This window comes from Triticum dicoccoides, chromosome 1B (assembly GCF_002162155.2).
Source record: "Triticum dicoccoides isolate Atlit2015 ecotype Zavitan chromosome 1B, WEW_v2.0, whole genome shotgun sequence".
NCBI lineage: Eukaryota > Viridiplantae > Streptophyta > Magnoliopsida > Poales > Poaceae > Triticum > Triticum dicoccoides.
This window is the reverse complement of record NC_041381.1, coordinates 701,458,446-701,529,381: the sequence shown is the minus strand read 5'-3', so window position 1 is coordinate 701,529,381 and position 70,936 is coordinate 701,458,446. Positions and strand designations below refer to the sequence as shown.

The 70,936-nt window shown below is 43.0% G+C and overlaps 5 protein-coding genes across 14 annotated transcripts; 2 read left to right on the top strand and 3 right to left on the bottom strand.

Annotated features, from left to right (window-relative positions):
• The first annotated feature begins 16,091 nt into the window (after positions 1-16,091).
• On the top strand, positions 16,092-17,573 carry LOC119349834. The gene is made up of 2 exons (XM_037617927.1): positions 16,092-16,694; positions 16,809-17,573. The coding sequence occupies exons 1-2, from the start codon at positions 16,161-16,163 to the stop codon at positions 17,373-17,375; spliced, it is 1,101 nt and encodes a 366-aa protein (XP_037473824.1). The 5' UTR covers positions 16,092-16,160; the 3' UTR covers positions 17,376-17,573.
• Positions 17,574-17,649: 76 nt separating this feature from the next.
• Positions 17,650-27,170, bottom strand: LOC119349833 (DNA damage-binding protein 1-like). The gene is made up of 19 exons (XM_037617926.1): positions 26,963-27,170; positions 26,375-26,423; positions 26,211-26,270; positions 26,023-26,114; positions 24,778-24,829; positions 24,521-24,583; positions 24,334-24,383; positions 23,717-23,792; positions 22,830-23,042; positions 22,538-22,644; positions 22,341-22,449; positions 21,751-21,951; positions 21,426-21,641; positions 21,079-21,189; positions 20,144-20,419; positions 19,780-20,054; positions 18,968-19,319; positions 18,550-18,834; positions 17,650-18,445 (listed from the first exon to the last, which is right to left on the bottom strand). Exons 1-19 carry the CDS (start codon positions 27,064-27,066, stop codon positions 17,864-17,866), a joined length of 3,273 nt encoding a protein of 1,090 aa, XP_037473823.1. The 5' UTR covers positions 27,067-27,170; the 3' UTR covers positions 17,650-17,863.
• Positions 27,171-29,391: 2,221 nt separating this feature from the next.
• Positions 29,392-46,488, bottom strand: LOC119349831. 8 transcript variants are annotated; one of them, XR_005169555.1, is made up of 10 exons: positions 45,943-46,488; positions 45,494-45,613; positions 45,074-45,161; positions 42,672-42,751; positions 38,523-38,684; positions 38,353-38,433; positions 38,185-38,258; positions 38,022-38,071; positions 31,242-31,348; positions 29,407-29,861 (listed from the first exon to the last, which is right to left on the bottom strand). XR_005169555.1 is itself a non-coding variant. In XM_037617925.1 (2 exons), exons 1-2 carry the CDS (start codon positions 46,045-46,047, stop codon positions 29,634-29,636), a joined length of 333 nt encoding a protein of 110 aa, XP_037473822.1. In that variant the 5' UTR covers positions 46,048-46,488; the 3' UTR covers positions 29,392-29,633. The 8 variants fall into 8 exon arrangements, 1 of the variants encoding a protein (XP_037473822.1); XR_005169553.1 differs by lacking the exon at positions 38,022-38,071; XR_005169554.1 differs by lacking the exon at positions 38,022-38,071 and having other exon boundaries at positions 45,523-45,613.
• LOC119349830 lies at positions 29,892-37,970 on the top strand. The gene is made up of 14 exons (XM_037617924.1): positions 29,892-30,355; positions 30,439-30,483; positions 30,572-30,733; positions 30,820-30,936; positions 31,005-31,199; positions 31,300-31,518; positions 31,887-31,952; positions 32,046-32,123; positions 32,217-33,155; positions 33,248-33,349; positions 33,526-33,782; positions 33,874-36,983; positions 37,077-37,109; positions 37,604-37,970. The coding sequence occupies exons 1-12, from the start codon at positions 30,289-30,291 to the stop codon at positions 36,976-36,978; spliced, it is 5,352 nt and encodes a 1,783-aa protein (XP_037473821.1). The 5' UTR covers positions 29,892-30,288; the 3' UTR covers positions 36,979-36,983; positions 37,077-37,109; positions 37,604-37,970.
• Positions 46,489-47,717: 1,229 nt separating the features above from the next.
• Positions 47,718-52,150, bottom strand: LOC119349829. Of its 3 annotated transcripts, XM_037617923.1 has the most exons (5): positions 51,854-52,150; positions 51,447-51,752; positions 48,723-50,316; positions 48,484-48,603; positions 48,157-48,367 (listed from the first exon to the last, which is right to left on the bottom strand). In XM_037617923.1, the coding sequence occupies exons 2-5, from the start codon at positions 51,668-51,670 to the stop codon at positions 48,284-48,286; spliced, it is 2,022 nt and encodes a 673-aa protein (XP_037473820.1). In that variant the 5' UTR covers positions 51,671-51,752; positions 51,854-52,150; the 3' UTR covers positions 48,157-48,283. The 3 variants fall into 3 exon arrangements, with proteins under 3 accessions (XP_037473818.1, XP_037473819.1, XP_037473820.1); XM_037617921.1 differs by having other exon boundaries at positions 47,718-48,603; positions 51,854-52,149; XM_037617922.1 differs by having other exon boundaries at positions 47,718-48,603; positions 51,447-51,720; positions 51,854-52,149.
• Positions 52,151-70,936: the final 18,786 nt, after the last annotated feature.

Sequence of the window (70,936 nt, the reverse complement as noted above, 5' to 3'; positions counted from 1 at the left end):
CTTTTAATATATGCATGTAGTAGATTCATGCCATGCCTTTGTTTGCCATGATATGTTCCTCTAACATGTTCTTTGATAGCTCTAAACATTGCAACCTGATGTTATTTTTGCAAAGTCTGAAACTGATATTATTTGCAATCTTGCCATGTGTGTTTGAGCATGTTCTAGTGATTTCTGAAGATAGCTCAGTGTTCATGTTTTGTTATGCTTTACTTGTACATCATGCCCATGTCTTTTGTTTTCATGTTGAGATGCTGTAGCATGTTGTTTTGATGCTTGCAAGATGCCTAGTTGCTGTTTTGGACAGATTGTTGCTATAACTTGTATAGTGTATGTGTTGAACCGTTGCTCCGTTTTGAGTGTGCTCTATATGAAACTTGCTTAGTTTTGCATATAGTTTCATATTATCATGTTGCATCCATGTTTTGAGGTGTTCGCTTGATGTTTGGGTGCATTTTGCATCAATGCCATGTTTAACTTGTGTTGCTCATATCTTCTAGGCCGTAGCTCCGAACTAAATGATCTTTATATGTAACTTGACTAGAATCTCGTGTAGATCATCTTGGTGCATCTTAACTTTCTGTTTAACAACTTGAACATAAGGTTTATTCAGATCTGGACCAACTTCGAAATTTGCATATGAGGACTTACCGGAATTGTTATATGTTGTTCCCGGCCTCATTTAAACTTGTCTTGATGTGTTGCTCTTGTTTGCATCATTTCTTGCCATGAGTAGCTTCATGTAGCTTTGTCATGCATCATACTTGTTTGTGCATCATGTCTTGTTCATGTGTGGTGTGTTTACTATGTTGTGTGCTTCTTTTTGATAGTTCCTGTTTCCGTTGCGATCGTGAGGATTCGTTCATCTACGCTTGGTTCGTCTTCGTGGCTTCATCCGTTCGTCTTCTTCATGGACTCGTTCTTCTTCCTAGCAGGATTTCAGGCAAGATGACCGCTACCCTAGATCTCACTACTATCATTGCTATGCTAGTTGCTTCGTTCTATCGCTATGCTGCGTTACCTATCACCTGTTTATCAAGCCATCCCAAATTGCCATGAACCTCTAACCTTTGACACCCTTCCTTGCAAACCATTGATTGGCTATATTACCGCTTTGCTCAGCCCTCTTATAGCGTTGCTAGTTGCAGGTGAAGTTGAAGATTGCTCCTTGGTGGACAGGATTTTTGGTTGGGATATCACAATATCTCTTATATTATTAATGCATCTATATACTTGGTAAAGGGTGGAAGACTCGGCCTTTTGCCTAGTGTTTTGCTCCACTCTTGTCGCCCTGGTTTCCGTCATACCGGTGTTATGTTTCCAGATTTTGCGTTCCTTACGCGGTTGGGTGATTTATGGGACCCCCTTGACAGTTCGCTTTGAATAAAACTCCTCCAGCAAGGCCTAACATTGGTTTTACCATTTGCCTCACCACCACCTACCTTTTCCCTTGGGAGTCGCCCTCTCGAGGGTCATCTTTATTTTAGCCCCCCCGGGCCAGTTCTTGTCTAAGTGTTGGTCCGAACTAGAGCCCTTTGCAGCGCCCCCTCAGGGAAACTTGAGGTCTGGTTTTAGTTGTACGGATTGCTCATCCGGTGTTGCCCTGAGAACGAGATATGTGCAGCTCCTATCGGGATTGTCGGCGCATCGGGCGGTCTTGCTGGTCTTGTTTTACCATTGTCGAAATGTCTTGTAAACCGGGATTCCGAGTCTGATCGGGTCTTCCTGGGAGAAGGTATATCCTTCGTTGATCGCGAGAGCTTATCATGGGCTAAGTTGGGACACCCCTGCAGGGTATAAACTTTCGAAAGCCGTGCCCGCGGTCATGTGGCAGATGGGAATTTGTTAATGTCCGGTTGTAGATAACTTGACACCTGATTCGAATTAAAACGCATCAACCGTGTGTGTAGCCGTGATGGTCTCTTCTCGGCGGAGTCCGGGAAGTGAACACGGTTTCTGGGTTATGTATGATGTAAGTAGGAGTTCAGGATCACTTCTTGATCATTGCTAGCTTCACGACCATTCCGCTTGCTCTCTTCTCGCTCTTATTTGCGTATGTTAGCCACCATATCTTGCTTAGTCGCTTCTGCAACCTCACCACTTTACCCCTTCCTTTCCCTTTAAGCTTTGCTAGTCTTGATACCCACGGTAATGGGATTGCTGAGTCCTCGTGGCTCACAGATTACTACAAGAACAGTTGCAGGTATAGGTTATGCGATGATCATGACGCGAGAGTGATGTTTGCTTGTTTCGGAGTTCTTCTACTGCTTCTTCTTCGATCAGGGGATAGGTTCCAGGTCGGCAGCCTGGGCTAGCAGGGTGGATGTCGTTTGAGTTTCTGTTTGTGTTTCATACGTAGTCGGATGATGCACTTATGTATTGTGATGTTGTATTCATGTGGCATTGTATGCCTTATGTATGTATCCCCATCTATTATGTAATGTTGATGTAATGATATCCACCTTGCAAAACCGTTTCAATATGCGGGTCTATCCTTGGTAGGACCTTCGAGTCCTTTTGGATAGGGTCGCATATTGGGCGTGACAACAGGACCCCGTTTCGACCTTAGGAGGTCCAACAAAAGTCTATTTCCTCCGTTTGGCGGTACACCAGACCCCTCACGATGAACAGGATCCCGTTTTGAACGTGGCTGGTCGAACACAAGGCCGTTTCCTTCTTTCTGTGGTACGCCAGGCCTCGTTTCCATTGGATGTTCCATACAAGCCCTCCCGATGAAGACGACGACGCATTCCGTTCCAACCCAGCTGGTTGGCTCCCCATGAACATGATGACGACGATGTTTCTCCGTTCCGACCCAGCCATGTACACGAGCCCTGACCATATGTATGCGCGAGTAGGTGTTCGAGACCCCGCCCGTATGTACGTACGTGGCCGTATTTCTTTCTTGCACACTGGCCGTTGTACGTACGTATACATGCTACGTGCAAACCTCTACTACGGAACGTGCGCGCCTCTACATCGACCAGTATGTACGTACATGTTCATGACCAGAATGACAACGCTATGTACGCTTCAACCACGTGGGTCCCGACTGTCAGGCACTTCCTTGCGTGCGAAGATGTAGCTCGTGGGTCCCAGCAGTCAGGCGGGCTCATCGATTTTGTTTTGCCCGGACGCACTTCCTTGCGTGCGAAGATGTAGCTGGTGGGTCCCAGCAGTCAGGGGGGAAACTTTTTTCACAAAATACGGTGGCCCGTCCGGTGGGTCCCTGCTGTCAGGTGGAGGAATAATTATTTTGCGCGTTATAAGGAGGCACTTCCTTGCGGCCTCGTGGACCCAGCTGTCAGACTCTCCATGTACAGTACTCTTCCGATGGAAGTCGTTCCTTGACCATGTTGACCACGGCACGCCGAGAGCACCAGGGCGGTGGACGACGGCGAGGCCTAGGAAGGGGACGACGCGAAGCAGGGGAAGACGCGGCAGTGGAGGGCCACGCGGAGAGGAGTACGAGGGTTCACTGGTTCGGCTGCGGTGTGAGGCTACTGCCGCCGCTGAATAACAGGGGGTGTGGGTGAATAGAGGGATGTCCTGGCCAGCGGTGGGAGTAGTAGGGGCGGTGAGGCCTTCGCGGCAGCACAGCCGGCCACGGGAAGCAGGAGCAGGCGGCACGACCGATGCTGCTTTGGGCGGCTGGAGCAAGAAGACCAGAGGTTGAAGAAGTACTACGGCCGTTGGATGGACATCGTATGGTCACTGCAGCTAGAATCATTTATATTGACTAAGTTGACAAAGCCCTTGGTACGCGTCAACTTAGTAGGCCCACAGGTCAGCCTCCGAAACGGTGCACCCCAGATGTTAGGGGGAGGAATCATTTTTTGTGCGGCCAAAGCTAGAATATCTGAGATTGAAGAAGAAGCACGACATCCATTGGATAGACATCCAACGGCCACTGCTGCTAGAACCGCTTGTTGACTATAATAAGTTGACAAAGACTTGCATACGTGTCAACCTTTTTCTTAGGGGACGCGTCAACTTAGTAGGCCCACAAGTGTGTGGCAGAGAACTTATAGCCCATTTGCGATTTGTAAGAATGTACAATACATTTTTGAATACTAATGGAATTTACTACAGCCCATTTATAGTTTGTTAAAAGTACAACCAATTTTCTCGGTAGGGCAGCGGTTAATAATTTCAACCAACCGTTCAAGACAGAATTCAAAAAAAATTCCCACATTTTGATGAGATACGAAATATTTTTATCCCGAAGTTTCTAGTCAGATTAAATATAAATTTTTATTACGTAAAAATCCAACGAAACATTGCACGCGCAACAATTAAAAATTAAGATTTTCAAAATCAATAAATAATATTTTATAAACTAATTTTGTGGTTGGTGCATTTTTTTATAGTTACTGTCTAGTTTTTATAATTACATCCCATTTATTATTTTTTAAAGCCCATTTTCATGTTAAGCCTAATGCATCCCTCCGAGCAAAGATTTGCAGCCCAGCGGGGTGGAGAATAACAAGTTGACCTTGCCTGGGTATTCCTCAAAAAAATGTATAGCTGGGCTAGCCATTTTCATCTTGAAAAAATTTAATATCTCGGCTGGATATCTGGCCTGGGCTAGATGGGCCACAACCCGCCCAGTTAATACCCTGCTCTCCTTTGAACAACAACGAAAACATCGCCGAGAAAAACTCTGCAGTGCTCGTGCCTCAAAAACACAAATACTGCTCGAGCTGCTTGGTCCCGGCTGTCGGCCGCACCTTGTGCAATTCTCTCGTTTGTATTGACTACATAGGTTGACAATGGTGTGGGACCGTGATGTCAGGAAACCAGGAGGAAGCAAAAAAATATAGTTATACATAATAAGGAGGCACTTGCGTATGTACGGCTATGGCCCTAGTGGGTCCCTACTGTCATCCAGTCCAAATAAAGTCATCTCCTGAATCCTCATGTTCGTTGACCATGTTAACAATGCTCGACGCCACGGCGAGCGCAACAACTCAAAGGACGACGGAGAGGGCCTCGCGGGCCCTACGAATGGTCTTATACAGCGCCCGCTGCTCATTCAGGAAGCCAGGATCATCGGACACCTATGAGCACCTTTGAGAAACTGAGACGACATGAAATGGTAAGGTCGCGCTTGGGAGCTCTGGTTTATTTCACACATGTATTAAGATACAAGTGTAATTTACTCGTCATTAGAAACAACGCGTAAAATACAGGCGTAATGAAACCGAGGGCCCGAGGTCTGTAGTAAAACCGGTGGGTTACACGTGTCATTTGAGAGGCCAGTGTATATTTTAATACTAGTCGAAATCGACCAACCAAGCGGCTCGCCCGAGACCATCTGCTTTTATTTACAAGAGTCAGTTTTACAAGCGGTTTTGGTTGGAAAATTATGATCCAATCACGGCCTAAGATGATGAGTTGGTCAAAAGATCATATGGTTTCACGTCTAACCTACCCGACTTGTCGTATAGGCTATGAATGAAACATAAGACGATGAACTTCTTAAGCACGGAAACAACAAAAGAGGATGATCTTCTTAACAAGCAAATCACTGGCATTAGATCGATATGCAAAACAATACGAAGCATTATTCTGAGGAGGCACGGTGAACAGCTCGTGATGTCGCATGCCACAACATTCTAAGCTCAACTTTGCAATCAAACACAAGGCCTGGCATTACATAGACAATATTCAGAACAAACTCTTAACACAGGAATATCTCAGCAGAGTAACTATTTACTTCTAAAACTGAACACAGGAATATGAAAAAATGATCGATACTGCTCATAGCAAAAGGCGTCCGACTTAAAAAATATCAAATGCATGTCTTCTGGCTAACATCAATGAGCAAATTTTGACAAGGTTTTCCAATTCCAATATATATTGCACAAAGTCTGGTATTACATAGACAATATTCAGAACAAACTCTTAACACAGGAATATCTCATCAGAGTAACTGTTTACTTCTAAACTGAACACAGGAATAAGAAAAAATGATCGACGCTGCTGACAACAAAGGGCGTCCCACTCAAAAATATCAAATGTATGTCTCCTGGCTAACATCAATGAGCAAATTTTGACAAGGTTTCCAAATCCAATATATTAAACTAATGTGTTCTTGCTAACATCAACGATTAAACTTTGACAAGCTTTTCACATTTAAAATATGTAATGCCTATGATCGTGGAGTCCTGTCATGGCTTCTTGTACTTGTTTGGGCACTTTTTGAGTTGCCTATGCTCTCTGCAGACTAGTCATGTCACCAGCGTCTATTAATACTCGGTAAAGCTTCTCGGACATTCCTTCTGTAATGTAGCGCAAACAGTGACTGCTTCTTTCTGCAAAGTTGAACGACCAACTGGACCCAGTAATGCAGTAGTTTGCCTTGGACACATTGGCTCCTTTTGTGCAGTTCAACTAAAATCAAAGTCAGAATAAAACCGAGCTTTAATTTTGACATCCCTGTAAGCAACAATAGGTATAAGGGAAGCAATTGCTAAGAAATAACAGTTGATGACTTGTACTCTTAGAAGAAAAGCATCTACTGATCTACTTTATCTTAATGGGAAACAAAGCAGGAGAGTAGCAATTCTCCATCAGTGTGATTCATTCATATTGACTGAGACATTATCTTATCAATGCCTTCTTTCAACATTTATAAAGAACGACAATGCAGAAAAGTGCCATTCTTAAAACAATGCGACTCATTCATTTTAATAGAGACATTATCTTAACGATACCTTGGTTAAACATGTAGAAAGAACTACAAAGCAGGATAGTACCATTCCTAAAACAATGTGACTGATTCGTTTTAACAGAAGCAAAAAAGGAATCAATTATTGGCCAATAAAGGAGGATGAAACATGCGTCCCTAACAAGTGTTGCAGTTAATTAATTCTGAGAGCGACATTTGATTAACAAAAAGCATAAACAGTTCCAGGGGAGAGTGGGCGCAACAACAGCATGTTCTTCCATCTACTTATAAAGGGCGTGATGTAGAGTTTTGTTGTAACAAAGAAACAAGCATCATTTCTGGGTTGGAACAATTTTTGCTCACTTAATGGTAAAAGACAGCAGTTCAATAGCTTCAATTCAACATTTATCCAAAACAGTACCAATACAAGTAGCACAACATCTCAAAGCACACTGCACCATCATGTGGATGAAAGTCAGTACTGACCTTTCTTGACCAAGATTTGAAACATCTCGGGAGGACGATTTGAACAAAATCCAACACATATATGAAAATCTCGATCTCCTTTTGTGCAGTTCCACCAAAATTAAGCAAAGTCGCCGGTGTGACATTCAAGTTGAACTGCACAAAACACTCTTAAAACATAAGTGTTTCGCGTAGCGAAGCAAAATGTCGCAATAGCAACAACTTGAATAGATATCCATGTTTTAACAGAGGGAAAAAAGAATCAATTACTAGCAAATAAAGGAGGATGAAACATGCGGCCACAAAAATGGTAATTCCGCCAATCCCTTACAAGTGTATCAGTTTTGAACTAAGATTCAGTAGTTAATTATGCGAGTGGCATTGCTTAATTTTACCAGCGGCATTAGCTTAACAAAAAGCATAAACAGTTCCAGGGGAGAGTGGGCGCAACAACAACATGTGCTTCCATCTACTTATAAAGGGGGTGATGCAGAGTTTTGTGTAAGAAAGCAACAAGCATCATGTCTGGGTTGGAACAATTTTTGCTCACTTAATGGTAAAAGACAGTAGTTCAATAGCTTCAATTCAACATTTATCCCAAAAAGTACCAAAACAAGTAGCACAACATCTCAAAGCACACTGCACCATCATGTGGATGAGACCAAGATTTGAAACAACTCCACACGAAGACTGGAAACAAATCTTGATCTCCTTTTGTGCAGTTCCACAAAAATTAAGCAAAGTCGACGGTGTGACATTCAAGTTGAACTGCACAAAACACTCTTAAAACATAAGTGTTTCGCGTACCGAAGAAAAATGTCGCAATAGCAACAAGTTGAATAGATACCCCTTTTTTAACAAAGGCAAGAAAGGAAACAATTACTTGCCCATAAAGGAGGATGAAACAAATGGTGACAGAAAGAAGCATCTAACTTATCTTAATGGAAAACAAAGTAGGATAGTAGCATTTCTAAAACGGTTGCATTGATTCATATTAACAGAGACATTCTCTTAAAACAACATTCGTTAAAAATGTAATTTACTTTTAACAGTGGCATTGTTTCAATTTTTCGATGGCATTCTTAGATTAACAACAAAAAATAGTTGTATGGGACATGGGACATGGGACATGCCAGCACCATGTGCATTCACACGTATAAATGGGTGATGCAGAGTATGTAGCCAAGCAGCATATCTGCATTGGTCCCATATTTTTTTTCTTTGAACCTTTTTTCTATGTGAGGGTAGCAAATCTAGTCCTGCACAAACTACCCGACCCCCCAGTTTATTTCCCCTTTCAACAAAGAGATCGGTTCCTTACAGATGTGTGTACTGGGTTACTCCCTTTTTCCCTTTTCGACCAACAAAGCAGCTGGATAGCCAGTCTATACTACTTCCCGTCCCTCCTTTCCTTATTGAACCACGTCCTAGATTCATGCTCCACCCCACCGCACCCTTCTTTCCTCTTTGAACCAAGACCTAGATTCGACTACAGATCGAAAAAGATCCACATGCAGCTAGAGCAATGACGGTTTCAAAGAAACTTATACGTTAGGGTCGTCGGGTTGTGGCAAGGCGTGCGGCGGGAGGCCGGATCTGCCCACACTACGTATGGCAGCGAGGAAGAAGGGCCGGTGGCCCTCCCGCCCAGGCGCTGGGTGAAAGAGAACAGCGCAGCCGGCAGTGGATTGCCTTCCTCGTCGAAGGCGATAGAGTGAATGTTGCACCTCCTCCCCTTCCCGGTGCGATGGGATCCAGATGCCTCCTTCACCAGCTGTGAGGGGGGAGAGAGAGACAAGAGGCCAATGCAGTCTTGTTTAGGTCTAGTTAAGAGAGGGTGAGAGACTGTGAATATAGCAAACCTTAGCAAAGGAACGCTGAGCCTCCAGCGTGTATATATATATGTGTAGTCGGCGAGAGTGTGGAGAGTGCAAACCCTAGAGAACAAGCGCTGAGGCTCCAACTTATATATATACCGTAGTACGGACTGAGCTCCGATGCCTTAACTGCACCTGCTTTTGGCTGTATGATAGGTGGGCCAGCCACATTTTGGGCCCACCTGTCATAAACCCAAAGGCAGGTGCACTAAAGTCAATGAAGTTGCGTCCATATAGTACTCGTGTATACGACTAATATATAGTGGAGTGGTTTTCTTATTCTCTCCATAACAATCGTTTTAAATTGTGTAAGTATGAAACGAAACTCTTTATTTAACGTACCAGTGAAGAAAACTACTACGTACTTCAGATGAACTAACGATCCACGCGTCCTGGTCGCACTTCCTGTCCTTCACATGCGGTACACTACCCTCCCTTAAGTGAACAACCACACATGCGCCAAATTATCGGAAACGTGTGAGAGTGTGTACAAATAAAGAATTTTAATTTCAATTATCGGAAAGGTTTGAGAGTATGTACAGTTTGCCCTCTCTAATAATTATGGTTTGTTGTGTTCGGCCTAAACTTGGTCAAACTTTATAAAGTTTGACTTCAGTCAAATCTAATATGGAGAGTAAATAAAAATGGAGGGATACTATGTCCATCTAGGTTTTTAGTCCACGCCATTTTTTTAATCAAAGTTAATAGCTGGACAAATAAAATTACAGGGGAGCTGGAGACAAAGTTGTGAGAAGGCTTAGAAATCAATACAAAACTTATGCTCTTATTACCAACGTCGATCCTTCTTCGAGGAAACATTTGGTTCATAGCCAATTATGTGATAAAATTGCACCAGCGTGAAAGACGGCTGCGTCTCCAACGCAACCAAGGTGAACTGACGAAGGATATCATCTTTGTGGGTAACAAGCAAAGAGTACTGATAGAAGACAGCTTGTTTTTCATTGAAAATCGGTCAGCTTCACCAGCCGACGCAACAATGAGGCGCAACCATGAGCATCGATAGCTCATCATGGTGATGCATCATTCATTTGGCATCAAGTTTGGGTGAGGCACCTATGAAGTTCGACAAATCCTCACCGTGGTCTGTTTGTACTCAGTAATCAAGCTCGAGGAAGGACGAACCACCATTTCTTCATTTAACTAGTGATAGTATTAGATTAGCAGCAGCAACAGGAGCATATGGACAATGACCGCACAACCACCATGTACTTTTTGTCAAAACAACATGTATACCTCCATCGAGGCATAAATCAGGACAACTTTTCGAGTGGCATTTCCTCTATAATACTAGGTGATGTTGGACCAGCCGATGAACCCTAGCTACTATACATGGGGAGCTGGGGAGTAGTCGCATAGAAGAAAACCCGCATGCAGCGACCTAGGGAGCTGGACCAGTACAAGAAGTTATGCCTCAGGTGGGCGAGATGTCGCTTAGGCGGGCGGGCGGGATCTGTCCACACGATGGCACTGAACAAGGGCGCGGAGGACCTTCGTCCGCGCCAGCGCCGGCTCCGAGAGGACGGTGTGCATCTGCTTCCTCCATTGCCGACAGCTACAACGTCAACGCTGCACCTCCTCACCTCCCGCAGCGAACGGGATTCGGTCGGATCTGTGTCCACCAGTGAGGAGAGAGATAGAGTGGACATTGTCATCTTGTTTTGATATGGAGAGGGTGAGAGAGCAAGACGCAAGAAACTCAAACAAGAGGCTATAATGGAGTAAAAAAATCTCTCCATAGTAGTGGTTTTAAATAGAATACGCGTGTTCCCGGAAAAAACAAATGAAAACTGGCGGACAATTTTTTAACGTACCAAGAAAGAAAACTCGATTAAAAACACGCCCTCGCTTCCAGGTGGCGAGAGTCGTCGCTCACACACACATAGACATAGACATGCATATCCGTGTTTACATAAAATTCCATTTGCATCTCCATCTCCAATCATATTTGTCCAACTGGCACATTATTTATGTTGTTAATTATATACGCAGCAATATTAACGTACAACATCTCTTGTTTGCGGGCGTCTGGACCGCTGCCACGGCCGCTCCTGACCAACCTGAACCCTCTTCATCACCCATGCATGCTTCCCGCCGGAAACGGTCAATGCCGCATGCATGCCCAGCCAGAGCGGACGTGACCTCTCACTGGGGCTCCGGCCGCTTCCTGGTGCACGCGACTGCTCCGCGTTCAAAGGTCGCAATAGTCGGCCACAACATGCATGTAAAAAGTTCTTGGGAGCCCGTGCTACAGCTAGCTGTCCTCCCCCAACTCCGCTTTCTTGGATGTCGACCACTACAATCTCTTCCACCAGTGCTAGTACTCCATGGCGCGATCCATCGACAAGCAGGCGGGAAAGTTATCGTATACTCGGTTTGCAGTGAGTGGCATGCCGAGCGACTGTGTGGGGTCGAGCCGTGGAGGAGGGTGAGACACGAACGCGACAGACATGATTTAAACGTTGGTTTTGCTCGATGGCGCGATCCAACAAAACGAAACGTTGGTTTCTCTCTGTTTCCATTTTTTCTCCGGAAAAACGAAAACTTTCCACTCCATTTTCATTCCTACTCCAAGGTTGCCCCCGTTACAACATTCCATCAAATACAAAGGAAAAATAACACGCATGCGGATGCATCTCAATGATTCACAGATCATAGCCAATATTTACTTCACAACTAAATGCAAAAGTTGTGAGAGCGTGTACAAAAGAAAAACTATTGATGGGGTCACTACGACTTAAACCCTAAACCCTAAACAGTATTTAATTTCCTGGCCAGGTAGAACCTGTCGAAGGAAAGACGGATGGCACCCTCGGATCATACTATGCTTTTGTGCAGTTCCACTAAAATCGAGCTGAGCATCCCTGGTGGCAAAAGATATTGAAGAAGTGTGATTAGAATAATAGTAGTGGCACTAGTTCATGAGACATAAATTCATCACAAGTAGAAGCGGTAGAAGTATAGAAAGATCGACATGGAGATGGAGCTACGTGGGGAGCTGCGGTAGTGGAGCAAGCCGGCTCCAAAAGGAAGATGGACTACCTGGGACGTCGGGTTGTATCTAGAAGGGAGGTTGGGACGCGGCATCGGCCCATACCGCGGTGACCCCCGATTAGGACGCACCGACTGTGGGTTTTCTCCCTCGCCGATGTCGACTGGGTCTATGCAGAACATTGTTCCCTTCCCCCAGCTGCGGGATCAGGCCGGATATGTGACCAGCGGTGTGGCCACCATCCTTCTATGCTTGTGAAGAGAGCAACCCAAGCAAGTAGGCTTGTAGCTTAGGCTCCTGCTAATGTATATATAGTGGTTTTATTTTTCTCACCATATCAACCATTTTATATTGCATACGTGTCATTGAAGATTGAAATGATGGTTGCTTCTTCCGACTAACTTACTGTGTGATTTGACTGCTCCTTAGTGTCAAACACCAAAAGTGTAGCAAGTACGAAAGTATTGCTTTTGAAGGAACAAACTTCAAAAGTTCCTAGAGAACCATTTTGTTGGCATCACTTTTGAAGTTTGAAGTTTGTTCCTTTTTGTTGGCATCACTTTTGAAGTTTGTTCAAGTATTGGTGTTCGCCATGATATTGGCCCCTCTGGCAATTATATATGTGTTTGGGATACTCATGTCCGGAGTAATATCACTTTGGCGCCTGAAAGAGCACGATTACGGGGGCAACTCCGATGGAGAAGCATCAAACCTGGCGCCAACGATGGACACCTTGCTTTGTTGCAGGGTGCGCTCTTCTGCTATAGGTTCGTGTTGGGTCGTGCGGGGAAATTTATGGCCACCAAAGACTGGCAAGTTCAACCAATACTTCAAGACTACTTGCGCGAAACAAAGAGAGGATGTGGAAGGGAGGGACCTCATCACATATGCTGTAGACAAGATTGGTTCCGGTTCACCTGAGGACTGCATTTCCGGGGTGGAGATATTGGAGGCAGCCATACGCATGGTGAATGATCAGGAAAATGCCACTAAGCAACGCGTGCTGATGAAGCATCTCATCTTGTACGCATCATCCTCTCGACACGTACTGCAGAAACTGCTGGGGATGCTGGATTCAAGAAACCTACATGACAGAAACAGCAGAAAACAGGTCGCGACAATAGTGGAGCGACTTGCATTCAGCATTAATTTGGAGCAGTTTTCCTCGAGGTATTCAACACATATCTTCACTGGTCGGGACATTCGAACAATACAGTATTGCCGAGCCATATCCCAGTTCCCAAGAACAATATGAGCAGCATTTGAAGAAGCAGGTTACTCGTCGACGCCCTTCACTAGCCGGCGAATTTGGGAAGGCCTACAAGGGATCGTTTCTACAAGGCCTATCTATCCTCGGGGATCTTGCTGCCGATGAAAACAATTGTAGAGTCATTAATTAGCGACACCCGAGATCTGGTATCCAAGATCATGGCGCCTGTCACTTCCGGCCTACTGGACCATACCACCGATGATCATGGTACATGCATGGTCACATTGGCCTAGCCCGCATTGGCCTATCTGGTGATGTAGATTGCTAAACAACCGCAGGGAATGATGTAGATTGCTGGTTTACTTCCAAAACCATGTTAGGTGGCTAAGCTGAACAGCCTGGCCGGCCGGCTAATTGATTAGTTAAGCGTTGGGACTAGCTGCTCACATTGGCCTAGCCCGCTCGGTCTTGGTCAAGATCTTAAAAAGAAAAAAAAAAAGCATACATCCAAAACCTTGTTAGTTCATAGTTGAGCCATGGATAGCCACCGATGGCCGGCCTGTTTATTTTATGGTTGTCCATCTCTAGATATACTCATTGATGAACTGCTAATGGAGGAAACACATATATTGACTTGACCAAAATGCATGCGAGCTCGCTTGGTCTCTGTCAATATCTAATCGTATGTGTTCTCTAGGTCCTTGTGCAGCCTTCCTTCTCAACTAGCCTGACCAGAACGATCTGAGCCGTGATAGATTCCTCTCTCCTCTTCAGCAGCTAGCAGTCTGAGGCCGGCTGGCCGGGGCAGCTTCAGGCTAGCTTCACTTCCTGTAGCTGCAGGTGAGATCAATCCCTTGAATGCATATGATTTCATCTTCTTAATTGCACACGGGCGGGTTTGTCTAGCTAGCTGCATAAATGAGCTAGCCCCATCCTTGTTTGTGTTGAGACATGTGATTAGAACTTTCTCTATTTTGTTTCTTCCAAACGAACAAACATTTGAACTTGAAACTTTGCGGGTCTAGAGCATATGAGTACTAAAACGTTCGGAAATGATTTCCCATTTGTTGGTGCATGAGAAATATCTAAAACGATCAATCTTATTTTAAACTCTATCATTTTAGATATTTATGTTGCACAACAAAAGAATCTACAACATTTTATGCACTGTGTAGTACTCGTGCTGCGTTGTTGACCTGCAAAGTTTCAAGTTCAGATGTTGTTTTGTTTGGGAGAATCAAAAACATGAAACTTGTACAGCGAGAGATCACGGGTCTCAATGCAAAGCTGGATGGCTTGGATAGAAGGTTGACCTGCATGGAGGCTAAAAAAATCCACTCTCCGTCTTGTCTAGCTACTTAATTAGTATCTTCTTCGTTTGTAATCTAGCTAGCTAATTCCATTCCCATCGATCGGATTGACTTTCTTCAGGGTGTGTGTGGACTGTGGAGTTAATGGCGGTTAACCTGGAACAGCTTGTTGATGACAGCGATTGGACTGAGGTAAAGGTTATCAACCGCTACGCTGTGTTCATGAGTTATCTATCCATGGCCATCAAGGGCTTGGGTTTCTTGGTGCTTACTTGGACCACCGTTGTACTTCTCGGTGGCTTCGTCTCTATGCTGCATAAGAAGGACTTTTGGTGTTTGACCTTCATCACCCTTGTACAGACAGCTGGGTTAGTACTCCTCTCTCCCTTTTTTTTTTCGTATCACTTATATATAGCTCTGACTACAAAAGATGTACAACAGGATTTTTGATGTTAATCTGAATGAGAAACTAGGCTATATGAAGAATGCATTCATGGGGTTCTTCGTGGCCATTGTTTGGGGCATAGTAGGTGAACATATGGCCCCTCAGATGACGATGTACCCAGGCCCTCTGGTGATTCATTTCTTGACTTATATGTGTCTCATGTCGGTGGCATTACTTTTAACATTGGTTCAAGTAGTGGTGTTTGCCATAATATTGGGCCCTCTGGCGATTATATACGTGCTTGGGATATTCATGTCCGGAGTGATTTCATTGTGGCGTCTGATAGAGCACGATTATGGGAGCAACTCGGATGGAGAAGCATCAAACCTATCGCCGGCTATGGACACCTTGTACTACCTTGCTCTGCTCCAGGGTGTGCTCTTCTGCTATAGGTTCGTGTTGGGTCGCGCGGAGAAGAGGATGCCTAAGGCCGGGGCCGACTCGAAAGTTCAAGTAGTACTTCAGAATTACTTGCGCGAAACAAAGAGAGGATGTGAGAAGGACCCGACATTTGCGGAAGGAAGGAACCTTACCTCATATGCTGTTGACAAGATTGGTTCCAATTCACCAGTTGACTGCATTTCCGGGGTGAAGATCTTGTACGCAGCCATAAGCATGGTGGAGATGCAGGATATTTGGGATAGTCCGAGCAATGTCACTGGGCAGCGCATGCTCATGAAACATCTGGTCTTGTCTGCATCATCCTCTCGACACGTACTGCAAAAATTGCTAGAGATGATGGATTCAAGAGGCCTACATGACAGAGAGATAAGAAACCAGGCCGCGACGATAGTGGAGCGACTTGCATTCTACATTAATTTGGAGCAGTTTCCTCGGGGTATTCAACACATATCTTCCCTAATCGGGACGTTTGAACAATACAACTTAGCCGAGCCATATACCAGTTCCAAAAAAGAATATGAGCATCATTTGAAACTACAGGTCACTCGTCGGCGCCCTTCACTGGCAGGCGAACTTGGGGAAGCCTACAAGGAGTTGTTGTTACAAGGCCTGTCTATCCTCCGGAATCTTGCTGCCGACGAAAACAATTGCAGAGTCATGAGCGACACCCGGGATCTAGTCTCCAAGATCATGGCGCCCGTCACTTCTGACCTACTCGACCACACCACTCGTGATCATGGTACATGGTACGAAGTAGTAGATCGATCAATGGAAGTGATGAGCCAATTAACCAATGCTCAAGGAGAAACTGGGACCAAGCTACGTCGTGAAATATCAAGCGACGCAAAAGCAATCGGCACTCTCCAGAGGATTGTTAGCTGTAAAAATTGTAAAGAAGAGCTGCGGCAAAGAGCCATTTGGATTCTCAGACGATTGTACAAGGATACTATCGGAACAAACATATCAGCTAATTTCGATTTTCTCAAAAGAGGAAATAGTTATTGCAGAGAAGACTTTGTTAGGCTGCTAGTGAACATCTTTACTCACAATAACGAGTATAGCAGCTCCATCAGAGGATATGCAGGAGAAGCACTGTCTGAGATATGTTCCCTTGGCCGAATTAGTGATGCCACAATTGTCATACAAACAAGTGGTGATGTTGTTGATAGTTTCGCTCAAGTGCTTTTACATGAAGAGGACAAGACATGCGGACAAGCAGCTGCTGAAATTCTTGAGCATCTATGTACCCATTACACCAAGGATGATGAATACCTTCGCAAACTTAAGAAGGCAATCCTCGGGGTAATTAGTCCTTGTCAAATGATGAATACCCCTGCATTATTAATTGTTGCCAATACACTTGATTTATCACCTTATTTAGTGTAATTAAGAGTGCTAATTTCATTCTCATGATAGGTGATTGGAAAAATACTTTGTTGTGGAGACGTAACGCATAATGGAAAAGACATAGAAAGCCTGTGTGATGGCAAAGAAGAATACAGTGATCGGGACAAGAAGTACGAGGGATTCCAGGTGGACGCACTCTCAAGTATGCCATTGAACTTGCTATCGCCATTGTTATCCCTTTGTGGCACAGTCTACGACATGAGGTTGATCATTGATTTGCATCCTCAGTTGGATGCATCTAACTTTCTAAACAAGCTCAAGCAGATAGTAGTTGAAAAAAGTGACTCCACCGTCGAAAACTTGTCATTGTGCAAGGCTACCGGTAATATGGTCATATCAATGATGAAATACTACACTAGTGGCGGGTTCTTCAAGCAAGAGGACTTTGGAAGCTTGATAGAGGCACTCTCTGGTACTTCCAAGAAAATGCTGGATCTCGACTACTCAGTGGTTTGTTCTTCTGCCAGCAGCTCCGAAACTAGAATGAAGCTTGATGGGCGCACTCTCGCGTCCCTCGTGAGAGAAGCGAAAGAACTGCTTGCTACCAGGCTACCATCTGCCTCTTTCGGTGGTTGATTTGCAATCATGTTTAGATACTCTTTCTGTATTTTCTTTCACTGATTGGTTATGTATTTTGTACAAAGACTATGCATTTGTGTGTAGTTTTTTCTGTCAGTGTACTTCTCATGAAGAAAATGTCGTTTACATATTATTTGTAATATCTGTGTTTGTGATCAGTGAGAGAGAATGTTCTGTCACTGTATCTGAATCTGAAACCTCAAGTTTAAAGCTTTGCATTCAGGATGGTTATCACCGTTTTACATACGCCTAACAATTATGCCAAACTTTCTGGGTGTCATGTTGACAATTGCACATAAACCACGGCGATTCACCACTAAAATTCTACATCAGCACAGATAAAGTTACACTCTTATCAAAGTCAAAAAACAGAAAAGGAATGCTGCTACAAACACTTGCAGAGGATCATTCTCAAGCCGCCAACGGTTTACAACACAGCGATAACGAACGAATAAAACAGGATATACACGGCCCGGCGCTACCACCTAATGCAGTCTCATCAGCTCCTCCACCCGCTTGGACAGCTCCTCTACGGGGACCGCCATCGCCTTGGCCACCTCCTCCATCTTGGCCCTGTTGAGGTCGAGGAAGGACTCGATGAGGTCGCCGTCCAGGAAGTTGCGGGCCTCCGACGTCTTCTTGTCGTTGTGGAACGACCGCCACTGCTCGTGGCTCAGGCTGCCCACGCCCTTGATGAACTTGACCAGGGTTGTCTGGAGCTTCTCCAGGAACACATAGTGGTCGTGGGGCAGGGAGGCGATGATGCCGATGACCCCGTTGATGGTGCCGAAGATGACCGTGGGGATCTGGCCCATCTCAGAGTCCGGGAGGCGCATCACAAGCGACCCGTGCCGGAACCTGTTCACAAACTCTCCGAGGTGGTACTCCCCGACCACCTCCAGCCTGCCCCTCTCCTCATCTGTGGCTGCATCGCTGTTCTTGCGCACGGTGAAAAGGTTGTAGCTGTTCTCTGCACCGACATAGATGTCGTCATCAATCATCTCAACTGCAGTCATCCAGTTTGCGTTGTAGTCCCTAGCAAGCTCTTCGATCGCACTCTCCTCATGCTGTTCAAGAAAAGGAGAACATTAGTCATTGGCCTGATGGAGAACTGCTATACATATGGAACCCGTGTTATGTGCATCAGAGATGTCAAACAGCTAATGCTTACCTTGTACACAAGCAAGGATATCGATTTCATCAGGTCTCCAACTACAATGAAATCACCACGGGTTTGGGTATACAGGGCGAGAATGTGACCATGATGGCCACATTCAGATTGCAGTTCATGTGAACCATCCTCCCGCGTCATCCACTTGTATAACTGAATCTTCTGGTTGATAGCTGCCAACAATTTCCCATTGAATGCATTTAGGGAATAGACAGCTCCTTTTGTTTCTTTCTCTACAATTAATTGCAACCTTCCATCTTCAACTGCAAATACAAGGATCCGGCCCTACACCAAGATGCATAGTCATGTAAGCACTATGTGCAGGAAAAAATAACAAAGAAATTATTATCAACAAAGTTAAAGGAGGTACAAAAGAGAACACAACAATAAGGGAACACCAAGCTCTTCTAATTATTACCTTTGTCGGTTCATTCTCCTCAGGTAGAACATATGCCGTCCCCACACAGTAATAGAAGTTATTATCATCCGAGAATGAGCAGCTAATCATGGAGCAACCACATTCGTATTGATCAAGAGGATGTGTAGACAGAAACTCAAAAGTTTGATGATCCATCAGACGAATGAAATGCGCCTCGCTCTCCTCCATGCTATTCTGGGTGTACTTGAAACTGCAGAACGCCAGTGTCCTCGACTGTTCCTGATGGCAAATGCGCCGTGCTTGTTCATTCAACGGAATCGTGCGGATATGAAGCTTCTGGATATCATCAATAGTTCCAATTGAAAGTTCACCTTCTTTAGCAATTGCAAGGCTGTGAATTATATACACAAAAGAAACCAACTTAACAGCAGGTTTAAGACAATCATCATATCATTTCAAAGTAACTGCTGCCAAGAAATTCATGGAATGAAACACAAGGAACATGTGAAAAGCCCATACCATCAAGTAGAACAGCTTAGCATTAGCAGCCCTTCGTTTTACATCATATAATTTTGTACAGTGTAATATATAAGAAACTAAAATGATGAATGATAATCATAACATTGGCTTGTATGCATCAAGAACAAATGGATATGGCGTAAACAAGTCAAAAGAAGAACATATTGTATGAGAAAATGAAAGGGGATTATTAGCACTATTGTTTTCAGCACAGAATATGTCAGGTTTCATCATATATTGTAATCAAGGTAATGCAAATATATTGATTCTGCCGGCATACAAGCATTAAGAGCCAAAAAACCAGCCATTCTCAGATAGAAAGAGAGAGATACCTGTCAGGAAAAGCAGCTGTATTGAAAGGACACATATGATTAACTTCTTTCAGATTGACATTGCTGTACAGCAGCTTTTTATTGCTACTGTAGATAACAGTTGGTCTATCAGACGAAGCAAACACATGGGTTGTGCCCTTTGATGAGAATGTACGAAGGCTAATTGGCTGGGTACCAAGAGAAACCTTCTTTCTATCGGTTAGTTCACCTGTGCTTGCATTCAGAAGAAAACTGAAAAGGTGACCATCTCCAAGTGCACAAAGCAAATATGAAATCTGAAAAGGTAAATTAACCGAGGTCAACAACATTGGTAACTTAAATTAGCTTTATCTTTTTCTGATGAAACATGAGGTCAGCAACATACCCCTTCCAAGGTGCACATCAGAACTGACCGAGGAACAATTTCTCCACCTAAATTTTCCTTCCTGATTAATTCAAGGTCAGGAAGCGAAAATATGCTAACACTTATATCAGTCCACATCCCAATAGCAGCCAGAGAGCTATACTGTGGATTCTCCCCTACTGGGTTCAAATCAACACAAGATATCTCATGCTCTAGCTGCGCATGTTTCACTTCAACCAGCTTAGCATCCCTAATCTCTAGGTAAACAAGATGGCCACCACCGGTCGCCAACAGGACCTGCAAACACAAAATGTATTATTTCAAGTTACAGCAGAAAGCTAATATTAATGTGAATTCAAATCATGCATTTAGCATTGTCAAGCACAGACATGCTGGCATATATATCCACCTACTAATCAACAAGTGTCTCTCAAGTCCAGCCACAAGAGGCCTAAATGACACTCCAGAGCATTATTTTGTAGGTAAAAATAAAATAATACAAAAATGTCAACAAGTGTCTCTGAAGTCCAGCCACAAGAGGCCTAAATGACACTCCAGAGCATTATTTTGTAGGTAAAAATAAAATAATACAAAGATTTTGACTTTGGTAGTCAACAAACAAAGTTAACAATACAAAATGAAGAAAAAACTGAAAGGCATACACAAGAAGCGCCAGTGATGAAAGTGGACCGGTTTATCAACAGTAAGTGATTAGTTCCCCTCCCTTCTCTTGCTTATGATCCATATCTCTAAACCTCTCCTTTCCGCAGAAAAAAAGTATACTTCTCGGTGTAGTTTGGTCAATTTGTCTTTGTTGACTATGATTATGTGTATTGACAAAGAATTAAAACATGAATACCCCCAAGTCATATTTTCTGTCACACACATGTTTAATAAGCTGGTCATCGTTGGCAATATGCCCAAAGAGAAAGGAGGGGTCACATGAAGATACCCACCTGACTGGCATTAGCTGATGCAACATTGACTGAAAATCCTTCCGGTGCATTCCACTGATCCACCAGCTCCCGAGAAGTGCAACTGACTAACCGGACAGAATTAGCAGTAACCTGCCATCGAGAATAGCTCATAAGATGCTAAAAGGAAACCAGGCACATACAACATGACTACAAAATATTGAAATCATCGACAATACTTTTTCATTCATTACTTGGGATTAATCCATTTCCATCTACTGTTTCATTTAACTTCCCTAGCTCCCAGATTTTTTACTGGGACACACAATAATATAGTTGTGGTTTATCAAGGAAGGCAAATAAACTAAATAATTCATTAGAAAAGGCACCTGTATAAGCATATCATTGATGGCATTTTGGCAGAACAAAGTCTGGATTTGTGCATCAAACCCTTCTATCTCAATTTCTTCTAATTCATCTTCCATGTTCATAGCCAAGAACCGAGTCTCACTTATAAAGCTCACCACCAGATACATGTCATAGAGATCATTGAAGGAAGACTTCAGTGACCACAATCCCTTGATGCCTTGCAGCTCTACTGAAGCCTACTTGCACAGGAGAAGATATACAGATCAGCTTTCTAGAGTAAATTATAGGACATGTCAGAGTACTGTTAATTTCCTTGCAAAAAATTGATTATGCACAATTCAGTACCTGCTCATTAATCCCTATACCATTACGAACCACTCGAATGGAACCGTCTTTGAATGCTCCTGAACAAGTGACCACCTGACCTTGCCCTTGCCTATCAAGGTCAACCACGCAGAAGTCCACAATGGGTCCAAGATTCACATACCGTTCAAGGATTTCGACGAATGAACCAGTTGCATCAGGTTGGAGATTCAGCTTTACCAGCTGTCAAGACCACAAATCATTTAGTGCAAATTTCAATTCTGAAGAACTACACAACAGATGACTGAAACTTTGTTGCCAGTACATTAAGTGCACACATTTTATTGCAAAATGCAGGCATACAATTCTGTGGGTGCACTGCCCTGTTAGTTGTTACTGCTTTACTTTTACTTTTAGGGGGGTGAGGGTGGGAGAGTAGCTTAAAACAATTTGACATAAGCACTAGTACGAGTTACCAATGGAGATGCAAGATTTTTCATCTAACATGGAGCAGTGAAAGAGTAGCATGTATATTCAATTGCTGCATGGCACCAAAGTAGACACAGGTTGTTTCTCTAGCATGGAGTAAGAAGCAAGAGTAGTGGCAGCTTGTAACTTTGCTACTGACCCACCTGTGAATCACCAAATCGAGAACCAACATAGACAACACCATTATCAAGATACGATATTGACGATGCAACTGAAGTCTCTCCCAAATTCTCAATTTTCAAACCAGTTACCCTAAAAAGTAACCAACACATGAAAAGAGAATTTGTAAGTAGTAAGTCAAAGATTCTTTTTGTTCCAAAATTAGTGCACGGGCTAGTACCTTTCCCGTTCCTGGGTAAGGACAAGTAAATGCAAAATGCCTGAATTATCACCAAGTAAATAGCGAGAGCCATCTGGGTCAACCCTTCCGTAAGCTCTTGTGATGGACTGGCAAGAAATAGAAGATCAAGGGTAAATATTTACATCACTGTACAGATCATGTAACTAGTGACTATTACCTCTGTTCCGAAATATAAGTCACTGGGGGAGTTCAGTTTACACTCCCCCCAACGACTTATATTTAGGAACGGAGGGAGTAGAATACAAGAAAAATGAAGAGATGTAAGTATTACCTGTTTGATTGGTATAGCTTTAAATGTAGAATTAGCATTGCAGTAAACTATTGTCTCCTCGCCAATTATTATGACACCGCCGAGTGGAGCTGGTACAGGTATTAAAAGACCAGCTCCGTTGTCTAAATTGTTCTGTGACCAAGGACCCTCAACGAAGTCTTTCTCCTTCAGTGCAACTTCATATGTCTTAACATGCCTGGCATCTTTGTTATCCTGACATGTAAGTACAGAAACTATAAGTCATCAAGATCTGTTACTATTACGCTAGTGGTCAAATTATTCGTAACAGAATTATGAAAGTACGAAACTTAAAAGTAAAAAGATTGGGCACAGCGGCAATAAAGAGAAGGTATGTTCAGTCAGTGCCCAAAAGATAAAAGTAAGATTATTTCAGTAGATAAATGGCACAGCTTGTGATGCTAAAAGTAAAAAACCAGTCCAAGAGTTCCTATAGGGGTAACTTAGTTTTACAGCGAGGAATGGAACAATGAAGAGCAAGTCAGTTTTGTTTATTTTAAAAAAGAAACAAGTAATCATCTCAGTAGTATTGAATTGCATCGACATGTTGAAACAAAAATTTAAAAATATGGACATAAAAAAAATGACTGGATATCATTATCAACTAATCTAGAAACTCAAAGCTACAAACATGCACCAGTAACATATGGTATACCATGTATAAGCAGTGAAAAGAAATGCAAGTTGCGAACAGATTACATTTTAAAGGGTAAAGAAACATGGATTAAATGCATAAACTAATACACTGTATTTTTTCCACTTGAGTAGAAGGGCAAACCCTATCAATTTATTTAGTTCAATACTCTGTCCTGCTGGATTTTGATTTTAATAGTAGAAATGATGTAGAGATTGCATAAGTTTGAGCAAACCTGGTAGAGGACAACTATCGTAGGTCTGAGACAGCCATACAGGAACTTGATGTCCAACACTTGAAGCTCTTCTAGTCTGACATATAACAAGAAAAAAGACGCTAAATATAGGGCAGAGTGATGTAAACACATCTAGGTCAATCAGATCAAATGGCTTAAGAAAGAACATCATTAATGAAGCATTAACTCTATCATGAACTTCTAACAACTGTGCTATCCATCTACTAGTTACTATAGGACAGAAATAAGCATGCAAACACCAATACGACTTTCTATGCTGCTCGAGAAACTTTAGGCTTTATCTTGACCAACAAGCATTTTAAAGACAAAGTAATAACAGAACCGAGATCATTTACGCATTTTTCTAAACCAATAGCAGATCAAGCAACATAAATATAACACTGAGAAATCGGAACAAAGCACATTATGCTTGCCTCTGATAAAAGAAACAAGATCTCAGAAAAATTCAAACTCATAGAGCTACCGGGCAAAAGCATGACCATGCACCCCAATAATCTAGTTGCAGACTACAGTGTACCACATAAATGTTTGGACTATATCACTAAATGAATGGTTTAATCTGCAACGTCATTCAGTTATTCATGCCATACTGTTACCTGATATTGAAAGCTTCCTTCAGCTGTCCTTTGTTGTCGAATGGTATAACCTGCCACACAAGGATTCCATTCAAGGACAAGAAATAGGAGCAACATACAGAACTCTCTTGGTGATATGAATGTGAAGCTTGACTCCAAGAATGAATGAGCGAAATTCCTGAAAACATAAGTAGCAGACTGGGCTTACCTTAAACAATCCATCATAGAGGTGAAGGCCAATAAGTCTACAGTCAGGGTCGATGATCCCAATCTGCATTACAAGTAAAAAGGCCACCAGCAGCATTATTGCTCCAGCTTAAATTAAGAGACAGAGTGCATCACTCTCTTTAGTACATACGGAATGCTATAAACTGATACATAAATGGGAAGTTCAAATAAGGCATAAATCAATATCATTTCGCAAACCAGAAGTAGAGTTGAAACTTGAAGCTTTGAGTACAGTACCTGTCCATTGTCCGTAGGGCGGCCAATGCGATCAGAAACATCTCCCATGGATCTACATAATCCAAACAAATTATACTCCCATGTGAAAGCATGCTAATAACTCTCAGAAAGTAACATGCAGTGACAATGTGCGCCCTGTTTTTAACAAAACATTATGCAGGCACAAGATCATTTAGGTGCATGGCCTGTGATTTGTAGACCTAAGTATAAAGGGGGGCTTGGTATCCACAATCTTGAAAAAATTAATGTCAGCCTGCTGTGTAAATGGTGGTGGAATCTGGAAAGGAAGGAAGGTATGTGGCAGGATATAGTTAGAAGAAAATGTAATATTTCCAAAATATGATAGGTGGAATCTGGAAAGTAAAGAATGGTGTCAGTCTGGTAAATGGCTCTATCAATAGTTCACCTTGCTGGGCTGATTTTCTGAAGATCAAACAGTTGTATACTAATAAAGGAAGAATTATGATGATTGGTAATGGGCAGCAAACAAACTTCTGGGGTGATACCTGGTGTATTGATAAACCCTTGAAAGATCAATATCCTGATTTGTTTGCAATTTGCAATGATACAAGATCCACTGTTAAACAGCTAGCAGAAAGGGGGTGGAGGCTTACTTTTGGAAGATGAGGACAATGAGGATCGAAGCAAGGACTGCTGCAGACAATGAGACAGATGAATCGGAAGCAGGAGCGGTTATGGAGGAAGACTAAAATATGAACGATGCAATGGAACCTTTTCTGGGCTTTGGCGGCTATTTCTTCCAAGTAACTGGCCTAGGATAAAACTTGCAATGTGCTCTCAGGGTTGTTCTTTAATTTTTTTTCAGTTAGCGGATATATGCAGCAGCGATTTGTGAACCTTGCTTTAGTTTTTGCTTTGCACCAAGATGCTTCCTTTTGTTTTTGTTCCGTTATCCCTTGATGGTCGAACCCAATCCTTTTCTGGGATTGTATGAAAAAGAAAAGGCCATCAAGGTGCCCATTTACAGCTAGTGCTGTAAAGAATGCTCCCTATGTACGACAAATAGGTAATCAACTATGGCAACCTCCCTGGCCTGCCTGGATGAAAAGGTATCACCTTGATGACAGTGTGTGGGACTCGTGATACACAAAATTGCATGACAGTCAACCAGAACCATTGGACTATCCAATTTCCTAATTCTAAAACACCAATATTATCCGTGGATACATGCCAATGTACGCACTTGCCTTGCAAAGCAAAACCAGGGGCACAACGAGTCCATACCTGGTGAGAAGCTCTGATTTTTCTGCGTCCCACTGCAGGACGCAGAACTTGTACCTCTCCGTGGCGACGAAGAGGAAGTCCTGGGCCTCATTCTGAAACAGGGGAAACAGGTAAGGAATCATTCCCACAGAAACATCGCACCACACAAAGCAAAAAGCAGCCTTTGAAGGGATGGGGCGCTGACTCACGTGAGGCCGGAAGAGCTCGATCGTCGCGATCCTCCCATATATGGGCACGTCAAGCATAGGCTGGCAACAAAACAAGTGTTACGGCCTTGCGGAAAAGGCAGATTATTGTGCAAGCAAAGAAAGAAACAGAGAGGTGAGCGACGGGTACGGCGTATGTCGGTTACCTGAAGGCCCTGCGGCGTGAGCAGGTGGATCTCGATGCGGGTGCATTTCCTGAAAGTTGACGGCAACCGGGCGCGTTTAGAAGTGGGATTTGGCGGGAATCCGGCATAATAATAATAATAAAAGGGAAAAACTATGGTGGCATCTAGCTACTGAACCACGAGTCTGCAGCTGATGAAACAGCTTCCTGAATGCATTACCGATACGCCGCATTCAGGCACATATGAAATCTGACAAATTCCCCGTCTATCATCATCAGGGTACCTACATGTGGTGAGGGCGCAGACACGTCGTCCTATCTACCAGTGCCATTTTGCTCCGGCAGGGCGGGCCAGACCTAGAGAACACCGCGCTGCGCCCTAGGGCCGTACAGTACACTCAGTAACCCATGGCCCCGGATCCTGCCGGGCGGCTCGCCGGAGAGGAACCCCTAGTAGCGGCAGAACAAATCGGGCGCGTCTGGCCGGGAGCAAAACCCTAGGACACGCGGGCACGAACGCGGGACCTGGCAGCCGGGGCGCGCGGGGCCGGGCGGGCGGGAGGTGAACCCTACCTAATGGACGGTGGATTGGGGGATTCGGGGGGCTTACGCGACGATGAGGTTGAGCTGGTGGGGGCCGGTGAAGTTGCCGACGCAGGAGTGGCTGACGCTGGTGGGCTTGTGCGCCGTCACGACGTAGTTCCACGTGCTCATCTCCCCTCGCCGCCCGCCGCCGCCGCCGGAGGAGGAGGGTTCTGGGCTCTGTGGAGCGGTGGTAGGAGAGAGAGAGGAGGGGGGGAGATGCGGTGCGCTGCGGCTGGGCTCCCGTCCCCCTTCGTTTTCACGGTGCTAGCCGACGGTCGAACGGGCCGCCTTTCGGCCCTCCGCGCGCCTGATGGGCCTGAATCTGGGCCTCGTTCCCTCTGGGCCGTGGCGAGGCCTTTCTTCTCTCTTCTTATTGATGATGGGTCGCCCAAACAAAAAAACGATGGGTCGGCCCCTCAATAAAAAAAAGGTCAGTGGATCCATACACCGGCCGTGAGCCTCCTCCGCCGCGTCCCTTCTTCGTCCGACCAGGATGGGGCGGCTTCTTCCTCCTCCTCCGTTCTGACCTCGGCGCTGGACTTGGGCCGCGCCGCCACAAGCGGAGTGCTGAGCGCGGGACAGGCAGTCGCCGTCTGAGCACGGAGGTCGGCGGCGGGTGCAGCGACGGTGTGCGGACGCAGGACTCTCGCCGAGAAGGGGGGACAAGCTGGCTGTTATGGGTAAGACACCACCACCACACCAATGTACCGTACTGTCGGGTCTGAAGGTGAAGTGCTCTTCAGTTATCAAGTGAACATCTCTTCAGTTTTTCTCATGTGATAATGATAGTGATACAAGTATGTAAGGTGCCGCACCCCTAGATTTAAGAGCATCTCCAGCCGTTGTGCCCCCTCCCTCCCCCCCCCCCCCGGGGGGGACGATTTTTGCGCCGGATGAAGATTCGCCGGCGCTAATTTTGCTCTGGGAGGGAGTTTCCCATTAGTTGGAGCTCCCAGGCGCGCCGCTCTCCTCCCTCTCGGCCTCCTCTGCCCAGCTCGACCACTTCACGCTCCTACCGGCCATCAAGTCCATGGTCGCGCTCGCGCAAGGGGCGACAGAGGCGGAGGGGATCTTCATGGTGCCTTTGGCGGCGAGCTCGGAGTGGGGCTAGTAGCCCATGGCGATGTGTTGCTCGAGGAGGTGGCAGCGTGAGCAAATGGGGCAGGAGCCCTGGAGGAAGGCGTCAGGGGCCGCGAAGACGGTGATGGCCCCGGGCCACCTCGCCAGCGGTGGCGCGCGAGCGAGGAGCGGCGCCTTTGACGCCATCTTGTTGTACCCTAGCGAGGTGAGCACCCTGGAGAGCTGTTGCAGCCCCTGCTCGGCATCGGGCACGGCGGGAGGTGGAGGCGGGCTCGCGGTCGTCGCCACCGCGGCAGGGAGCGTGTGAACCGTGCTGGTCGTCGTTGTTGTCTCTGCAGCGGTCGTCGTCGGCACGGGCCCCTTCTCCTGCGGCTGCGGTGTCTCCTCCGCGAGATCCGGCACCGGGAGGACGAGCGCGGGAGGCGGTGGCACGAGCGGAGCGGGACGGGCCTCCGCCGCGTCCATGGCCTGCCGTCGGCGAGGACGGGTCCGACGTCGACAACGGAGAGCAGGGACTGGTTGTCGGCCTGCTTGTGTAGGGCGGCAGGTGCGCTGAGGCGGTGGAGATGCTCTACGACATGGTGGCGCTTGGCGTGCGGCCGGACGACGTGACGTTCACGAGCGCGCTCCCAGCGTCGGCTCGGTCAAAGCCACGCGCTGCCGAGCTCGCATCGCCCGCACCCCACCGAGCTCGCCCGCACCCCACCGTGGCTGCCTGCCCTGTTGCGCCCGTGGGTGAAGAGAAGGAGAAGAGAAGAGAGAGCAGCACATGGGTGGGCCCCGGAGGAAAAGTGAGGAGAGAGGGAGTGGGAGGCTAACGGTGGGCCAAATGACATGCAAAATAGTCTCTCTCTCTCCTCCCATAGTTGCCCCCGAGGATCCTGGGTTTGGGGTGGGATCGTCGGTCAAAATTTTGACCAGATCTGGTGCTAATTGAGGTCGTGAGGATGCGAGTGGGACATTTTTCGTCCGCCAGCGCCAAAAAAATTGGTCCTTGGACGGGTGGAGATGCTCTAAACCTATGGAAAAGAATTCAAGCATATGTATCAAATATGCAGTGACAGCAAGCAAGTTCTTGGACCCCGTTCAAGCACGAACGGATTCGCATGTGTCTGTATTGTTTCTCCTAGTAACATGTCCTCAGAAACATGGTTTTGGCATGGGTCCCTCGTGGTGCGCCTTCCGAACTTGGAGATGGACCAGAGCCCCATGGTCATCTTCGGCACCATCAATGAGGTCATCTTTTTTCTGTTTTCGACGTTTGATAAGGGTCTGTTCTGATCTCCTCCAGCTTCTCTCCACTACTATAAAACAATCCAACAATAACTTTCTTAGATGCACCCCGCAATTACCCCCAGCAAAACAGCCGACCCATTCAACACCGCTGGATTACTCCCACGAATCTGAATCTAACAGCCAGAATTGATCCAATACCGCCATGGTGTGCACGTACCAATTTCCATTGACTGACCTGCTTCACCTGGAGACTAGCGAATCGTCCCCAGACAATCGGGAAACTCCAATCGCATCTACTAAGGAAGGACGCATATCCTAAGGAAGGAAAGGAATGAATTGATTCTCCTAGCCCAATCGCGCAGGAGCCTTGCTGCCTTCCGTCACCACCGCGCCAACACCTTCTTCTCCGGCCGCCAACCTCGCGCCACTCCACCGCGCAGCCGCCTCCCTGCACGATCGACGTAGCGGGCGCCAAGGAGGCTGCCCTGCCCCCTCGCAGTGTGGCACAAGGCTGCTAGATCGCCAGTGCCCACGATCCCGCCCAGCACCCGCGCGGCCGCCCCCGCCCTGCACAGCCCCTGGACGGCTGGACCAGCTGTGATTCTTCCCTGCGCTCAAGATTACAGGTTTTCAGAACAGAAGATCAAACATTAAACATACAAAAAAGGTAAGATCGTAAAAGTAAGACATTCAGATGCCGTGCAATTGCACTTTTACTATACCTAGGGCACAGGAAAGATAAATCACCCCAGTTTACATCAGTTTATTAGATGAAAGCTGAAACTATCCCAGTTGCCTATCTAGCCCTGCCTCATGCACTTCTGGGAAGTACATGAACCCCACCTAATGTAGCAATTATTGAAAGAGTGATCAGCCATCCTTTAATGGCTTGATTAAAAGATTGATCAGTCTGCAGTTTACAAAACCTCTATTTTTGCTTCATCCAATCATCTCAAAGTAATCGAGCCCAAAGTTTTTTCAGAAACCATGGTTCTAATAAATTAATGTCATCAATATTCACATGAAGGCGACGGTATGTCGTCTCCCAATCGTGCGGGGCCGCGCACCCCATTTCAGGATATAAGCAATAACCAACCATTGGGTAACTATCAGCAAACATTTCCTACTTTGTTCTACTGTTTCTGTTGTTTCTCGTGTGCTGACTCGCGATATGTATTTATACAGACCCAAGCCCCCCATTTCAAGATTTAAGCAACAACCAATCATTAGGTGACTATCATCGAACAGTTCCTACTTTCTGCTACTGTTTCTGTTGTTGCTTCTGTGCTAACTTGCATTACTTATTTATAATAAACAGACCCTAAAGAATTGAAGAGGCAGAGGAACAAAGAGTATTATGCACGCAATAGAGATGACATTCTTAGAAGACGTCGTGAAGCCCGTGAAAAGAAACAGGCTTCAACGGCACTGCTTGGTGATGAGCAGAATGTAGCACATACACCCGAGCCGATAGCCCAAGGTTAATGCCCTTGTACTGAATGCTTCTGTATTATCCAAATACTACCTTTGTATGCTAAAGTATAACTATAATGTATCATATATTAGACCCTGACGAGCTTAGGAGGCAACATCAGCCCTACAGTGAGTCAACAATGGTCGTTGATTCTGCTAACAACAATGCCCAGGAAAATGAAAGACGTACACCGGTGTCCATGTCCATTGGTAATGACTATCAACAAAGTATATACAACCCTGTCTATTTACACTAATTAGTTTTATTATCTACGCAGATCCTAAGGAATTAAGGAGGCAGAGGGACAGGGAGCGGTATGCACAAAACAAAGATGAAATATTAAAACGACAACGCCTATCTCGTGAGAAGAGAAAGGCTACAACTGCCAGGATGACCGACCATACCACTGTATCACACACACCAGCTACAGGACAATCCGGTGTCACCCAGCTCCAAAAATTTACATCTCCGAGTACTACTTTTCTACCATAAGATATTGATTGCATCTTCTTACCTCACCAAATATGCCCATAAGTGCAGGGTACTCATGTGGTACTGCAACTCTCTTGCAGGCCTGTCGAATATACCAAGTTCATCTCAGTCACCTGAATGCGTTCCCCACTACAAGGAGAACAAGGAGAACAATTTAACACAGGAAGATGAATCCAGTTGGCTGCACAGGAATGATGCGTACCACATGCAACAAATAGCAGGACGAATAAGAGCTGTTACTATGCCTCTTGCCAGCAAAACCAAACCAATTAAACCCATCATCACGGATATTGCACGAGGTATTTTAAACTGGATTCGGTAGATAGTGTTCCACGCATTCTGGCTGTAATCAGCTTCTGTATGTAATTAGTTGTGAACACATAACCAAATATACCCAGGTTTGACAATTGAAGATGCAGGTTACTTTGTCGATTTAAGGCTTTTGCATATGTGTCCACAATGTTTATTTGTTCAGTTCTAGAGCCTTTTTCCAACTCCTATGTACATGATAATGGGCCAGAAAAGGATACTATATGCCCTACTGAAGTGGACACAGTAGGTACTGAAAACACTCAACATCTGCGACACACTTTTGACGAACCTAGGCCCACTAATAATACCTATAATATATATTATCCTCTTCTGATCTTATGGTTTTCTATACTAGGCAACGACCAGACAGATGATCCATATGGAATTTTTGAGCCCGTTGTTGAACAAGCCAATTTAGATGGTATGTTATATATAATTGTTATTCTGTTCATATATCAAGTTCTTCTTCAGTAAATTTTCAACATTTACGATTGATGAATGTATTGCCATCTAGACTACTTGGAACCATTGCCTAATGGACAAGCTGCATACCATGAGCCTGATGAAGAAGCTAGAATATATATGGATAGAGGTATGCGCATTGTGTAGTTTCCATTTTAACACACTCAAGTGCACATTTTATTAGTATGAGTCATAATTAAATGCATGTCCTCTTCTGTGCTAGGTGTTGCTTTCGAATCGTACCAACTTGGACGCAATACTACACGAGCACCACACATGTCAAATACTGATGAATTCATATACCAAAACCTACCTACAAAGCACCATGTCCTGAGAAAGGTTGCTGACTGCCTTCACTGTGGGGCATTGCGTTTTCCGTTCGAGGGGCCAGCGTTTTGTTGCAGAAAAGGAAAAGTCGGTATATTTACTCCAGAGGTTCCAGAAGAATTGAAACGGTTGTTTACAAGTCAAGAAGATGAGGATGCTAAATATTTCAGAGAGAATATACGATATTTCAACTCGCACTTCTCATTCACAAGTCTAGGCGTCACCCTTGATCGCCGAGTAAGCACTACCGCAGGAACTCGCGTGTATACATTCCGTGCATGTGGTGGGCTGTACCACGCTCTTGATAATCTGGTGCCGGCTGATAATGGCCCTCGGCATTTGCAGCTCTATATTTATGATACAGATCAAGACTTGGTTCACAGGGCTACTAGGTCTCCAGATCTTAATATAGACCTCATACGGAAGATTCTGCAAATACTAGAGCGTAACCCTTATGCGCAAACTTTCAAGAGCCTTGGGTCTATTCCCAATCTAGATGAGTATAGAATCTCACTAAACACGGATATAAACTTGGATCAACGGAGGTACAATGCCCCAACGACTTCGCAGGTGGCAGCGATATGGGTTGAAGGGAGCGACCCACAAAATTGCTTTGACAGGAGTGTAGTCGTGCATGGAAGAAAAGGAGACCGGCCCCTGTATATTAGAGCATACTATGGGTGCTACGACCCATTGTCATATCCACTATTCTTCCCATATGGAGAGACTGGTTGGAATCGTTGCATGCCATATGTTGGGGCCACGGATGACACGACCCAAAATACAGTACATGTGTCAGCCGCGCAGGGAAACCAAGCCTCTGCTTTATATATAGGTATGATGTTCCTGTATAATTTTTATATCTACTATTTATGTTTGATGACGAAAACTTATGTTTTCATCTTATTTTTCATCTATATCTATCAGAGGAAAACTTGATTATAGAAAGAGAGCAAGATGAGAATTTTGCACCGCATGAACCGGATAATCCTGCACCACAAGGAAACCCAGCCCCTGATTTATATACAGGTATGATGTTCACTATTGATTTATATGCTTGCTGTTTTTGAATGGTGATTAAAACGCGTGGTTTCATCTCTAAAGCCCAGGCCACTGATTTACCTGCTGGGCTATCGGTCAACTCATTCTTCAATTCTTATGTTTATGTTCCCATTATACTTATTTTTATGTTGTCATTGCTGTAGATGACAACGAGGATAACCAAGATGAGGATTTTGGTGACGATGAGGTCAATGAAACACAGTCCAGGAAATTTGTTAGTGCGAGGGAGTACTACTGCTTCAAGCTGCAAGTCAGGAAGAAGCTGCTTAACATCATCTTGTTTGGGGGTCGCCTTTTCCAACAGTGGGCTATTGACATGTATATCAAGATTGAGACTATGCGGCTTGACTGGTACTCAAAACCGGAAAATCAGAAGGTTATACGCGCTGACCTCTACCAGGTACCGTGCTTGTGTTTATTTTAATACATCATAATACAACGACAAAGTGGCTACAATCCATGCTTTTCCATAACCTTTTATACTACTATAGGGTCTTGTTGACACCGTCGTTGCCGGCGAGTCGCGCGGTGATCGGATTGGCAAACGAATCGTGCTTCCACGTACATTTCCTGGTGGTGATCGCGACATGCAGCGGAGGTTCCTGGATGCGATGGCAATTGTGCAACGGTGGGGTAAACCGGATTATTTTATCACAATGACTTGCAATCCCTATTGGGAGGAAATAACTGAAAAGTTGTTGCCTGGACAACTCCCGCAAGACCGTCCAGACCTGGTGGCAAGAGTATACAAAGCTAAACAGCGAGATATGATGGACTTGCTAACTAAGGGTAAGCATTTCGGAGAAGTCGCAGCTTATGTACATGTCATAGAGTTTCAAAAGCGAGGTCTCCCGCATGAGCATATACTTCTAATCATGAAAGCAAAAAGCAAGTTAGCAACCCCAGATGACTATGATCGGGTGATATGTGCTGAGATACCTGACAAAGAGAAACACCCCGTTCTGCATGATCTGGTCGTGAAACACATGCTGCACGGACCTTGTGGTGAGTTGAAAAAAAGTTGCCCTTGCATGATTGATGGACAGTGCCGGTTTCATTACCCGCGAGATTTTTGTGATGCCACACAACAAGGAAAAGACTCATACCCCATCTACAGGAGACGGGACGATGGGCGCCGAATTAGGATCAGAGGAGCAGATTTGGACAATAGATGGGTGGTCCCTTACAACCCTTCACTGCTTATGCGATACAACTGCCACATTAATGTAGAGGCATGCTCCAACATCAAGGCGGTCAAGTACTTGTTCAAATACATCTACAAAGGGCATGATCGGACATCCTTTGCATTCGAGCAGGATATCATCAATGACGGTGGAATCATCAATGAAATCCGGCAATATAGGGATGCACGCTATGTATCTCCGCCAGAGGCTATTTATAGGATTTTTCGGTTCAAGATGTTTGGTGTCAGTCCATCTGTGCTACAGCTCCAACTTCATCTGCCAAACATGCATACAGTGGCATTTAAAGCTTCTGAAAATCTGGAAGATGTTGTTTCTCGACCATCTTCTTCCAAGTCAATGCTTACAGAGTACTTTGAGATGAACCAAAAGTTTCCAGCGGCACGAAAATGGTTGTATAGAGAGTTTCCAGAACACTATAGATGGATAGCTGGTAAAAAGGTGTGGCAGATGAGAAGAAATAAGAGAGCACAGATTGGAAGACTTGTGTATGCACACCCCGCTGAAGGAGAGAGGTACTACTTGCGTGTGCTCCTAAGTCATGTCCGAGGTGCCACTTCATTTGATGATTTGAAAACAGTAAATGGCAATCCATGCAGTTCCTTCAGGGAGGCATGTGAGCACTTAGGCCTCATTGAGCACGACAGGAGTCTTGATGATTGCATGACGGAGGCTGCCACATTTCAGATGCCTTGTGCATTGAGACAGTTATTTGCGACTATACTGGTATTCTATGAGGCAACAGAAATTCGACAGATGTGGGACAAACATCTAGCAGCGATGTCCGAGGACTACCGGCGTAATCAATCCAATGAGGCAATACTTGAGCAGATGGTCCTCAGAGATATCAGTAATATGTTGCAATCCATGGGAAAGGATATTACAAAGTATGGACTCCCGGAATTGGTTGAGACCGATGATTCTTATGACAGTGTCTACAGAGAAGTAACAGAGGAGAGGCAAATCAGCATGGACAAAGAACATCTAGAATTATTTAAAAGTTTGAACAGTCAGCAGCTGGCTGGTTTCAATGACATAATGGATCATGTGGTCAACCAAAAAAGTCAGATATTCTTTGTTGATGGTCCAGGCGGCACTGGGAAGACATACTTGTACAAGGCATTGCTTGGAAAGGTGCGTTTAATGGGCCAGATAGCCATCGCAACCGCTACATCAGGTATTGCAGCGTCGATAATGCCGGGAGGACGAACTGCACACTCCAGGTTCAAAATTCCAATCAAGTTCACTGACAACAGCATGTGTAGTTTCACAAAGCAGAGTGGTACAGCTGAGTTGCTTAAGCAAGCGTCCTTGATAATTTGGGATGAAGTTGCTATGACAAAACGTCAAGCATTTGAGACGCTTGATAGATCACTACAGGATATAATGGAAAGTCGTTTGTTGTTTGGGGGAAAGGTTGTCGTTTTTGGTGGTGATTTCAGGCAGGTCCTTCCTGTTGTGACACGTGGGACAAGAGCACAGATCACAGATGCTACACTTCTGAGATCCTATCTGTGGGATAAGACACGCAAGATAAGTCTCACGCGCAACATGCGAGCACAGTCTGATCCTTGGTTCTCCGAATACCTCCTAAGGATCGGCAATGGAACGGAAGAGACAATTGGAGATGACTATGTCCGCCTCCCTGACGACATTGTGATCGGCTATACCGAGGATGAAAAAGCTATTAACAAGCTCATCGAAGAGGTCTTCCCATCGTTGCATGCCAATGCTATATCGAGAGAGTACATGAGCACATGTGCTATTCTTTCGACCAAGAACGATCATGTCGATGACCTGAATGACAAGATGATCTCCAAATTTCCAGGAGAAGAAAAGTTATACCATAGCTTCGACTCAATCGAGGATGACTTGCAGAATAATTACACAATTGATTTTCTAAACTCGATCACACCAAATGGCTTGCCCCCGCATGTATTGAGATTAAAGGTCAACTGCCCGGTCATTCTGCTCCGGAACCTCGACCCTCATAATGGCCTATGCAATGGGACACGGCTTATGATTAGAGCCTTCCAGGATAATGCAATCGACGCAGAGATTGTTGGTGGTCAGCATGCTGGAAAGAGGGTGTTCATACCTAGGATCCCTATGTCGCCCTCTGAGGACATCTCACTTCCTTTCAAACTTAAGAGAAAACAGTTCCCCATCCGCTTGAGTTTTGCGATGACAATTAACAAGGCGCAGGGTCAGACTATCCCAAACGTCGGTATTTACCTTCCCGAGCCAGTATTCTCACATGGTCAGCTATATGTTGCATTGTCAAGGGGAGTCTCTAGAGAGACGACACGGATTTTGGCCAAGCCAAACAAGGAGGTTGATCAATACGGAAAAAGCACAAAGAACATTGTCTACAGAGATGTTTTGGGGAGATGATGCAGGTGCGTTATTCCAATATTTATTTGCACATAATACTATGTCAATTTATATTTACATACTCCTACATCTAACATTATTTGTTTTTCATTTGCAAGTTTATCGAAGGAGAAGAAGAAGCGGATGAGGAGGTAAAGTGGATGAACACAAGAGTATCTTATTCGATCCCCCTTTGATAATATAACATGTCACATGGGGTATGCACATGCTATGTAATGATCACCCTTTGATAACATAACATGTCACATGGGGTATGCACATGCTATGTAATGATCAGATGGGGTACGCATATATAATGATCAATGGCTACACCCCTTTTTCATATAATATGAGCAAAATGTATGCAACTGTGTTGTTCTGCTAATGTTTTGAGCTGGTGTGCATCTTTTTGAGCTATCATGCAAACTATTTATCAATTGTTTGGAGAATGTGCTGTTCTGCTTACGTACGCATATATAATGATCAATGGCTACACCCCTTTTTCATATAATATGAGCAAAATGTATGCAACTGTGTTGTTCTGCTAATGTTTTGAGCTGTTGTGCATCTTTTTGAGCTATCATGCAAACTATTTATCAATTGTTTGGAGAATGTGCTGTTCTGCTTACGTTCTCAAATATTTCAGGGAGCTTCAGGATGTCAGGTGACAAACTGTGCAAAGAAAAATATATGAAACAAAAAGAACTTCTGGAAGCGGCAGGACAAACTGAGTGTGTTGGTACTCCGTGAGACAGAGGATAAAGAAAGGAGTCGCCACATGAAGAGAGGCACCCAAAGTTAAAATGTTGCAGTAGTAATAACAAGAATCTATCAAAGTTATTGGCTTTTGCTATTCTTCAGCATAAGCTATACTATAGAGTATACTTCAGCATCAGCTAGGATTTATACAGATGGATTACATGGTTTTATGTTTGAGAGGGCTTGGTTCTTCTTAATGTCAAGCATTATTACTTATTACTACTATATGGGCTTTTTGTTAATGACAAGAGTTATTATTTATTACTACTATATGAACATACGTCCAGGACAGAAGTTTTCTTTACCAGCAAAATTCTTGTTGGCTGGGATTATTGTCACAAAGCTATAGTATATCCTGTGTACAGGAGCAGCAATTTCATTCACAAATACCTTCTCTTCAAAATCGTGATTACAACTCACAAATGATACGTTTTTCTTTCTGGTATTGTAGCACCAAAGCAGACTCACCTTCATCATGTCTCTCTTTCTCCAAATTTGTTACAACCCGGTACTGGCCCTTTAAATATCCCATTTGTCATTATCTGCACCAATAAAAATATCCCGAGGTTCAGAGATGGCTACCTCCATTGTCGCATAAATATGGGAGGAATTTACTTAAGGTTCAGAGATGGATACCTCCATTGTAACGCCAACGTTGATCAGCAAGGTGTAGTTAGACACAGTACGAACATTGTACCACGTTCCATCTCTGAGAAACTGCAGTCCAACAACACCTTCGTCCATTAGAAGAACCATAAGAGCATAGACATCAGAGTGAGGCTTGATGCCCAATGAAAAGATCAAACCTTGGACACGGAGGATAGTCCTTGAATGTAGCATAAGTGAGAGCCTTGCCGTTAAGCTGGTTAACTAGGCAATGTTCATCAGGCTCCAATAGCTTGCCCATTGCGCGGAGGATGTCGTCTTTGATTCTCTTGCTCCTCAATGAGTACTCATGCAGGTCAGCCCTGCAAATACCACCAAGGTAGTTCAGTTAACCCAGGTGTGGTATATGGATGATGGTTTCTTTCATATAAGAAATTATGTATGAAGTTTTTCCAGGCCAGGCTATATTACTAGCGTGCAATAAATATTGAAAAAAATTCTTGTACACGTTGGTAGCAATAATAGTAATAATAAAACATAAGTACGAAACTCATCTTGATGATTTAGTACAATGTTTGCGAGGGTACATCGTTTAATCTCAATGAATTATACTTCTGTACAGAAAAAGGTAAATTTTTCTTTCTGTATATTAAAACGTAAGAGAAAGCACACAAAAAATCAAATAAACGATCCGATGAGCTGAACCCAATATTACAGTATATAAATGTATTACGAAAAATGATTACATTAATCTGTATATGCGTCGGGTATAAAATAGCAAAAAAATGGCCCTGAGATAAATCACAGGAAAGGTGTCGGCCCTGAGATAACGACCACGATTCCTTTCCTCCTCACGCTATGGAAATCCTTCCCGTGATTTCCGCCTTACATATTGCCTACAACTAACGATCTCTCGATCAGGAGCACAAAGAACCAACAGGTTTTGCATCGTAGGGTTTTCTTCCACCTCTCCATCCTCTCTCCCAAGCCGCATCCTCACACCCCTCCACCGCGCCGGCCTCCTCCACCGCAGGTCTCTCCAGCCTGCCGTACACATCTCTCCGTGGTGAACTACCATCTTCCTCCATGTCTGCATCACAATCCCTGGTGAGCTCTGCGGATCAATCTGCCATCATCGTGGTAATGATATCTCTCTGTGATTACACAATATTCGTGATTTCACATCTAGAAGGCAATATGGTCACTAGAGGGGATCCAACAAAGTGAATCAACATGCTTTGTTTGCCCCCGCAAAATTACCAAGATGCTCTGTGTGCCTAAGGAAATTCTTATTACTACATCCACCTAATTACTTGAGATAATAGTCACCCAACTGACTCTCAAAAAGTTGACTGGATAATAAAACAAACAAATACATATTGAAATTTAATTGGAAAGAATGTCCTCATACCACTATGTTAAGAACATATGCAGATATGTGCATCCAGGTGTGATGTAGAAATAAGAATGAGACTAATGTTAACTGCGTGCTAATAATAAATGCTTGGGTTTTCAGGAAAACACCAACAAGTGTCCCAAGGACGAGGATATGAACCACGAGTCAACAAAGGCATCACAAGATCAAGAAATCATGGATGATACGGAAAATATGCAGATTGATCAGGTGCTACCCTAAGACAAGCATACAAACCCCAATGCAACAAAGGCGCTTTTTATTTTCACATGTCATTATTATTCTTATTCTGGCAGGACGAAATAATATGTATTTTGTACTATATTATCATACATACAATTCTTTACTCACGTGAATAATATCTTCTCTTTTATAAATACTGGATAATATTGTATTATTGAAATTTAATTGGAAATAATGTCCTCGTACCACTATGTTAAGAACATATGCAGATATGTGCATCCAGGTGTGATGTAGAAATAAGAATGAGACTAATGTTAACTGCGTGCTAATAATAAATGCTTGGGTTTTCAGGAAAACACCAACAAGGGACCCAAGGACGAGGATATGAACCACGAGTCAACAAAGGCATCGCAAGATCAAGAAATCATGGATGATACGGAAAATATGCAGATTGATAAGGTACTACCCTAAGACAAGCATACAAACCCCAATGCAACAAAGGCGCTTTTTATTTTCACATGTCATTATTATTCTTATTCTGGCAGGACGAAATAATATGTATTTTGTACTACATTATCATACATATAATTCTTTACTCACGTGAATAATATCTTCTCTTTTATAAATACTGGATAATATTGTATTATTGTGTGTTCGAGTTACTAAGTGAGGGAGAATCAAATTCAATAGCCAACAAAGATGAATATCTTCTCTTTTATAAATACTGGATAATATTGTATTATTGTGTGTTCCAGTTACTAAGTGAGGGAGAATCAAAAGGAATAGCAAACAAATATGAAGTGGAGAAAAATAAGAGCACGCAGTCCACAGATTCCAAGGTGACAAAGACATCTATTCCTTTCCAACTATATGTCCCAAATAGTTCTAACTATAATTATATAATATCCTGCATACGGATTATTCTTTGTAATGTTGCATACAGGAATTAACCTTCAACAAAACAAGTGAAGAAATGCAGCCAGATCAGGACGAGGAATTAGCACAAACATTCGGCACCAAGGGGACAGAAACTATAGGGGACAAGCTGGCAGATTCAACTGGAATAGCCAACAAATATGGAGTGGAGAAAAAGAAAAGCACACAGTCCACTAATTCCGAGGTGACAGAGGCGTCTTTTATTTTCCAACTATGTCCCAAATAGTTATAATTCTAATTATATCCTGCATACGGATTATTGTTTGTAATGTTGCTCTAAGGAATTAACCTTAAACGAAACAAGTAAACAAATGCAGCCAGCTCATGAAGACAAATTAGCACAAACATTCAGCACCGAAGGGGCAGAAACTATAGGGGGCAAGCTGGCAGAATCAAATGGAATAGCCAACATAGATGAAGTGGAGAATGAGAAGAGCACGCAGGACACTGATTCCGAAGTCTCCGAAGTGACACAGGCATCTTCTCCAAATATGTCCCAGATAGTTCTAATTCTTAATTATATTATTAATCCTTTATTAATCCTGCATACGAATCATTCTTTGTAATGTTGCTCCCAGGAATTAACCGACAACGAAACAAGTGAACAAATGGAGGCCCCTAAGGACGAAGAATTAGAACAAACGTCCGGCAGGGAAGGGGCAGAAATTATAGTACACAAGCTGGCAATGCCTGTGCAGACAGGGAAGCTTATCCGACTGCATAACAAACCTAAGAAGGCACAAGACTACGTGGTCGCTCCAGAAGGCACGGACAAATCCTTCTATGCCCTGCTTTTGCTAAATTTATTTTTGTGGTCATCATTAATAAATTTTGTTACTTACATCATGATTGATTATGCCTATTTTTGCTACATTTAATTTCTATGCCCTGCTTTTGCTACATTTATTTTCTTTGTTTTTAATAAACGTTGTTACTTACATCATGATAGATTACGTCTGCACCGGCGATGATTGGTCCGTGATTGAAAATATCATGTCTGAACCAAACGATAAAAGAAATTTAGTGAGCATCGACGACTCACATCTCAAAAGACGACACTTAGAATGTCTATTACTCCCCGAAGAATTTCTTGGCGATGAAGTAAGTATATATAGACAAGACGATGCTATTTTAACATGAGTTTTTATTCTCTCCTATAACCAAGGTGTGCACTTAATATTGCAGATCATAGACGCATACATACATTGCATAAGTGCTAAAGAGCATCTACAGATGAGGTCAGGTGGAAGTGTGTTCTTAGAAAATGCATGCATCTCTAAGATGATAAAGGAATTTAGCTCTATACGGGATGACGCGCCAAGGTGGGTATTAAACAGAGCTAAAACTTATTTAGAAAATGATATGGTGAGTCTCAGTTCCATACATATTATTATGAATTCAATCAAGGATCAATGTTTGTATATGGGACCTAAACTAACAAAAACCCCTATTTTCAGATATTCGTTCCAGTTAACATTGAAAACTTCCATTGGTACCTAGCAGTTATAAATACAGGGCAGCGATGCATCCAGGTGCTCTACTCGCTGGGCCTAGGAATGAGCCGCAAAGACCTCACCGCTATGGTTAGTCATTAGTCCCACTACACCATCTTTTGATAAGACGATTTCTGGGCTTGTTTGGTTGTCATGCTAATACTTTGTCATTTATTCATTCAACAGCTCAAAGGACTGGAAAATGTATTCGAATATGCATCGCTTCAAATGGAACTAAATACTGATAAGTGGCCTGACTTAAACATCTCAGCATGGCCAAGAGAAGAGTATATTAAGAGCAGAATGCAAAGAGATGGGTATACCTTCTAACTCAAAGGCTCAAAGTAATCGACATTATTTGTATTTTTGTATTTCCCCATTAGTTGCATCACAAAAGAAGTTTCTGCACAACAAGAATAAAGCATGGATATGTAAAAGTATACGAGCTGAAAGTATACACATATGCACCGATTTGAGTTTTGTAATCATGCAGGTCATCTTGTGGTCTGTGGATGATAAATTTTATGGAGTACTTCACAGGAAATATTTTGTCTGACATTCCAACACAGGTATTTTTCACTCTGTATCATTATACTTATTCTATGTTGTATCACTATTTAACTCTTATTACTATTTTAATAGGAACATATGACAAATTTTAGAACAAAACTAGCTGTCATTTTAGTGGACTCAGAATTGAATGATGATAACATAAGAAATCGAGACATGGAAGATGACGACAACAACTCAGATCCCACGGAATGTATGATTCTGGATAGACCTCCTGAGAATTTCAAAACATCAAATACATCAGGAGAAGTCGAGCTAATCTCGCAATCATTTATACTTTCACCATCTGTCAATCCAACAAACGATGATTTAATAGATGAACTATGCTTGTTTATCAACATGGTTGATGATGTCGCTCTACTAGAGTAAGCCATATTTTTTTAATTCATTTTGTATTCCAGTAAATTACTCTGATGTCATTATAATTGAAAGTATGTCTACTTTACAGGAGCGAATGGGTGAAAAGCTCTGAGCCGTACCCTATTAGCTTAAATTTGAGACAAATAAAAACATATTGAGCAATGATGAATACATGGATATACATTGCTTTAATATGGCTGTGCGGATACTAGCGCGCCACGAAGTCCAGCTTCTCAGAGACATTCCATCTCACTATATGGATCTGAACTTTTGTGTAAGTTACTATAATCATGTATTACATTTTTTCCTCATTGCACTAATATTTTCTCATTCTTATTTTAGTCGATGTTCCACTATGCACGAGACTCAAGTCATCGTGAAAATGTGGAAATTGCTACATTGAAACGGTTGTTTCATAGCTGGCCTGACAGTAATGATTATCATATCTCACAATGTAATACGGTAAGATTTTAATTTTTCATCTCTAACGGTGCTTTATTTGGTCTTAATTAATATTCCATTTATTTCTAAACTATCTCATCATTGCAGATTTTATTGCCTTGGTATATGTTTGGGCTATTTCTATTGTTTGTGTTGGATCAAAACAAAAAAGTTGTCTCAATTTTTGATCCGATACCAATACCTACTTTGGGGAATAATGTACTTAAAATTATGGTTGACAACCTAAACCTTGCGCTTGAAGTTGCAAACCCTGCATTCAAGGATGATATCTCTAAATGGGAATGCATAGTTCCTGTTGCTCCAACAAATTCACATTGGTATGAATCTTTTAAACGCATTACAATATTAATTGATTCATTCGACTCACATTATGTGTTTATTTCATACATGTAGTGCCCTGTCCGGTTATTTGGTTTTTAATTACATGCACTCATTGTGCGATGGAAAACTATATTTTCCCATACCCAACGTAAGTATTGACACTATGCTTATTTGTATACACATTGCACATGCAACTTGTTACAACTAAGTTGTATAATGCATATGTAGGATGGTTTTCAGCTGAGGAAGCAATTTTTGGTGCATCTTTTAAAGTATGATGAGAATGAAGCTCAAAACAATATCCCATACATTGAACGAAGCATCATTGATCGCATCTATAGATGGACCTTCATTGCTTCAAAAGGTGGACCTTCAAGACATGCTTAGTTGCAGTTTTTAAAATATATTTTTGTAACAGATTATACAATTGTTATGCGACAGTGAATTTTATGCGAAAACATGTTTCTGGATCATGTGTTACACACGTGCTCATATCGTTGTGCATAAGACACATTTAAATGGCTTGGTAAAATAACTCACTAAAATAAAAATTAGCACGTGTTGGATCAGAAATATGTCACATTTTTTGAAAATAGAATTTCAAAGACAAAATAACATTTCGGATCAATCTGAAAATTTTGTAAAATAGCATACAAACTTGTTTTATTTGAGACGTGCGTTGCACGTACATGCTTACTTATTTATAATAAGAAAACTGAAGAACACTTGGATTACATGGTTTCATGTTTTAGCAGACTTGCTTCTTGTTAATGTCGAGTGTTATTACTACTATATTACACATACGTCCAGGACAGAATTTGGCTTTACCAGCAAAATTTAAGCTGGCTGGAATCATAGTCACAAATAATGAAATATTGCAAACAAAGCACAGCAGCAGACATGATATTGCAAATTTAAGCTGGCAGAAAATACTAGCATCTATCTTGTCATTGCAAAGTTTTCTGACCACACATGAGCAGCAATAATAATAAAATGTAAGTGTGAAACTCACCTTGATGTTTTCTTCACAAAATGGAAACCTATGATGTCAAACTCACATTCTTCAAACAACCGAAAGCACTATTCATCCATCATGTTAACTACAGTAGCAAACCATCAAAAATTAGCAACCTGTTTAAATATAAGATGACAGGAACAAAATCACTTTAATTGCTATGCGCATGTTTATCTTCTCTTGTTAGCATTCCAAATTTCTTATGTAGAAACATCACTGAAATCGTGGAGTCCATTTTCATCGTTGACCAAAGATTAGTGCAGTTGTAGATTTCAGTGGCACAATTACTACTCACAGTAAATTAGTGGTACGACTATATCAGAAAGAAAATTCATACGAGCAACAAGATCTCTTAGCAAAACTAAAGCTTGGCATGAGATACTTGTCACGGTATGTTTGTGCAAGTATAATTCATACATGCATCCATGCATCATGGGCGTATCCACCTTGGCCTCATCTTCCCTGAGCATCCCATCAAGGTTCATCCTGCACCTTCTTGACCTCATCTTCCATGACCATCCCATCAATGCTCTTTCCCTTATATAAAAGAGAAACTTATTAGGTTCTGCATTAGGTTGTCAACACTCTACGTTTTTTGGCCGAGTCTAAACTAAGCAAGGAAGGCAATTTGGATTCTCTCCCACATTCATCTACACCTATGCAATATATGCAGGCCCCACCAAGACCCACACAAATATTTTCAGAGATACATGGAGCACATCATAGAGAAACCAAGAAACGTGGCCATGACGATGTGTTCCTTGAGCAATACCTAAAACTGAAGCGGGAAGAAATTGATCGGTTTGCTGCAATTGAGGAGAACATTACTGCATCAGGCGGATGTGGAGGGCGGCGCGTGAGCTTACCAGCTGCCGGCGGCGCACGGAGCGGGAGTTCTCGCATCGGGCGAAGGCGAGGATGAGCGCGACGCCCGCTTCTTCGACTACTCCCCTAGGCAGGCCGACGCTCATCTGGGGGCAAGCACGGGGCAGCTCGCCGGGAAAGAAAAGCACCCGAACCGCTCATCTGGTGAGGCGGCGGGACCCACGTTGCTCGGTCAACGCCGGCGCGGGATGGCCGCGGCCACCTATCCGTTGGAGACGAATCCCACTCCTCCGCATCCGCCTCAGACGGCTTGCGCTGGGTCGCCCGATAGAGCTCGAGCGGATCCGGCGACCGAATTCGAATCCCACGCCTCCGCATCCTGCTGGCAGAGATTTGGCGGCGGCGACAGCTGCAGCAGGCGCGGTGGCGGCGGCAGCTGCAGCAGGCGCGGCGCTGACGGTAGAGTCAGCTGGGCGTGGTGCGGCCACGGCTGAGCGCCTGAGCGTAGCGAGGGCCGGCTTGACGCGGTGGAGAGGGGTAGCTAGCGACCACAAAAATGGGGAACGGCGGGGAGATATGCCTAGCGGGGGCGGTGCAGTGAGTGTGCAGCGTTGTGATTTTTTTTTATTAAACTGGCGTGTCCGATTGAGCTGCGTGGGTCTAATTTTTTTTATCACCATGACTTGTATCACAAGGATTTCACAAAATAATTTGTTTAGTCATGATCATGTGATGATTTTAAAAGTTTTTACAAAACTTTTTGTAAAAAACTGATAATTGTTTTTATTTTAATTTCAAAATCATGATCACAAATATGTCACACTTTTGAAAATACAATTTGAGTGACATCAAAACATTTTCTGCCATTTATTTTATTTATTTTTGCAAGGATCATTTTAATAGTATACCATTTGAACTCACTTGATAAAAATTTGAGACGTGCGTTGCACGTGCATACTTACTAGTATCTTCTCAAAATCCTCGAGTGAAGCAGTCAGCTTGTAGAAGCTGGAAACGAGAAGCTGAGCGACCCCGTAATGCAAAAATAAGAAGCAACGAAAGCCCAGCTTCACCGAATGGAAAAGCGAGAGTTGGATGATATTACCGGCGACCTGCCACCGCTAAAGAAAACGATTCGTTAGTCCCTCGTAAGAAAAACGATTCGGTACACAATCTCTCTTCTCTCCCTCGAAATGGGCTGCATCCAGCCGGCCCAACGCACTCCTAACAGGCCACTGCCCTCCAGCTGGGCTGCAGCTCCGCGAGAAGCTGTCGCTGGCTCCCGCACGTTCCTGGGTTCGCTACCTGGAGTGAGAAGCGAGGATGAGAAGTTGATTCCGTGGAGTTCTGTGAAGCTGGGTCATTGCCGAACACGCCCTAAGGTGTGTCTTTCTCTAGGCTTGATATAATATAAGAACATATTTTACACTACTGTAGTGAATCACTGTGGTTTACTAGCATGCAGTTGCACCCATAAAGTTTGTCATAATTACTAGGCAAATGGAAACCATGATTACCAACCATCTGGGAGAGACGTGATTCAGGATCATGGTTCAGCCGAACCTATGGTCTATGTCGTACGATTTAACATCTACTACACGTGGATCTGTGCGGCTGAACCATGATTCCGTACAACATTTCGAACCATCTGGGGAGGTCGTTCTGCTAAACTACGTGCAGCAATCACATAAGGAGCAGCAGCTGGAAAGAAAACAACACGAGCAAGCTAGGGCTGCCCAAATGTAACTCCAGGCAAATCTTGTATTCACAGGAAAGTTGAATTACATTCAGAAGAAAAAAAACAGCAGCCAACACATAAGCAATGATCAAAGCTACATTCAGCAAAAAATAAATGGAGTAGCTCTTAAACCTGGGGTACACATAACAGTGCATAACAATTTCTCTCACATTGGGTCTTTCAAAAAAAAAAATCTCACTCTAACCATAAACACAAATACAAACTACATACCGAACTTTTTCTCACGACAAGGACACCGGCAACACTAAAATGCAAACACCCGCTGGTTATACGGATGGAGCAGTACACCATGCATATATAGAGTATTCACACAGTACACATCCAGCCAGTGAATGAAAATATGTATAATAATTAATAAGTATCTAAACTTGATTGCAAATCAGCCACTGGAAGAGGTAGATGGTACCATGGCATGCAGTTCTTTCGCTTCTCTCACGAGTGACATGAGAGTACGCCTATTAAGCTTCGATCTGGATTCGGAGCTACTGGCGGAAGAACAAATCATGGAGTAGTCAAGATCTAGCATGTCCTCAGAAGCACTAGAGAGCGTATCTATCAAGCTCCCAAAGTCCTCTCGTCTGAGGAACCCGCCACCATTGCATTTGAGCATTGATATGACCATCTTAGCAGTAGCCTTGTACAATGATAGGTTTCCAGTGGCGCTGTAGCTTTCTTCCACTAGTATCTCCTCGAGCTTGTTTAGAAAGCTAGATGGATCCAACCAAGTAGACAAATCAATGATCAACTTGGTGTCGTAGACAGTCCCACAAAGGGATAGCAGTGACAATAGCAAGTTCAGTGACATTTTTGAGAGTGCGTCCACCTGGAATCCCTCGTCCTCCTTCTTCTCCGGTTCATTGCTTTCTTGTGTGTCATCACATTGGCTTTCTATATCTCTTCCATTGTGTGTTTCGACCCTGGGACAAAGCATTTTTCCTATCACCTGCGACGAGAATGAATTAACATTCCAAATTAGTCTAAAAGAGGTCATAAATATAATCAAGTACATTGGCAATAATTTGTAGCACAATTGCTATTCATCGTTTGACTAGGACTAATTACCTTGAGGGTTGCTTTCTTAAGTTTGCCGAGGTATTCATCATCCTTAGTGTAATGAGTACATAGATACTTCAGTATTTCTGCTGCTGCTGCTTGTCTGCGTGTCTTTTTTCCTTCATGTAAAAGTACTTGAGCGAGACTATCGACAACATCATCTCTTGTTTGTATGATAATTGTGGCATCACTAATTCTGCCAAGGAAACATATCTTCGATAGTGCTTCTCCTGCACATTCTCTGACAAAGCTGCTATACTCGTTATGGTGAGTGAAGATGTTCACTAGCATCCTAACAAAATCTTCTCCGCCACAACTGTTTTCCTTTTCGAGAAGCTCAGAATCACTTGATCTGCTGATTCCAATATTATCAATGTACAGTCGTGTGAGAATCCAAATGGCTCTTCCCTGCAACCATTCTTTACACCTTTTACAGCTAATAATCCTCCAGAGAGTGCCTATTGCTCCTGCGCAGTTTGAGATTTCACGACGTAATTTGGTGCCCGTTTCTCCTTGAGCAAGAGTTAATTGGTTCATCAATTCCATTGATTCACTTACTACTTTGTACCACGTACCATGATCATCACCGGTGTGGTCAAGTAGGTCGGAAGTTACAGGCGCCATGATTTTGGAGACCAGATCTCGAGTGTCGCTCATGACTCTGCAGTTGTTTTCGTCAGTAGCCAGATTCTGGAGGATAGACAAGCCTTGTAGCAACAACTTCTGGTAGTCCTTCCCAAGTTCGCCGGCTGGTGAATTATATTGTTTAAATGTCCCGATCAGGGAGGATATGTGTTGAATACCACAAGGAAATTGCTCCAAATTAATGAAGAGTGCAATTCGGTCCACTATTGTCGCCGCTTGGTGTCTCCTCTCTGTGTCATATCTTGAACCCAATGTCTCTAGCAGTTTCTGTAGTGCGCACCGAGATGATGATGCACACAAGAACAGATGCTCCATCAGCATGCGTTGCCCAGTTATTTTGCGTGGGTTACATGTGCTGTCCACTACACTTATGGCTGCATACAAGATCTTCACACCGGAAATGCAGTCAACCGGTGAATTAGAACTAATTTTGTCTACGGCATATGTGGTGAGGTTCCTTCCTTTTGCAAATGCCGGGTCCTTCTCACATCCACTCCTTGTTTCGTGCAAGTAGTTGTAAAGAACTGCTTGAACTTCCTCTCCAGTGGCCGCAACCCAGGACAATCTCTTCCCCACACGACCCAACATGAACCTGTAGCAGAAGAGCACACCTTGGAGCAGAGCAAGGTAGTACAAGGTGTTCATCGCTGGCGCTAGGTTTGATGTTTCTCCATCCGAGTTGCCCCCATAATCATGCTCTACCAGACGCCACAACGAGATCACTCCGGACATGAATATCCCAAGCACATATATAATTGCGAGAGGGCCCAATATCATGGCCAACACCACTACTTGAACCAACATTAAAATGCATGCCAACAAACTGCGACAAAGAAAAGCAAATATTGTTTCCCAGCTTGGCTCTTCGCCTACCACGCCCCAGAAAATTGCCATGATGAACCCTGAGAATGCATTCTTCATATAGCCTAATTTTTCATTTAGATTAACATCAAAAATCCTGTTATACATATTTTTGAGTCAGATACTTCGGGTCGTGAAATACCACATATATAGATAATATCATGGCCATCAGTTATATCTCTTTATCATTTTTAATATACTTCATTAATAACCTATTGGACATCTGAAAGCGAGTTCAATGAAAAATTACATTTAAGACCTCATATTCTGTATTTCTTAGACATAAACTACATTTTTGTACGTAAAAATGGCATACTGCATAAACAAAGGACTTCAACTATATTTTTTGTGTGTAATTTATGTTGAGGTATATAAGAATAATTAATAATAAAGATATATAGTATGTTGGAGAGCGGACGTTTGGCTCTTGGGAGCCATGGAGGCCTTTTTTTGAAAACAAATCAAAATTCAAACTTTTCGGTTTCAAAAAAATCCGAAAAAAAATGTGCAAGTAAATAAGTATGTTATGTCCATGTGTGTAAAGTTTTAGAATGAAAAACGTTGAAATGTGACCTGTACAAAAAAGACAAATTCATGGCCTGGAAGGATGAATAGTATCATGTGTTAAAAAAGCCCCAGATTTGTCTTTTTTGCACAGCCCTCATTTCAACTTATTTTGCCCTGAAAATTTACACACATATGTGTTATGCCTTCACGTATATATGTTTTTTTTAATGTAGAAAATATGAAATTCAACAAAATTCAAAATTTTCAAAACCGAGCTCCATGGAGCTCGGCCTCCGAAGACAATATCCGGCTTGTTTAAGAGGTACTCCCTCCGTTTCAAAACAGTTGGAAGTTCTAGGATTCTCCTAAGTCAAACTTCATCGAGTTTGATCAAGTCTATATAAAAATGTATCAACATCTAACAAATCAATTTTATTCCATTAATTTACTTTTGAAATGTACTTTCATATTTTGTATATGTGATATATCATACTCCCTCCGTTCGGAATTACTCGTCCAAGAAATGAATGTATCTAGATGTATTTTAGTTGTAGATACATTCATTTTTATCTATTTTTGTGACAAGTAATTGTGAACAGAGGGAGTAGATCTTTACAGATATTTCTATACGCTTGGTCAATATGGGAGTACATACACTACCGAGAACAAAGAAAATTAGTAGGACGAATAAATGATAAATGAGACATGAGTTATACTAACCCAGCTGTCTGTACAAGGGTGATGAAGGTCAGGCACCAAAAGTCCTTGTTATCCAGCATGGAGACGAAGCCACCGAGAAGTACAACGGTGGTCCAAGTAAGAACCAAGAAACCCAAGCCCTTGATGGCCATGGACAGATAGCCCATGAACACACTGTAGCTGTTGATAAACCGTACCTCCTCCCAGTTGCTGTCGTCAGCAAGACAGTCTGGGCTAGCAGCCATGACTGACGTCAATCGGCAAGGTCAATCCGATGTGCCGTAAGATGATGATACTAAAACCGAGAACAAGTTGCAGCAGTCAGATCTGAGAATGCAAAATCACCGAAATCCACTCATGAGCCAGATCAAGAGATGCAAGAACCAAACTCAGAGAGCAGGGACGGGAGGGGTCCGGGAGAAACATACCTCAGCGGCGAGGTAGACGGGGGCGCCGCTCGGCCTAGTTGCCGGCGTTGAGGAGCATACTGCACACGGGGAACAGCAGCCCGGCCTTAATCGGAGCTCCGATAATGAAAATTAACACGGTTAAGCATTGCGCATGCAGAGGCTGAATAGCAACAGATCCATGCCAATCACCCTGCCATGGAGAAGCCCTGCTGCCCCGTGCTCTCTCTCTCTCTCTCTCTCTCTCTCTCTCGTCAATTATGTGAAACACTGCAGCATGTTGGTCGAGTTTTTAGTGGTAGAGGGAGCGCTGGAGAGGCCATTGATTTCTCTAACTCGGTAGGTAGTGCAGTGGCAGTGTTTTGATGCCGAATTTATGTCGTCGCTGGGGAAGACCTTGACCTCTGTGACACTGACGACGAGCTGGGGGCTGGGGCGCAGGACAAGAATCCTTCAATTCTTTTTTTTTTTTTGAGGGTAAGAATCCTTCAATTCGGTGTAGCAGTCATCTACTCCATTTAGGATCACGGGCCACAGCCCACACACACTTTTTGTACAATAACGTACGTAACTATACCACCACACGCAAAACCAACTTGTAACCACAAAAAGTCACTTTGGAATCCGGGTGCATTGGAGCCCTATTTTTTGAACTGTGCCAAAATGCTATTTTGAAGTTTTAAAAAATTCCAAACACAAATCATCATGTTTATATGAATGTCCCCTCGTCCCGTTCCCTCGCGTCGGGGGCGACCGACCTCCCCGTCCGCCTCCTCCCCTTCTCGATTCCTTCCCTCGCCGCCGTCGGAGACGGGCGCCGGGTCCCCTGCGCGGCCACCGATGAGGGTGGCGGCGAGGCCCTCGGCCGCGATGCCGCTCAGGCTTGGGCCTAGGGTTTGAGGCGGCGGCCTCTGCTGGTGAGGGCGGCGTCGTCCTGGCGGCGGGCGGCGCTCGCCGGAGTTGAGGGCGGCGTCTACTCGGCCGCGCCAGCGGCGAGTTGGCGGTGGATGCGGGCGCCGCATGAAGGGATCCCCTGCTGCTCTCCTTCGCCAGATCTGAAGACGGAGCCCCCGTGCTGCTGCTTCCTCCTCGTCAGTCTGGCCGGATCCGATGGCCGACTGCGCGGATGTGGGGTTGGGAGCTCTGGATCGGAGTAATTTCTTGGCCGGCTGCGGCGGCCACGACGCCGGCGGCGCTCCAGGCAGGGGCGGGCCCAAGAATTGAGGGCTGTGTATTCAAAATTTAGAAACCTTTAATGGAAGCCTATAGCCTTCCTTTTGGGGCGTATAACCGATTATAGCAACATATTGTACTAGATCTAAACTATAAACGATATGTCATAATAAATTATATTGATAAAATATTGATCAAACTTGGTACTGTTCAACATATAGCAGTAAAAATTGCTCAATATATTGTGACAAAATCTAAGATATATACTTACAAATTACATGATAACTTTGCGATCCTTTATGCTTTGAAAATGAGTTCTGATGTCATCATCTTTTTTTTCGAGATTGAGATGTCATCATCTTTAACTTGCAAGAAGAATTCCCTTACAATAAATGTGACCAAGCAATCATTCAAGTATTTTTGCCCCATCATTCAAGAAAGCTGTCAAATCAATAGTACGGTTATTCTTCCTCTTCATGTTTTACACCTGAAAAGTAAAATTACTCAAGTTTTTAGAGTACTGATAGTTACAGATAATGCTCACCGTAACAAATTCAAAATTTATAAACATTGTCACATTACAAATTCAAACGAAAAATTTCAAATTCCCATGTCTAAATAATTCATAATCAACTGCAAACAAGCCTCTAGTTTCACTATAATTAAATAGACTTACTTAATCTTGCAAGTCTGTACTGCAGGCTGCAGCCTGCTGGACAGCGAGAAGAAAACTGTGCCCCTTCCTGCACCATGCAGTGATAGATGAATTCAGAAATTGAATTAGCATGACAGTACTTGAGTTAAGAATCAGCATGAGTGCATGAAAGGAGAGCTCCTAATTTCAGAAATTGAAGGATCAATACATCTAATTAGCAATTATACCCTCAATAGTTGAATCCGTGAGTTGTGGCTGTGAAACTGAATCGATGTGGCCTGCTGCGGCTGCCGACTACAAAGATCAGAACCAAAGGGCGCAGACGGCGGAACAACTTTGGTTGGGCGGCGGTGGTGCCCGGCTCTTGAAGGCGCCACTTTGGGTCCGCGGGGAGGTGGGACAGCTGCAGCGCGTTCTTGGCGTTCCTGATGGCGACGGTTCTCTCTTTAGTGGTGTCGCTTCGCCATGGCAGTCGGCTGGTCCGGCTCTCGTGGTGATTGTGGTGCCCAACTCTTCGCCGTGTCTTCCTGGGGTGCTCCCGTCCCGTTCAAAGAGGCTGGAGGTGGAGCGGCTTCATCTTGCACGGAGCTTCGGTGGAGATGTCAAGTCATGCCTGACCGACAGGTGCTACGCTTTGTCATGCCTGGTCGGCAGGTGCTACGCACGACAGATCTTTCAAAGACTTCAAGCCGTGTCGGCTGGTGGTTCTTGACAGCATGGTGCTGAGGTGTATCAGTGGCGACTGCGACGTGCTTAGCTGTTTGCGCGCAGGGAGGAGGTGCCGTTGGGCGCCGTGGTGGCGTCGACGATAGCTGGGCCGAGCAAGGTTGATGCATCAGTACAGTTCTGAAGATGGAGCGGTGGCAGTTGGCGGCGGCGGCCTCTGAGTGCACGCCGGACCGATGAGGCCCATGCCCGGCAGGCGTCCTGGATGGGATCTCAGGTCTTAGATGTTAGGTTTGGCTGCGATGTCTGTTTGGTATTAGGCCCAAGCTATCTGCGTCTCTTCATCAACTGGATAGAGTTACTTAGACGACGGCTTTAGTCTTACTGTTGTATTACTTTATAAGGTCTTGTGAGAATAATTAATAAAGTGGCCGTATGCATCGTCCAGATGCAGAGGCCGGGGTCATCCTCCTTTTCTATAAAAAATATTACACATGTGTAAAATTTTTATGCTGAAAGAAGTAACCGTGTGACTTACACGAAAATGACAAAATCATGATTTTGGAAAGACCGTGCATGCATTATTCACTATTTTGAAATCCCCATTTTGTCATTTCTTTGTAGGTCGCATATTTACTTATTTCATCGCCAAACTTTACACATGTGTACTATACATCCATATGATCACGTAGAATTTTTTTCAGAATTTTTTGAAACCTTAAATGGGATTTTCAAAGTATTTAAAATAAGGTCCTCCAATACACCCGGGTTCCAAAAATTCACTCTCCTGGTAACCAGCATTACGAACTCTTTGTACACGCATATTTTTTTTTAGATTTTTTGAACCATAAAAATTTGAATTTGAATTTTTCAAAAATAAAGGGCTCCATGGAGCTCGGCCTCCAAAACGCCTTTCTCCATTTCTAACGGAAACCCCTTTGGAGCTCGGGCTCCAGTGAGGCCTCCAAATTCAAATTTGAAATTTCATTGAAATTCATATTTTTACATTTCAAAAAATTGTGAAAAAAATACAAATATACAAGAAGGCATAATACACATGTGTGTAAATTTTCAGTTCAAAATACATTGAAATGAAGGTGGTGCAAAAAAGACAAATCTGGGGCGGTTTAACACATGATACTATTCATCCTCCCAGGCCATGGATTTATCTTTTTTGTATAGGTCGCAACTCAAGGTATTTCATCATGAATTTTTACGCACATGTGAGTTACATCCTTACATACACGCATATTGTTTTTCAGATTTTTTTGAACCATAAAAATTTGAATTTGAATTTTTCAAAAATAAAGGCCTCCATGGAGCTCGGCCTCCAAAACGCCTTTCTCCATTTCTAACGGAAACCCCTTTGGAGCTCGGGCTCCAGTAAGGCCTCCAAATTCAAATTTGAAATTTCATTGAAATTCATATTTTTACAGATATACATGAAGGCATAGTATACATGCGTGTAAATTTTCAGTTCAAAATACATTGAAATGGGGGTTGTGCAAAAAAGACAAATCTGGGGCTGTTTAACACATGATACTATTCATCCTCCCAGGCCATGGATTTATCTTTTTTGTATAGGTCGCAACTCAAGGTATTTCATCATGAATTTTTATGCACATGTGAGTTACATCCTTACACGCATATTGTTTTTCAGATTTTTTTGAACCATGAAATTTGAATTTGAATTTTTCAAAAATAAAGTCCTCCATGGAGCTCGGCTTCCAAAACGCCTTTCTCCATTTCTAACGGAAACCCCTTTGGAGCTCGGGCTCCAGTAAGGCCTCCAAATTCAAATTTGAAATTTCATTGAAATTCGTATTTTTACATTTGAAAAAAAATCTGATTTCTTTTAAAGATATACATGAAGGCATAATATACATGTTTGTAAATTTTCAGTTCAAAATACATTGAAATGAGGGTTGTGAAAAAAAGACAAATCTGGGGCTGTTTAACACATGATACTATTCATCCTCCCAGGTCATGGATTTTTTTGTACAGGTCGCAACTCAAGGTATTTCATCATGAATTTTTACGCACATGTGAGTTACATCCTTACATACACGCATATTTGTTTTCAGTTTTTTTTGAACCATAAAAATTTAAATTTGAATTTTTCAAAAATAAAGGCCTCCATGGAGCTCGGCCTCCAAAACGCCTTTCTCCATTTCTAACGAAACCCTTTTGGAGCTCGGGCTCCAGCGAGGCCTCCAAATTCAAATTTGAAATTTCACTGAAATTCATATTTTTACATTTCAAAAAATTCTGAAAACAATTACAGATATACATGAAGGCATAATACACATGTGTGTAAATTTTCAGTTCAAAATACATTGAAATGAGGGTTGTGCAAAAAAGACAAATCTGGGTTGTTTAACACATGATACTATTCATTCTTCCAGGCCATGGATTTATCTTTTCAGTACAGGTCGCAACTCAAGGTATTTCATCATAAATTTTTACGCAAATGTGAGTTACATCCTTACATACACGCATATTTTTGCCAGATTTTTTTGAACCATAAAAAATTGAATTTGAATTTTTCAAAAATAAAGGCCTCCATGGAGCTCGGCCTCCAAAACACCTTTCTCCATTTCCAACGGAAACCCCTTTTGGAGCTCGGGCTCCAGTGAGGCCTCCAAATTTAAATTTGAAATTTCATTGAAATTCGTATTTTTACATCTCAAAAAATTCTGAATTTTTTTACAGATATACATGAAGGCATAATACACATGTGTGTAAATTTTCAGTTCAAAATACATTGAAATGAGGGTTGTGCAAAAAAGATAAATCTGGGGCTGTTTAACACATGATACTATTCATCCTTCCAGGCCATGGATTTATCTTTTTTTACAGGTCGCAACTCAAGGTATTTCATCATGAGTTTTTAAGCACATGTGAGTTACATCCTTACATACACGCATATTTTTTTTCAGATTTTTTGGAACCATAAAAATTTGAATTTAAAATTTTCAAAAATAAAGGCCACCATGGAGGTCGGCCTCCAAAAAGCCTTTCTCCATTTCTAACGGAAACCTTTTTTGGAGCTCAGGCTCCAGTGAGGCCTCCAAATTCAAATTTTAAATTTCATTAAAATTCATATTTTTACATTTCAAAAAATTCTAAAAAAATTACAGATATACATGAAGGCATAGTACACATGGGTGTAAATTTTCAGTTCAAAATACATTGAAATAAGGGTTGTGCAAAAAAGACAAATCTGGGACTGTTTAACACATGATACTATTCATCCTCCCAGGCCATGGATTTATCTTTTTTGTACAGGTCGCAACTCAAGGTATTTCATCATGAATTTTTACGCACATGTGAGTTACATCCTTACATACACGCATATTTTTTTTCAGGATTTTTTGAACCATAAAAATTTGAATTTGAATTTTTCAAAAATAAAGGCCTCCATGGAGCTCGGCCTCCAAAACGCCTTTCTCCATTTCTAACCTATTCCCTACAAAATAGATGAGTATCTGGCCTTGTAAACCTTAGCGGAGTAAAACATAACTTTGCATAAATTCAATCGTCTAGTTGGAACGGAAATTTGTATAAATTTAAACATAAGTTCAACATAATTTTGATAGCCCAACATCAAACATAAATTCAAACTTACTAAACATTACTCAACGCCCATAATTGAGGTCGAGCCGGCCAATCCTTCCTCGGCATGGCACCGCCGATGAGACATGGGTCTGGGCCGGTGTCGTCGTCCTCGAGGTCGGGGAAAATGCTCCGCCACTCCTCGACATCGAACTCCTCCTCCTCCTCGCCGCCTTGCTCCTCGTTGTCGGAGATGATGATGACCTCGCCACCATTGTTGGTGAATATCGCCCGCTCTGCTTCCATGAGCTCGGGGTGCCGGCGGCGGAGGTCCTCCATGTATGCCTCGTCGGCGGCCTCCGCCTCGAGGTGCTCCCGAGCCTCTCTGTCCTCCCGTGCCATCGACGCGCTCACGACACTCGGTGTCGACGGGTCGAGGTGGACGGGCGCGTCCCAAATGGGAGGTTGAGCCGTGTGGCGACACCATGGAATCGGACCTACCTCCGGTCGTACTCCATCGCCGCGAGCTCCGCCATGTGGAAGCTCCCGGGCCACTTTCTCCTGTGGGTCTCCGGACACCGAGGTATGTCATCTGCAGCGCCCGCGATGGAGGGAGCGCAGGGAAGTCGGCGAATCGGACGGGGCGGCTGGATCGGGTGAGTGGCGGTGGCTCGAAGATGCGCCGCTAGATGACAAACCATGGGCATGCGGGCGTGGATCCGCGTTGTGGATCGGTGGGGGGAGGGGTGTTGGGGAACGTAGTAATTTCAAAAATTTCCTACGCAACGCAAGATCATGGTGATGCATAGCAACGAGAGGGGGGGTGTATCTTCATACCCTTGAAGATCGCTAAGCGGAAGCGTTTATCAACGCAGTTGATGTAGTCGTACGTCTTCACGATCCGACTGATCCAAGTACCGAACGCACGGCACCTCCGAGTTCTGCACACGTTCAGCTCGATGACGTCCTCGCCTTCTCAATTCAGCAAGACGGGCGAAGTAGTAGATGAATTCCGACAGCACGATGGTGTGGTTACGGTGTTGGTGAAGAACAATCTCCGCAGGGCTTCGCCAAGCACTACGGAAACTATGACGGAGGATAAATTAGAGGGGACGGGGTTGCCGGCACACGGCTTGGTGTTTCTTGATGTGTCTTTGGTGCTAGCCCTGCTCCTCTATTTATATGTTGAGCCTTGGGGTCGAAACTTAGAGTAAAAGCCTCCTCAAAGTCGGTTTTACCCGAAAGGCAAGAGTCCTACACAGACTCCAGGGCTAGACGCCAGGGTTCCCGGCGTCTACCCCCTAGACGCCAGAGTTCCTGGCGTCTAGCCTCTCGTCTCCGCAAAACTTCCTTTTGCACTTTCCAAAAGCATCGTGGGCTTTCCCCTTTGGCCCAAATAACGTGTTCTCGTACCCAAACATTTTGGGAAACATCCGGAACCCCTTCCGGTGAATTCCGGAACCCTTCCGGAGATCAAACACTATTATCCCATATATCAAACTTTATCTCCGGACCATTCCGGAGTTCCTCGTCATGTCCATGATCTCATCTGGGACTCCGAACAACATTCGGTCATCGACATTCATAACTCATATAATACTATATCGTCAACGAGACGTTAAGCGTGCGGACCCTACGGGTTCGAGAACTATGTAGACATGACCGAGACACGTTTCCGGTCAATAACAAATAGCGGGACCTGGATGCCCATATTGGCTCCCACATATTCTACGAATATCTTTATCGGTCAAACCGTATAACAACATACGTTGTTCCCTTTGTCATCGGTATGTTACTTGCCCGAGATTCGATCGTCGGTATCTCAATACCTAGTTCAATCTCGTTACCGGTAAGTCTCTTTACTCGTTCCATAATACATCATCCCGCAACTAACTCATTAGTTGCAATGCTTGCAAGGCTTTAAGTGATGTGCATTACCGAGTGGGCCCAGAGATACCTCTCCGACAATCGGAGTGACAAATCCTAATCTCGAAATACACCAACCCAACAAGTACCTTCGGAGACACCTGTAGAGCACCTTTATAATCACCCAGTTACATTTTGACGTTTGGTAGCACACAAAGTGTTCTTCCGGTAAACGGGAGTTGCATAATCTCATAGTCATAGGAACATGTATAAGTCATGAAGAAAGCAATAGCAACATACTAAACGATCGAGTGCTAAGCTAACGGAATGGATCAAGTCAATCACATCATTCTTCTAATGATGTGATCCCGTTAATCAAATGACAACACATGTCTATGGCTAGGAAACATAACCATCTTTGATTAACGAGCTAGTCAAGTAGAGGCATACTAGTGACACTCTGTTTGTCTATGTATTCACACAAGTATTATGTTTCCGGTTAATACAATTCTAGCATGAATAATAAACATTTATCATGATATAAGGAAATAAATAATAACTTTATTATTGCCTCTAGGGCATATTTCCTTCAGTCTCCCACTTGCACTAGAGTCAATAATCTAGATTACACAGTAATTATTCTAACACCCATGGAGTCTTGGTGCTGATCATGTTTTGCTCGTGGAAGAGGCTTAGTCAACAGGTCTGCAACATTCAGATCCATATGTATCTTGCAAATTTCTATGTCTCCCACCTGGACTAGATCCCGGATGGAATTGAAGCGTCTCTTGATGTGTTTGGTTCTCTTGTGAAATCTGGATTCCTTCGCCAAGGCTATTTCTCCAGTATTGTCACAAAAGATTTTCATTGGACCCGATGCACTGGTATGACACCTAGATCGGATATGAACTCCTTCATCCAGACTCCTTCATTTGCTGCTTCCGAAGCAGCTACGTATTCTGCTTCACACGTAGATCCCGCCACGACGCTTTGTTTAGAACTGCACCAACTGACAGCTCCACCGTTCAATGTAAACATGTATCCGGTTTGCGATTTAGAATCGTCCGGATCGGTGTCAAAGCTTGCATCAACGTAACCATTTACAATGAGCTCTTTGTCACCTCCATAAACGAGAAACATATCCTTCGTCCTTTTCAGGTATTTCAGGATGTTCTTGACCGCTGTCCAGTGATCCATTCCTGGATTACTTTGGTACCTCCCTGCTAGACTTATAGCAAGGCACACATCAGGTCTGGCACACAACATTGCATACATGATTGAGCCTATGGCTGAAGCATAGGGAACATCTTTCATTAATTTTCTCTCTATCTTCTGCAGTGGTCGGGCATCGAGTCTTACTCAACTTCACACCTTGTAACACAGGCAAGAACCCTTTCTTTGCTTGATCCATTTTGAACTTCTTCAAAACTTTGTCAAGGTATGTGCTTTGTGAAAGTCCAATTAAGCGTCTTGGTCTATCTCTATAGATCTTGATGCCCAATATATAAGCAGCTTCACCGAGGTCCTTCATTGAAAAACTCTTATTCAAGTATCCCTTTATGCTATCCAGAAATTCTATATCATTTCCAATCAATAATATGTCATCCACATATAATATTAGAAATGCTACAGAGCTCCCACTCACTTTTTTGTAAATACAGGCTTCTCCAAAAGTCTGTATAAAACCGAATGCTTTGATCACACTATCAAAGCGTTTATTCCAACTCTGAGAGGCTTGCACCAGTCCATAAATGGATCGCTGGAGCTTGCACACTTTGTTAGCTCCCTTTGGATCGACAAAACCTTCTAGTTGCATCATATACAACTCTTCTTCCAGAAATCCATCCAGGAATGCAGTTTTGACATCCATTTGCCAAATTTCATAATCATAAAATGCGGCAATTGCTAACATGATTCGGACAGACTTAAGCATCGCTACGGGTGAGAAAGTCTCATCGTAGTCAATCCCTTGAACTTGTCGAAAACCTTTCGCGACAAGTCGAACTAAACGATCGAGTGCTAAGCTAACGGTTCATCGTATGCATAATCTCATAGTCATAGGAACATATATAAGTCATGAAGAAAGCAATAGCAACATACTAAACGATCGAGTGCTAAGCTAACGGAATGGATCAAGTCAATCACATCATTCTTCTAATGATGCGATCCCGTTAATCAAATGACAACACATGTCTATGGCTAGGAAACATAACCATCTTTGATTAACGAGCTAGTCAAGTAGAGGCATACTAGTGACACTCTGTTTGTCTATGTATTCACACAAGTATTATGTTTCCGGTTAATACAATTCTAGCATGAATAATAAACATTTATCATGATATAAGGAAATAAATAATAACTTTATTATTGCCTCTAGGGCATATTTCCTTCAAGGGGTGGGGACCTCCGGTCACCACGTCCGGCCATTGGGAGGAAAGGAGGCGGCGGGGAATGGTAGGGGACGTATTGGCGGTGGGGCAAAGGGGAGAAGAGGAGGCAGAGGAGGGGAGGAGAGATTTTTTTACTCTACCGTCGAGCGGTGGAGTAAACATAGGGAGATTTGCGGTCCCTGAGTATAATTTTTAGTCCAGTATGGTCTATTGGGAATCGGTTAGGTCCCGGTTAGAGCAGTAAAACCATCGGTTAGAATGCCCTAAGATGCTAATAAGTGGCTGGACCATGAACATATTAATGAACTCAGCAAACACCCACTTACAGTTTTCGATCATCTCCTCTTCTGTCAAAACACTCCACCCATTATTCTGTCGTTGCAATATATAGTAACCGCATCAAATTTAGTTTACTCACCCAAATTACTATAATCAGTTGCCACTACTGTTTTTATTGTGTGTTTGTACATTTTTTCACCTCCAAGAGGATCAATTACTGAATGCATGGAGGAGGATAGGGTCCTCCCACCCCCACCCCCGCCGGCACCTAAACGAGCGCTTCCCCTCGCCGTCAGCTGGTCCGCGACTTGGCACCAAACAACCCAAAACGGGCCAAGAAAAGAAGGGAGAAGTCTTGTTGGATCAATCGAATGGAGATCCAAGATGTTTGAAACATGTTCATAAATTTGAAAAGATATCCAAAAATTTGAAACATGTCCATGAATTAGAAATTGTTCGCGAATTCAATTCTTTCGATAATTTTAAAATTATCCACGAATTTAAAATTTGAGATTTCAAAAAACATTCATGAACTTTAAAAAAGCTCGTGAATTTGAAAAAAATTCACAAAATCAATAAATATTTTGGAATTTAAAATATATTCACGGATTTAAAATTTTCTTAAATTCAAGATATTCATAAATTTGTTAATGTTTACAGATTCAAAAAAGTGCTCATGAATTTGAAAAATATTCAGTAATTAAGGAGGGAAAACAGAAGGTAAAAAATGAGAAGATAAAAGAAAGAACAGGGTAAGACAAAAATTTAAACAGAAAGAAAAACTGGAGAACCAGTACATAAAATGCCAGAAAATAAACGAAAAAGAATGGAGCCATTATAAAATCGGGTGCGCCTATGTCTCCTTCACGTGAGACAGCAGTACGTCGCTGCAGCCGGCTGATTGGGCTGGCCCAGCACAGGCACATGCCTTCAGCGATTAGGTTTTCATTCACATTTTTGCATTTGTTGTTTGTTTTACTTGTGCTTGTATTTTGAAATATTCTGAATATAAATATTCGAAAAATAACTATATAAATATACAAATGTTTACAATTTTAATCATTCATTAAAAAATGTAAAATATCTATAGAAGAATATTTCTAATGTATCCAATTTTTTTTAAAGTGTACGAAATAATTAGACATGAAAACATATATGTGAAAAAATCTTAATCATGTATTTAAAAAATGTTAAATATTCATATAAAAATATTCTTGATGAATACAGAAAATTTAAAACTTTATTGGAAAAGTAGACATGAAAAATATGTTCGAAAATGGTAATCATGTATTTGAAAATTTAAAACGAGTATAGGAGAAATTTTATAGTATATATGAAAATTCTAAAATGTGTATAAAGAAGGATTAGACATCAAGACATATATATGAAAAAAATGTAATCATGTATTTTAAATTTTCAAATGTGTATATAAAAATATTCTTGATGTATAAAAAAGTAAAATGTTTATTTAAAATATAGACATAGAAATATGTTTTAATAAATGTTAGTCATGTACTTGAAAAAAATAAACATGTATATGAGAAATATTAGTGATGTACACAAAAAATATACGACGTGTTTGCAAAAAGCAGATGTTTAAAAAATGTTAATCATATTTTTAGAAAATGTTAAGCATGTATATGGAAATGTTTCTAATATATGCAAAAAGGTACATTGTGTTTGGAAAATCTAGACATAATAACTGTTTTTAAAAAGTGAATGATGTATTAGAAAAAACCTTAAACATGTATATATAAAATGTTCCTGATGTATGCAAAAACTGTACCATGTTTAAGAAATATGTAGACATAAAAATATAATAATTAGAAAAAAATATTAATGTACTTTTTAAAATTTTAATGTGTATACAAAAAAATCCTGATGTATACGAAATGTTGAATGTGTATCTGAAAAGAAAGAAATAAATTAGCGAAAGCTAAGAAAGAAAGAAAGAAGCCCCCCAAAATAAAAAACTATAAAGAAACGAACAAAACTAACAAAAAGAACAAAACAGAAATCAAAGAACGCCGGTGAGGAAACAAAGGAAAACTTAAAGAAAAATAGAAGAAAAGGAAAAAGAAACAAAAGTCCAGACCAAACCAGTACATGGAATCGAGTGTGCGAGCAACCTGAGCGCGAGCGAACGGCCTGAGCTAACAGGCCGGCCCTATGTGCGTGCGCTTTCACGCGATTCTTACTGTAAGCCGGATATAGCATCCACGCATAAAATCAAGTGGAACGTTCCAAAAGCATGGGAGCAACTAGATGACGTGCACTCTTTCAGAAGCCTCACAACAATCAGCGCCATTTGACGCGCTCTCAGCCGGCGCCACGTATCGCGCTCTGGACGATTCCTTCGTATTGTTTTTTTTGTATTTTTCCGCATGTGTTTTGGTTTTTTAAACGGTTTTTTCCAGGTTTGTTCGACCTTTTGTTTTTTCACCGATCTTCCTTAGCTTTTGGACCAAAAAACGATTTTCACAAAAAAAAATTGCGCAAAAAAAACGCGTCTTTTGCTTGCGCGAGAGACACAGTTTGCTTTTACGGAGGCACAACCATGCCTCTCGGAAACAAAAAAAAATGTGTTTTATATTTTTTTTCTTTCGCGAGAGGCACGGTTTTGTTTTGCGAGAGGCACGACCAGAAAAGAAAAAAAAATGTTTTCTGTATTTTTCTTTCCACAAGAGGCACGGTTTTACTTCTGCGAGAGGCATGGCCGTGCCTATCTTAATTGAAAAAAATTCCTTCCACGAGAGGCAGGGTTATGTTTTTGCGAGAGGCACGGCCGAGCCTCTTTCGGAAAGGAAAAAACCATGCTCCTGGTTCGGTTTTTTCGTCGTTTTTTTCAACCGGTTTTTTTCGTGATTTGTTTTTGAACTTTGGACTAGCAATGCAATGCAGAGCCGTGCCAAAGATTTTTTTGTTATTGTCTTTTGTTTAATCTCAACGCATTTCACCACTTTAAGCCCATTTTAGCAGCCCATGTTTCGAAACAAGTCTACACTGACCGAGGGCCTGATTTCAGTCCAGGTGGTGGATTCCTTTCTTTCAATTTCCGTTGCACGTGCAGATAGCACACGTGTGAAATGTGGTAGAGAAACATGATAAACCGCAAACTGAAAAACAATAACAAATTTATATACTGTACACCAAGTTATACTATTTGCTATATCAACTAATGAAAAACAAAACCTCGGAAAACTAATGGGGAAAAGGGTAAAGTTACCATCATTTCTTATAACACAATTGGTCATATTATTATTTTTAGTATCAAAATCCACCTGTGTTCAATAATAAATTTTAAAGTCACAAATATTATTAATATGGTACGAGGATCCATTTGACATTTCTCATTGTGGTGTTATATTTCATTTGTGGAATGAAGAACATCCTTTTTTGATGCTTGGATAGCTCACTTTGCTATCGTGCAGAAGTGACCTTTTTATTTGACTAGATAATTGCCTGTGCGTTGCAATGTGACATAATTATTCTAGCATGTTAGTGCTGGAATTTAGTCTATATTGGGGCAGCCCAATAACTATTTCAGAAATTCCTAATAAATCCTAGAGGCCCACTTAGCCCATTTGTGCAAGGCAAGGGATACTAATAAAGTTTAGTCCCACATTGCTAGTTTAGAGGGAGTTGGACCTCTTTATAAGGGAGGCTCCTTCCCCACTTGTATGAGCATGAGAACAAGAGAGACATCCACGCGCGCTCCTCCTCCGCGGGAACGAGCTGTGCCTATATAAGAGAGGTCCTTTTGAGTCCTGTACGGGAGAAGGGTGATAACGCTCAGCGCGACTACTGGCTGCTTCATCACGGACGATCCGGTCGCCGACGACTACTTCCCCGACGTCCACGACCTCCTCAACGATATGGCAGGCGAGGACACCGACCCCAAGTCCAGCGCTTCTGCTGCTGCTGTCCCATACGCGTTCTTCTCCTTTCTGTTAGAAGTCCTGCTACAGTTCTTGGCTCTAGTTTCTGCCCTACGTTTGTTAGGTACTATGTCGTATAAGCAACTTCATCTAGTGTCTGTTCTACATGTGTTTAGCTCAAGTTCATATATGCAGACGATGTTTACCTTCTCTCTGTCAGATTGCATGACTTGCTTTATATTTGTTGTTTTAGTCATGCTTTATCTAGTATTTTTGTTAATAAAATCATTCGGTAAATTGCTCATCTTTCCAACAATCCAAAACCTTGTAATAGGCAATTTACCCCAAGTGGTTTTGCTGCTTCCATGAGACCTCCTATGTTTGAGGGTATCCACTATAAGAGGTGGCGCGTGAGAGCAGTCTTATGGTTTCAAACCATGAGTTGCTATGACACCATTCTTGGCAAAACCTGAAGGAGAGCAAGATGCCCAACAGGCACAAGCTTTTCAGAAAATGGATACCTTGTTTAAGGCTGCGCTCTTGAGTGTTCTTGGAGAGAACATAGTTGATGCTTATGCGTCAATTGATAATGGAAAAGATATGTGGGACGCACTCGAGGCCAAGTTTGGGGTCTCGGATGCCGGCACTGAGCTGTACATCATGGAGCAATTCTATGATTACAGGATGACTGAAGAGCGCTCCGTGGTTGAGCAGGCTCATGAGATACAATCATTTGCTAGAGAACTTGAGCACTTCAATTGCATGCTACCGGACAAGTTTGTTGCCGGGGGTATCATCACTAAGCTTCCTCCTTCATGGAGGAACTTTGCTACCTTACTGAAACATAAGAGACAGGAGTTTTCCGTTCCGGATCTCATTGGTACTCTTGATGTGGAAGAAAAGGCGAGAGCAAAGGACACACGTGCTCGAGGTATTGAGGGAGGATCTAGTGCCAATGTGGTACAGAAGCAGAACTTCCAGCCCCACAAGTTCAAGAACAAGGGCAAGTTCGATGGGAAGAACAAGGCTGTGCAATACGCGAACTTCAAAAAGAAGATTGGCAAGAAGAAAGGTGCTTGTCATGTGTGTGGAGACCCTGATCATTGGGCTCCTAGTTGCCCTAATCGCTATGACAAGCGTCATCCTGGGAAAGGCGGCAAGACCGCTAATGTTGTCATTGGAGACACTGACATGAAGGATGCTGGGTATGGTATATTTCCCACTATTCTTTCAGTATGTCATTCTCCTGACTGGTTGATTGACACGGGTGCTAATGTGCATGTATGCGGTGATATTTCCATGTTTTCGTCTTATCAGAGCGCAGGGACTTCAACCGTGCTGATGGGCAACGGTTCAAGTGCTTCTGTTCGTGGTGTTGGCACGGTCGATCTGAAGTTTACTTTGGGGAAGATCGTGCGGCTGAAGAACGTGCATTATGTCCCCTCCGTCAATAAAAATCTTGTTAGCCGATCTCTTCTGTGTAGAGATGGCTATAAGCTTGTCTTTGAGTCGAATAAATTTGTAATATCCAAGTATGGAACCTTTGTTGGTAAAGGCTATGAGTCAGGAGGCCTGTTTCGTTTATCCTTATCAGACGTTTGCAATAAAGTTGTTAATCATATTTGCAACAATAGTGAATCAAATGTGTGGCATTCACGTCTTTGTCATGTTAACTTTGGTTGCATGTCGCGACTAGCGAAGTTGAACTTAATCCCTAGTTTCACCACTGTCAAGGGATCTAAGTGTCAAGTGTGTGTGCAAGCTAAGCAACCTCGTAAGTCTCACGTGACTGCGGAGACGAGAAATCTTGCACCACTAGAACTTATACATTCAGATCTATGTGAAATGAATGGTGTTTTGACTAAAGGTGGAAAGAAATATTTCATGACGTTAATTGACGACTCCACTAGATACTGCCGTGTGTATCTTCTGAAATCTAAGGATGAGGCTTTGAACTTTTTCAAGATCTATAAAGCTGAAGTGGAAAACCAACTTGATCGAAAAATCAAGAGGCTTAGGTCCGATCGTGGTGGAGAGTATTTTTCCAATGAATTTGATGCTTTTTGTGCGGAACATGGTATAATCCATGAGAGGACGCCTCCCTACTCACCTCAGTCAAATGGGGTGGCCGAAAGAAATAACCGTACTCTAACTGATTTGGTTAACGCCATGTTAGACACATCGGGTCTCTCCAAGGCATGGTGGGGGGAGGCGATATTGACTGCTTGTCATGTCCTAAACCGAGTTCCCACAAAGAACAAAGAGATAACTCCGTTCGAGGAATGGGAGAAGAAAAGGTTAAAGCTCTCTTATCTACGAACCTGGGGTTGTTTGGCGAAAGTCAATGTGCCAATTGTAAAGAAGCGGAAGCTGGGACCAAAAACTGTGGATTGTGTTTTCCTGGGATATGCTTTTCATAGCATTGGCTATAGATTCTTGGTTGTAAAATCTGAGGTACCTGACATGCATGTCGGTACGATCATGGAGTCGAATGATGCGACTTTCTTTGAAGATATCTTTCCCATGAAGGATATGGCTACCTCATCTAATCAGGAGATGCCTAGTTCATCGAATCAGGAACCAATTACAATTACCGAACCTGCCATTTCGACGGAACACTTTGAAAGTCCTGTGGAGAAAAACAATGAAGTTCCTACTAGGAGCAAGAGACAGAGGACTGCAAAGTCCTTTGGTGATGATTTGCTTGTGTATCTCATAGATGACACTCCCAGTTCTATTTCGGAGGCCTATGCATCGGAAGATGCTGACTACTGGAAGGAAGCGGTTCGTAGCGAGATGGATTCCATCTTGGCGAATGAAACTTGGGAGATAACTGATCGTCCTTATGGGTGCAAACCTATAGGATGCAAATGGGTATTCAAGAAGAAGCTTAGGCCTGATGGTACTATTGAAAAGTACAAGGCTCGGCTCGTGGCTAAGGGTTATACCCAAAAGGAAGGTGAAGACTTCTTTGATACTTACTCACCTGTGGCTCGACTGACCACTATTCGAGTTCTACATTCACTAGCTGCCTCACATGGTCTTCTCGTTCATCAAATGGATGTTAAGACTGCTTTCCTAAATGGAGAGTTGGACGAGGAAATTTATATGGAACAACCAGATGGGTTTGTAATAGATGGTCAGGAAGGGAAAGTGTGCAAGTTGCTGAAGTCTTTGTATGGACTCAAGCAAGCACCCAAACAGTGGCATGAGAAGTTCGAAAGAACTTTAACAGCTGCAGGTTTTGTTGTGAACGAAGCTGACAAATGTGTGTACTATCGCCATGGTGGGGGCGAGGGAGTTATGCTTTGCTTGTATGTTGATGACATACTGATTTTTGGAACAAATCTGAATGTTATTAAGGAGGTCAAGGATTTCCTATCTCGCTGCTTTGAGATGAAGGATTTAGGAGTGGCTGATGTCATTCTGAACATCAAGTTGTTGAGAGTTGATGATGGTGAGATTACATTGCTTCAATCTCACTATGTGGAAAAGATCTTGAGTCGCTTTGGCTATAGTGACTGCAAGCCCTCTCCAACACCATATGATGCTAGCGTGCTACTTCGAAAGAATCGAAGAATTGCTAGAGATCAATTGAAGTATTCTCAGATTATTAGCTCCCTTATGTACTTAGCCAGTGCTACAAGACCTGACATCTCTTTTGCAGTTAGCAAACTGAGTCGGTTTGTTTCAAAACCAGGAGATGTGCATTGGAAAGCTCTAGAGAGAGTTCTGCGTTATTTGAAAGGCACTACAAATTATGGAATTCACTACACTGGGCATCCAAAGGTGCTTGAAGGGTATAGTGACTCAAACTGGATCTCAGATGCTGATGAGATAAAGGCCACGAGCGGTTATGTATTCACTCATGGAGGTGGCGCTGTTTCTTGGAAGTCTTGCAAGCAGACCATCTTAACGAGGTCAACAATGGAAGCAGAACTCACAGCACTAGATACAGCTACGGTCGAAGCAGATTGGCTTCGTCGGCTCTTGAATGACTTGCCGGTTATTGAGAAACCTGTACCGGGTGTCCTTATGAACTGCGACAATCAAACTGTGATCACGAAAGTGAGCAGCTCAAAGGATAACATGAAGTCATCAAGACACGTTCAGAGAAGGTTAAAGTCTGTCAGGAAAATGAAAAACTCCGGAGTTATTGCATTGGATTATATCCAAACGTCTAAAATCTGGCAGATCCTTTTACTAAGGGTCTATCACGTAATGTGATAGATAATGCATCGAGGGAGATGGGTATGAGACCCACAATATGAGTTGTTCACAGTGGTAACCTATTCTTTGTGATCGGAGATCCCGTGAATTAGATGTGGAGGACAAGCTATTGGTCAACTGAGAGGAGAGTATCCTACTATTCACAATACCACTCCATGAAGATGCAATACTCTCTTAATCTGCATGGCAGGTTGATGTATATCTTAATGTGTTCTAAGTGGCTCTTTGAAGCAGAGATGTTGTCCTGCAGAACATCTTTTGAAGAACGCACCTATATGAGTCTGATTGTTAAACGTCGCAATCTATGAGAGTAGGGTTCTCTCTAGTAAACTCATGAAAGGTCACGGAGTATGACGCATAAGCTCCACCCGCGGGGAAGACCCACGGTAGCCACGTATCGGTCAAGGCTTTA

What these genes read in the sequence shown, in the direction of transcription:
- LOC119349834 (XM_037617927.1), top strand. Translation starts at nt 16,161, where the DNA reads ATGGAAGTGATGAGCCAATTAACCAATGCTCAAGGAGAAACTGGGACC. An exon ending in TTAAGAAGGCAATCCTCGGG is followed by an intron (nt 16,695 to 16,808) that starts GTAATTAGTCCT and finishes TTCTCATGATAG; the next exon opens with GTGATTGGAAAAATACTTTG.
- LOC119349833 (XM_037617926.1), bottom strand. Translation starts at nt 27,066, where the DNA reads ATGAGCACGTGGAACTACGTCGTGACGGCGCACAAGCCCACCAGCGTC. An exon ending in CATCAGCTAATGCCAGTCAG is followed by an intron (nt 20,420 to 21,078) that starts GTGGGTATCTTC and finishes TTGTGTTTGCAG; the next exon opens with GTCCTGTTGGCGACCGGTGG. An exon ending in TGATGTGCACCTTGGAAGGG is followed by an intron (nt 20,055 to 20,143) that starts GTATGTTGCTGA and finishes TTACCTTTTCAG; the next exon opens with ATTTCATATTTGCTTTGTGC.
- LOC119349830 (XM_037617924.1), top strand. Translation starts at nt 30,289, where the DNA reads ATGTCGTCTCCCAATCGTGCGGGGCCGCGCACCCCATTTCAGGATATA. An exon ending in CATCACGGATATTGCACGAG is followed by an intron (nt 31,519 to 31,886) that starts GTATTTTAAACT and finishes TTTCTATACTAG; the next exon opens with GCAACGACCAGACAGATGAT. An exon ending in AGCCCCTGATTTATATACAG is followed by an intron (nt 33,350 to 33,525) that starts GTATGATGTTCA and finishes TCATTGCTGTAG; the next exon opens with ATGACAACGAGGATAACCAA.
- LOC119349831 (XM_037617925.1), bottom strand. Translation starts at nt 46,047, where the DNA reads ATGAGCGTCGGCCTGCCTAGGGGAGTAGTCGAAGAAGCGGGCGTCGCG. An exon ending in CCGTGCGCCGCCGGCAGCTG is followed by an intron (nt 29,862 to 45,942) that starts GTAAGCTCACGC and finishes TCTTGAGCGCAG; the next exon opens with GGAAGAATCACAGCTGGTCC.
- LOC119349829 (XM_037617921.1), bottom strand. Translation starts at nt 51,670, where the DNA reads ATGGCTGCTAGCCCAGACTGTCTTGCTGACGACAGCAACTGGGAGGAG. An exon ending in ACCCTTGTACAGACAGCTGG is followed by an intron (nt 50,317 to 51,446) that starts GTTAGTATAACT and finishes TATGTATAACAG; the next exon opens with GATTTTTGATGTTAATCTAA. An exon ending in TTAAGAAAGCAACCCTCAAG is followed by an intron (nt 48,604 to 48,722) that starts GTAATTAGTCCT and finishes TTCTCGTCGCAG; the next exon opens with GTGATAGGAAAAATGCTTTG.